The sequence below is a fragment of the Astyanax mexicanus genome, unplaced genomic scaffold (assembly GCF_023375975.1).
Source record: "Astyanax mexicanus isolate ESR-SI-001 unplaced genomic scaffold, AstMex3_surface scaffold_36, whole genome shotgun sequence".
Classification (NCBI taxonomy): domain Eukaryota; kingdom Metazoa; phylum Chordata; class Actinopteri; order Characiformes; family Acestrorhamphidae; genus Astyanax; species Astyanax mexicanus.
This window is the reverse complement of record NW_026040046.1, coordinates 934,969-1,007,057: the sequence shown is the minus strand read 5'-3', so window position 1 is coordinate 1,007,057 and position 72,089 is coordinate 934,969. Positions and strand designations below refer to the sequence as shown.

Sequence of the window (72,089 nt, the reverse complement as noted above, 5' to 3'; positions counted from 1 at the left end):
TTTACCAACTAACATCAAACACAACACAAACACCCGTCTCACATTTACCAACTAACATCAGACACAACACAACCACCCGTCTCACATTTACCAACTAACATCAAACACAACCACCCGTCTCACATTTACCAACTAACATCAGACACAACACAACCACCCGTCTCACATTTACCAACTAACATCAAACACAACCACCCGTCTCACATTTACCAACTAACATCAGACACAACACAACCACCCGTCTCACATTTACCAACTAACATCAAAAACAACACAACCACCCGTCTCACATTTACCAGCTAACATCAAACACAACCACCCGTCCCTGCTCTGCTCCCTGCTCTGCTCTCTACTACTCTGGGGTACGTTTCCCAAAAGCGTAGTTGCTAACTACGTTAGCAACTTACTTAGTCTGGACGATGCAGCTGCGACGCAGGTGTTTCCCAAAAGCGTGGTTGGAACTATGGAGGTAACCACATTAGTAACTTGCATAGTGCGAACCTTAGTTAAGCTACTCAGGTGTTTCTGAGAACCGTGGTTCCAGCGAATGTTCGCAACTACCGTGGTTCAGCTGCGTCGTTCCAACTACAGCTCTAGACCTGTCGTTAAGAGCTTAGTTCCTGGTGGTTAGTGCAGACGATGGACGGTAGGATACAGAAAGCTGATAAATCACATTAATATTGCTGCACGAGGATTTAAGATGTCAAGTGTACCTATTTTTTTGATGTTTGTGTTAATTACATTAATTACATTAATTGAGCCACTTTTACCAATGTGCGCCCAGGGAAAATAATAAAATTCAGTACTCAAATGTATTTTGAAAATGTAAGTTAATTGCCCATTTTTTAATGTATGTCTTTAACATTTAGCTTTTTTTGGCAAACATGAATTCAGTGTCGTGAAAAAAGTGCACTGAAGTGCTCTTTAGCTAAAATGTATTTTACAGTCTTGGAAAGATGTATGTTAATTATTCAAGCAGGCATCTCTTGAGTAAAGGTAACTTGTGCTGTGCACATTTATGAATTAGTTAATAAATATTTTTTAAACCCACTGTGCTATATGCACTCTCTGAATAAGGCTATTAAACTGTCACTGGGGTAATACTCTAAAATGGCTTTAACGTAAACACCTGTACCCTAAGGACCTTTGATGGTATATTTGCATTGTTTGTACCCAGTGAAACAAATGTATCCATACAGTAGGCAAGAATGTGTCTTTTAATAATATATTCATAACAAGAAAAAACTAAGTAAAAAGTGTCTTAAAATAAATAGAGGCATGCAATAAGCAGGTGTTTTGAATTACCTAATTATCCTCTGAAGGTAACAGGGCCAGACAGAGTGTGAATAAAGAAAATTTATCATTTAGCCAATACAACGTGTGTTTCTAGGCCTATACAAATGTTATCAATTAGTATTTGTTAAATAATATATTACAGGAAATAAGTAGAAATATGTAGGCTACATTAATATATATGTAAAAAATAATAACATTAATTGCCATTATGAAAAAAAAACATCAAGAGAATAAAACCACGACTAGGATTCGAAGGCTTCCATGTTCTGACGAGTTTTGCTACCCTGTCAAACCATACTACCCTAGTGCATATTTAAATTTTAAATATAAAATTGCTAGAAAAAGCCCCATATTTAAACATACTTTCGGTAGAATATTTGTAAAGCCTGAATCAAAATATCAAGAGACAGTTTAGGTTCATTAGGGTGATTATAAGCCTTATTTTTTTTTATTAGTGCTCACTTATTATTACTTTCATTATCATCAGCTGTCATTTACGCATTTGTAATACTCAGAAATAATGGCAAGGGGTTTCTGGTTGTTTAATGCACCCAAAAGAACAGAATTACCATGAAAAAAACAATAAATAAAAAAAATGTTTCCACGCATGCACCATGGTGTTAAGAAGCACATCTCGATGGGTTGCACAATTAGACAGAACACCGCGCGCTGCACCGTCGTAGGCGCCCTGCTGAACCACTGAGTAACACACATTTCTCAGGTCTCATTTTAATAAGACTCATTCAGAATGGTGATTATTTTATTTAAAAAAAATATTGCAATAGCAAATATGTGTTTTTTTTAAGTAACACTGTCTGTTACAAAAAATAATTAATATATAGCAATTATTGTGTACATTTTACTGGCAGTTCATTGTTATTTTATTAATAGTATTGTTGGACGTTATGTTCTGGTGATAATTATAATATAAATAGCCTAAATGATACATTAGAAACATATTTTTGGCATAATATTTTAAAGATTGTGGGTTTTGCACGTTTTCTGCTGGGAAAGTCTGGCCGAACACATCTGGAAACACCTTAGTTAAGACCACGGTGGTTCAAACCAACATAGTTCAGACTTCTGTGGTACCAACAAAGTACGATGGTTTCGGGAAACTGTCGTACTTCAGATGTTAGTTAGTTTAACGATGCATCGTACCACGTTAGTTTAATGCTAGGCTCCGTCGTTGTACGGGAAACGCACCCCTGGTCTGCTGCTTTGCTGCTGAAAGCTTGCTTTAATCTTCAGCTTCTACACTTTTCTCTGTTTTCTTCTCTTTTACTCTCTTCACACTTACTAATCCACTTTTAGTCTGCTTCCTCTTTGCTCTACACACCTATTAATCCACTCTCAGTCTACTTTTATAGACTTTTTCCTCAGGTTTGCTGGATTAGCTGTTTGCTGCTGCAGTTTGTTTGTGTAAGTTTCTAATTTCAGCTGAAACAAGGTGATTGCTTTTTTTCTCCATGGCTTCTGCTCAGTTTACACCTGTTTAGAGTGTGGCATGTATAGCTTAGATCCCTTATCCACTGATACTGGTAACTATAGTGGTATTTGTACTAAGTGTGAGATAGTTAGCTCCTTGGTGGATAAGGTGAATAAGTTAGAGCTGCACGTCCGGGGTTTAATAAGGGATAGACAGCAGGATTCACTGTTAGCAGCCCCGGGTGTCTCAGGGAGAGTTAGTACCCCCTCGACTCCGGCCTTAGAGCCCTCACAGCGGGGCGAATGGGTAACGTCTCGGCGGCATAGTCGAAAGGCTAAGGCTAATGCTACCGCAAAGGCCACAGCCAGCCCACCTAAACACCACGCTCCCCCAGTTCACGTGTCAAACAGGTTTGCCCCGCTCAGTGAAGCACCAACTGAGGAGCCTGTTAAAGGTACTCTGGTGATAGGAGACTCTATCGTCCGACACGTGAAATTAGCTACTCCTTTAGGGGCACCAGCGGCAACAGTTACTTGTTTACCGGGAGCCAGAGCACCGGACATTAGTGGCAACCTCAGGTTAGGGAATAGGAGATATTCGAGGGTAGTAATTCATGTAGGGGCCAATGATATTCGTCTGCGGCAGTCTGAAGTAACTAAGGCTAATATTAAAGAGGTGATTAAACAGGCCCAGACGCTGTCCGAGGAGGTAATCTGCTCTGGCCCCATCCCAATGAGGCGTGGTGATGAAGCTTACAGCAGGCTTTCTTCGCTGAACCGCTGGATGTCCAAGTGGTGTGCAGAAAATCATGTGGGCTTTATAGATAACTGGCTACACTTTGAGGGCAAGCCTGGTCTTTTAGGTAGGGATGGTGTCCACCCCACGCGGGAGGGTGCTGCCTTACTTTCATGCAGCATAGCTCATAGTCTTTTAGTTAGTCGGCAGAGTAGTATTAGAAGCTGCTGACAATCCAGAGCCGGGACCAGGCCGCAGACAGAGAGGCTTAACCGACCGTCTGCGAGCTGCAAAGAGACGTTACCTAGATACCAATGTATTCAGACTGTGTCTGTCCCCCGAGTCAAACAAAAACATCAAAAAACTAAAACAGTAAATCTAAATAACTTAACTTATATTAAACAATCGTATCCAGACTGTAGTACTAACACTTCAAGCCTAAAGATTGGTTTACTTAATATTAGATCTCTAAATTCAAAAGCAGTTCTAGTGAATGAAATGATAACTGATCAGAAATTCGATGTTCTGTGTCTGACAGAAACCTGGATTAGGCCAAATGAATATGTAGCATTAAATGAAGCCACCCCTGCAGGCTATAATTATATACACAATCCGAGATTGTCCGGTAGAGGAGGTGGGGTCTGCATATTTTTCCAAAGTACCTTAGTTAGCAATCAGAAACACTATGATAATTTTACTTCTTTTGAGCTTCTTTACACCAGTATAATTAATCCAGTTACAAAAAAGAATGCATTTTCTTTAATTAACATCTACAGACCACCAGGGCCCTATTTAGAATTTTTAAAAGAATTTAGTGATTTTGTCACAGACTTAGCAGTAAGTAATGATAAAGTGATTATAGTTGGAGACTTCAACATTCATTTCGAAAAATTGGATGATTCATTAAAAAAGGCATTCACATCGATTTTAGACTCAGTTGGTATTATTCAAAATATAACAGGACCTACTCATTACTGTAATCATACTCTGGATTTAGTTTTGACCCTGGGTGTGAGCATAGATAACCCGAATATTCGTTCTCAAACCTCCGCAATGTCAGATCATTACCTTATTTCATTTAAATTACATCTTAGTCATAATATACGTACATCCCCTAGCTACTCTGTAAAACGTTCAATTACGCCTTTTACAGCCCAACAATTTACAGATAAACTTCCAGACTTATCAACTCTAATGTACTCTCCTGTAGACCCAGTAGAACTAGACAAACTAACCGAAGGTTTAGAAAATACCTTTCGCTCTACCTTAGATGTTGTAGCACCCCTTAAACACAAAATAGAGAGACAGAAAAAGCTCGCACCGTGGTACAATGATCAAACTCGTACCTTAAAGCAGTTAGTACGAAATTTAGAGCGTAAATATCGATCAACTAAACTGGAAGTGTTTCACTCTGCGTGGAAAGACAGTCTTGTTAAATATAGAAAAGAACTTAATAAAGCCCGCTCAGCGTATCTGGCCTCACAGATCGAGATAAATAAAAATAATCCTAGAGTTCTCTTTAGTGTGATTTCCAAATTAACTAAAAACCAGGCAGGTACTGAACCTCAGATTCCAGCCATTTACACCAGCAACGATTTTATGGACTTCTTCAATAGTAAAATTGAAAACATTTGGGATAAAATTAAACAGATAAATATTACATCCTCTCTGTCATCTGGTCTGGCTGATCTAGAACAAAACCCTGTTACTGAAGTTAGGTTGGAAGTCTTTAACCCACTTCCACAGCTAGAACTAGAGAAAATTATCTCCTCTTCAAACAGCACAACCTGCACACTTGATGCTGTTCCCACAAAATTATTAAAACAGGTACTGCCAGATATAATTAAACCTCTGTTAATGATAGTAAACTCATCGCTCACCCTGGGCCATGTACCCAAAGCCTTTAAAACAGCTGTAATTAAACCTCTGATCAAGAAACCAAATCTTGATCCTAGTGTACTGTCTAACTATAGACCTATTTCAAACTTACCCTTTATTTCTAAGATTTTAGAAAAAGCTGTAGCCCAACAACTTTGCTCTTACCTGCAAAGAAACCAGATCTATGAAAAATTTCAATCTGGATTTAGGCCTTATCATAGCACTGAGACAGCTTTAGTTAGAATAACAAACGATCTACTTATAGCCGCCGACCAAGGCTGTGTTTCCCTACTCGTACTTCTGGATCTGAGCGCAGCCTTTGATACAATAGATCATACTATCCTTTTAGAAAGACTAGAGAACATGGTCGGAACTGCCTTAGCATGGTTTAAATCGTACTTAACCGATCGCTATCAGTTTGTGAGGTTAAATGATATGTCTTCCAGTTATACCAAGGTAAGATATGGAATTCCACAAGGCTCTATATTAGGACCGTTATTATTTACATTATATATGCTCCCACTGGGCAAAGTTATTAGAAAACACAATGTGAATTTTCATTGTTATGCGGATGACACGCAGCTCTTCATATCAGCCAAACCTGACGACAGAGTGAGATTAAAGAAAATCGAGGATTGTGTAAAAGATGTAAAATCATGGATGTCGCACAACTTCCTCCTATTAAATAGTGATAAAACAGAAGTTCTCCTATTAGGCCCCAAAGCTGCTAGAAATAAATTATCAGACTTAATGCTAAATCTGGCTGACTTCTCAGCCACCCCTGGTTCAGCAGCTAAAAACCTTGGAGTTATCATAGATTCAGATCTAGCATTCGATAAACACATATCTAATGTTACTAGAACAGCTTTTCTACACCTCCGTAACATCGCCAAGCTAAGAAATGCCCTATCACTGCATGACGCAGAAAAATTAGTACATGCCTTTATTACCTCAAGGCTAGATTATTGTAATGCGCTACTGTCTGGATGTTCCGGCAGTAACTTAAATAAACTTCAGCTAGTTCAAAATGCTGCAGCCAGGGTCCTTACTAAAACGAGAAAATTTGACCATATTAGTCCAGTACTATCAGCACTGCACTGGCTTCCAGTCAAATTCCACATAGACTATAAAATTCTCCTGTTAACGTATAAAGCCCTACACGGACTCGCTCCTGAGTATTTACAAGACCTCATCTCCTATTATGAACCACCGCGATTACTCAGATCTCAGGGTGCTGGTTTATTAGTAGTGCCTAAAATTCAGAGGAGCTCTGCAGGAGGAAGAGCTTTCTCTTATAAAGCGCCTCAACTCTGGAATAATCTCCCCGAATATGTTCAGGACTCAGACACAGTCTCAATCTTTAAGTCTAGACTGAAAACTTACTTGTTTAGTTTAGCTTTTGGTAATTAATGTTTTTCCCTTTAGATAAGGCTGCAGATTCAGGGGTTCATGGACAGAGGAAATTGTGGTAAACTGAGATGCTGGTGCTGCTGTTCTCCCACTGCACACGGTCACTCAGGTTTGTGGACGGTGGAGTGGGTGGATGCCAGTGTTTCAGGGAGCCTCCATGTCTATGTTACCTTCTGGCTCTCTGCCTTTAGTTAGGCTGTTTTATTCAGTTCTGCCGGAGTCATTTGCCACACTCTGATAATGTTTTAATATTCTCAGTTTTGCATAAATCCAGTCAAAACTAATTCCATCTCTCTGCTTTCCTCCGAGTTACTGACTGCCCACCTGTCTGACCCGATACCGATGTTGGACCCTCAGGCTCTCGCGTCTCCTGTCAAGCCAGACTGATGGAAGTTTCTGAAGTCAGCTCTTCTCCACCACCACCACAGATCAGCTGTTCATCATCCATCTCACTCTCCACTACAGATTACATCCAAGCCATTAGTGGCGCTATTACACTCCTGAGTACATAAAACCTGTATGGATGTATAAAAGACTTTTTAAATTTTAATTTAAAAGCCGTTTGACCAGTGGTAGGATGGTCCCCCCTTTAATGTGAGTCTTGGTCCTCCCAAGGTTTCTTCCTCCTCCTGCAGCTCTGAGGGAGTTTTTCACTGGGGGTTCTGTATTTTGTATTTTCTATGTTTAATGTTTTGCCTGATTCTTTGTCCTGTAATCATGTTTCTGTAAAGCTGCTTTGTGCCAACACCTGTTGTAAAAAGCGCTATACAAATAAATTTGATTTGATTTGATTTTTTAGGAGGCAATTCCGATGTTGCAACGTTTCGGTTTGTTTCAAACCGTCATAAGGCACAGACTTGCCAGTGAAAATAAATCAAAATAAAAAAAAAGAGTAAAAAAATAAAATATTAAAGGGTTGTGTGTGTGTGTGTGAGAGAGAGAGAGTGTGAATGATAGTTGTTTAGCAGAGGAGTAGGTTCTTGTCTTTCTCCAAGCAGTTGTGAGTGAGTGAGTGAGAGTGCTGCTCTCCCTCCTGCTGCTACACAACCACCCGTCTCACATTTACCAACTAACATCAAACACAACACAACCACCCGTCTCACATTTACCAACATCAAAAACAACACAACCACCCGTCTCACATTTACCAACAAACATCAAACACAACCACCCGTCTCACATTTACCAACTAACATCAAACACAACCACCCGTCTCACATTTACCAACAAACATCAAACACAACACAACCACCCGTCTCACATTTACCAACTAACATCAAAAACAACACAACCACCCGTCTCACATTTACCAACTAACATCAAACACAACACAACCACCCGTCTCACATTTACCAACTAAAATCAAACACAACCACCCGTCTCACATTTACCAACTAACATCAAACACAACACAACCACCCGTCTCACATTTACCAACTAACATCAAACACAACCACCCGTCTCACATTTACCAACTAACATCAAACACAACACAACCACCCGTCTCTCATTTACCAACTAACATCAAACACAACACAACCACCCGTCTCACATTTACCAACTAACATCAAACACACCACAACCACCCGTCTCACATTTACCAACTAACATCAAACACACCACAACCACCCGTCTCACATTTACCAACTAACATCAAACACAACCACCCGTCTCACATTTACCAACTAACATCAGACACAACACAACCACCCGTCTCACATTTACCAACTAACATCAAACACAACTACCCGTCTCACATTTACCAACTAACATTAAACACAACCACCCGTCTCACATTTACCAACAAACATCAAACACAACACAACCGCCTGTCTCACATTTACCAACAAACATCAAACACAACACAACACAACCACCTGTCTCACATTTACCAACAAACATCAAACACAACCGCCTGTCTCACATTTACCAACTAACATCAAACACAACCACCCGTCTCACATTTACCAACTAACATCAAACACAACACAACCACCGGTCTCACATTTACCAACTAACATCAAACACAACACAACCACCTGTCTCACATTTATCAACAAACATCAAACACAACCGCCTGTCTCACATTAACCAACTAACATCAAACACAACACAACCACCGGTCTCACATTTACCAACTAACATCAAACACAACCACCCGTCTCACATTTACCAACTAACATCAAACACAACAGAACCACCCGTCTCACATTTACCAACTAACATCAAACACAACCACCCGTCTCACATTTACCAACTAACATCAAACACAACCACCCGTCTCACATTTACCAACTAACATCAAACACAACACAACCACCCGTCTCACATTAGCCAACAAACATGAAACACAACACAACCACCCGTCTCACATTTACCAACTAACATCAAGAAGAAGAAGCAGAAAAAGCAGAAGAACAAGCAGAAGAAGAAGTAGAAGAAGCAAAAGATACAGAAGCAAAAGAAGAAGCAAAAAAAGAAGAAGAAGCAGAAGAAGGAGCAGAAGAAGAGGAAGAAGGAGCAGAAGAAGAGGAAGAAGGAGCAGAAGAAGGAGCAGAAGAAGGAGCAGAAGAAGGAGAAGCAGAAGAGGAAGAAGAAGCAGAAGAGGAAGAAGAAGCAGAAGAGGAAGAAGAAGCAGAAGAAGAAGCAGAAGAAGAAGCAGAAGAAGAAGAAGAAGAAGCAGAAGAAGAGGAAGAAGCAGAAGAAGAAGCAGAAGAAGAAGTAGAAGAAGCAAAAGATACAGAGCAAAAGAAGAAGCAGAAGAAGAAGCAGAAAAAGAAGAAGAAGCAGAAGAAGGAGCAGAAGAAGAGGAAGAAGGAGCAGAAGGAGCAGAAGAAGGAGCAGAAGAAGAAGAAGAAGAAGAAGAAGCAGAAGAAGAAGCAGAAGAAGAGGAAGAAGCAGAAGAAGAGGAAGAAGCAGAAGAAGAAGCAGAAGAAGGAGCAGAAGAAGAGGAAGAAGGAGCAGAAGAAGGAGCAGAAGAAGAAGAAGCAGAAGAAGGAGCAGAAGAAGAAGAAGCAGAAGAGGAAGAAGAAGCAGAAGAAGAAGCAGAAGAAGCAGAAGAAGAAGTAGAAGAAGCAGAAGAAGAGGAACAAGAAGAAGAAGAAGCAGAAGAAGAAGTAGAAGAACCAAAAGATACAGAAGCAAAAGAAGAAGCAAAAAGAAGCAGAAGAAGGAGCAGAAGAAGAGGAAGAAGCAGAAGAAGGAGCAGAAGAAGAGGAAGAAGGAGCAGAAGAAGGAGCAGAAGAAGGAGCAGAAGAAGAAGAAGCAGAAGAGGAAGAAGAAGCAGAAGAGGAAGAAGAAGAAGCAGAAGAGGAAGAAGAAGAAGCAGAAGAGGAAGAAGAAGAAGCAGAAGAAGAAGAAGAGGAAGAAGCAGAAGAAGAAGAAGAGGAAGAAGCAGAAGAAGAAGCAGAAGAAGAAGCAGAAGAAGGAGCAGAAGAAGAGGAAGAAGGAGAAGAAGAAGCAGAAGAAGGAGCACAAGAAGAAGAAGCAGAAGAGGAAGAAGAAGCAGAAGAAGCAGAAGAAGAAGAAGCAGAAGAAGAAGAAGCAGCAGAAAAAGCAGAAGAAGCAGCAGAAGAAGAAGAAGAAGCAGAAGAAGCAGAAGAGGAAGAAGCAGAAGAAGAGGAAGAAGCAGAAGAAGAGGAACAAGAAGAAGCAGAAGAAGAGGAACAAGAAGAAGCAGAAGAAGAGGAACAAGAAGAAGCAGAAGAAGAGGAAGAAGCAGAAGAAGAGGAACAAGAAGAAGAAGAGGAAGAAGCAGAAGAAGAGGAACAAGAAGAAGCAGAAGAAGGAGCAGAAGAAGAGGAAGAAGCAGAAGAGGAAGAAGCAGAAGAAGAAGAGGAAGAAGCAGAAGAAGAGGAAGAAGCAGAAGAAGAAGCAGAAGAAGGAGCAGAAGAAGAGGAAGAAGGAGCAGAAGAAGGAGCAGAAGAAGAAGAAGCAGAAGAAGGAGCAGAAGAAGAAGAAGCAGAAGAGGAAGAAGAAGCAGAAGAAGCAGAAGAAGAAGAAGCAGAAGAAGAAGAAGCAGCAGAAAAAGCAGAAGAAGCAGCAGAAGAAGAAGAAGAGGAAGAAGCAGAAGAAGAAGAAGAGGAAGAAGCAGAAGAAGAGGAAGAAGCAGAAGAAGAGGAACAAGAAGAAGCAGAAGAAGAGGAACAAGAAGAAGCAGAAGAAGAGGAACAAGAAGAAGCAGAAGAAGAGGAACAAGAAGAAGCAGAAGAAGAGGAAGAAGCAGAAGAAGGAGCAGAAGAGGAAGAAGGAGCAGAAGAAGGAGCAGAAGAAGAAGCAGAAGAGGAAGAAGAAGAAGCAGAAGAAGAAGAAGAAGAAGCAGAAGAAAAAGCAGAAGAAGAAGCAAAAGATACAGAAGCAAAAGAAGCAGAAGAAGAAGCAAAAAGAACCAGAAGAAGAAGAAGCAGAAGAAGAAGAGGAAGAAAAAGAAGAGGAACAAGAAGAAGAAGAGGAACAAGAAGAAGAAGAGGAAGAAGCAGAGGAACAAGAAGAAGAAGAAGAAGTAGAAGAAGCAAAAGATACAGAAGCAAAAGAAGAAGCAAAAAGAACCAGAAGAAGAAGAGGAAGAAACAAAAGAAGCAGAAGAAGAAGAAGAAGGAGCAGAAGAAGAAGAAGCAGAAGAGGAAGAAGGAGCAGAAGAAGGAGCAGAAGAGGAAGAAGAAGCAGAAGAAGAAGAAGCAGAAGAAAAAGCAGAAGAAGAAGAAGCAGAAGAAGCAGAAGCAGAAGAAAAAGCAGAAGAAGAAGCAAAAAGAACCAGAAGAAGAAGAGGAAGAAACAAAAGAAGCAGAAGAAGAGGAAGAAGCAGAAGAAGAAGAGGAAGAAAAAGAAGAGGAAGAAGCAGAAGAAGAGGAGCAAGAAGAAGAAGAGGAAGAAGCAAAAGATACAGAAGCAAAAGAAGAAGCAAAAAGAACCAGAAGAAGAAGAGGAAGAAACAAAAGAAGCAGAAGAAGAAGAAGCAAAAGAAGCAGAAGAAGAAGCAAAAGAAGCAGAAGAAGAAGCAAAAGAAGCAGAAGAAGAAGCAAAAGAAGCAGAAGTCGAAGAAGCAGCAGAAAAGGCAGAAGAAGAAGAGGAAGAAGCAGAAGAAGAGGAACAAGAAGAAGCAGAAGAAGAAGAAGAGGAAGAAGCAGAAGAAGAGGAACAAGAAGAAGCAGAAGAAGAAGCAGAAGAAGGAGCAGAAGAAGAAGTAGAAGCAAAAGATACAGAAGCAAAAGAAGAAGCAAAAAGAAGCAGAAGAAGAAGAAGCAGAAGAAGAAGAAGCAAAAGAAGCAGAAGAAGAAGAAGCAAAAGAAGCAGAAGAAGAAGCAAAAGAAGCAGAAGAAGAAGCAAAAGAAGCAGAAGAAGAAGAGGAAGAAGCAGAAGAAGAAGCAAAAGAAGCAGAAGAAGAAGAAGCAGAAAAAGCAGAAGAAGAAGAGGAAGAAGAAGCAGAAAAAGCAGAAGAAGAAGAAGAAGCAGAAAAAGCAGAAGAAGAAGAAGCAGAAAAAGCAGAAGAAGAAGAGGAAGAAGAAGAAGAGGAAGAAGCAGAAGAAGAAGCAGAAGAAGAGGAACAAGAAGAAGCAGAAGAAGAAGCAGAAGAAGGAGCAGAAGAAGAAGAAGCAGAAGAGGAAGAAGAAGCAGAAGAAGAAGAAGAAGAGAAAGAAACAAAAGAAGCAGAAGAAGAAGAGGAAGAACCAGAAGAAAAAGAGGAAAAAGCAAAAGAAGAAGAGGAATAAACAAAAGAAGCATAAGAAGAAGCAAAAGATGCAGAAGAAGAAGCAGAAGAAGGAGCAGAAGAAGGAGCAGAAGAAGAAGTAGAAGCAAAAGATACAGAAGCAAAAGAAGAAGCAAAAAGAAGCAGAAGAAGAAGAAGCAGAAGAAGAAGCAAAAGAAGCAGAAGAAGAAGCAGAAGAAGAAGAGGAAGAAGCAGAAGAAGAAGCAAAAGAAGCAGAAGAAGAAGCAAAAGAAGCAGAAGAAGAAGAGGAAGAAGAAGCAGAAAAAGCAGAAGAAGAAGAAGCAGAAAAAGCAGAAGAAGAAGAGGAAGAAGAAGCAGAAAAAGCAGAAGAAGCAGAAAAAGCAGAAGAAGAAGAAGAAGAAGAAGCAGAAAAAGCAGAAGAAGAAGAGGAAGAAGAAGAAGAGGAAGAAGAAGAAGAAGAGGAAGAAGAAGAAGAAGAGGAAGAAGCAGAAGAAGAAGAGGAAGAAGCAGAAGAAGAGGAACAAGAAGAAGCAGAAGAAGAAGCAGAAGAAGGAGCAGAAGAAGAAGAAGCAGAAGAGGAAGAAGAAGCAGAAGAGGAAGAAGAAGCAGAAGAAGAAGAAGCAGAAGAAGAGGAAGAAGAAGAAGCAGAAGAAGAAGCAGAAGAAGAAGAGAAAGAAACAAAAGAAGCAGAAGAAGAAGAGGAAGAACCAGAAGAAAAAGAGGAAAAAGCAAAAGAAGAAGAGGAATAAACAAAAGAAGCATAAGAAGAAGCAAAAGATGCAGAAGAGGAAGAAGCAAAAGAAGCAGAAGAAGCAGAAGAAGAAGAAGAAGCAGAAGAGGAAGAAGAAGCAGAAGAAGAAGAAGAAGCAGAAGAAGAAGAAGAAGCAGAAGAAGAAGAAGAAGCAGAAGAAGAAGCAGAAGAAGAAGAAGAAGCAGCAGAAGAAGAAGCAGAAGAAGAGGAAGAAGAAGCAGAAGAAGAAGAAGAAGCAGAAGAATCAAAATAAGCATAAGAAGAAGCAAAAGATGCAGAAGAAGAAGAGGAAGAAGAAGAAGAGGAAGAAGGAGCAGAAGAAGAAGAAGCAGAAGAGGAAGAAGAAGCAGAAGAAGAAGCAGAAGAAGAGGAAGAAGAAGCAGAAGAAGAAGAAGAAGAAGCAGAAGAGGAAGAAGAAGCAGAAGAAGAAGAAGAAGCAGAAGAAGCAGAAGAAGAAGAAGCAGAAGAAGAAGCAGAAGAAGCAGAAGAAGAAGCAAAAGAAGCAGAAGAAGAAGCAAAAGAAGCAGAAGAAGAAGCAAAAGAAGCAGAAGCAAAAGAAGCAGAAGAAGAAGCAAAAGAAGCAGAAGACGAAGAGGAAGAAGCAGAAGAAGAAGCAAAAGAAGCAGAAGAAGCAAAAGAAGCAGAAGACGAAGAGGAAGAAGCAGAAGAAGAAGAGGAAGAAGAAGCAGAAAAAGCAGAAGAAGAAGAGGAAGAAGAAGAAGAGGAAGAAGCAGAAGAAGAGGAACAAGAAGAAGCAGAAGAAGAGGAACAAGAAGAAGCAGAAGAAGAAGAGGAAGAAGCAGAAGAAGGAGCAGAAGAAGAAGAAGCAGAAGAGGAAGAAGAAGCAGAAGAGGAAGAAGAAGCAGAAGAAGAGGAAGAAGCAGAAGAAGAAGCAGAAGAAGAAGCAGAAGAAGAAGAAGCAGAAGAAGAAGCAGAAGAAGAAGAAGCAGAAGAAGAAGCAGAAGAAGAAGAAGAAGCAGAAGAGAAAGAAACAGAAGAAGCAGAAGAAGAAGCAGAAGAAGAAGAGGAAGAACCAGAAGAAAAAGAGGAAAAAGCAAAAGAAGAAGAGGAATAAACAAAAGAAGCATAAGAAGAAGCAAAAGATGCAGAAGAAGAAGAGGAAGAAGCAAAAGAAGCAGAAGAAGAAGAAGAAGCAGAAGAGGAAGAAGAAGCAGAAGAAGAAGAAGCAGAAGAAGAAGCAGAAGAAGAAGAAGCAGAAGAAGAAGCAGAAGAGGAAGAAGAAGAAGAAGCAGAAGAAGAAGCAGCAGAAGAAGAAGCAGAAGAGGAAGAAGAAGAAGAGGAAGAAGCAGAAGAAGAGGAACAAGAAGAAGCAGAAGAAGAGGAACAAGAAGAAGCAGAAGAAGAAGAGGAAGAAGCAGAAGAAGAGGAACAAGAAGAAGCAGAAGAAGGAGCAGAAGAAGAAGAAGCAGAAGAGGAAGAAGAAGCAGAAGAGGAAGAAGAAGCAGAAGAAGAAGCAGAAGAAGAGGAAGAAGCAGAAGAAGAAGCAGAAGAAGAAGCAGAAGAAGAAGCAGAAGAAGAAGAAGAAGCAGAAGAAGAAGCAGAAGAAGAAGAAGCAGAAGAAGAAGCAGAAGAAGAAGAAGAAGCAGAAGAAGAAGAGAAAGAAACAGAAGAAGCAGAAGAAGAAGCAGAAGAAGAAGAGGAAGAACCAGAAGAAAAAGAGGAAAAAGCAAAATAAGAAGAGGAATAAACAAAAGAAGCATAAGAAGAAGCAAAAGATGCAGAAGAAGAAGAGGAAGAAGCAAAAGAAGCAGAAGAAGAAGAAGAAGCAGAAGAGGAAGAAGAAGCAGAAGAAGAAGAAGCAGAAGAAGAAGAAGAAGCAGAAGAAGAAGCAGCAGAAGAAGAAGCAGAAGAGGAAGAAGAAGAAGAAGCAGAAGAAGCAGAAGAAGAAGAAGAAGCAGAAGAATCAAAATAAGCATAAGAAGAAGCAAAAGATGCAGAAGAAGAAGAGGAAGAAGCAAAAGAAGCAGAAGAAGAAGAAGCAGCAGAAGAGGAAGAAGAAGCAGAAGAAGAAGAAGCAGCAGAAGAGGAAGAAGAAGCAGAAGAAGAGGAAGAAGAAGAAGAAGAAGCAGAAGAAGAAGCAGCAGAAGAAGAAGCAAAAGAAGAAGAGGACGAAGCAAAAGAAGAAGAAGCAAAAGAAGAAGAGGACGAAGGAAAAGAAGAAGAAGCAAAAGAAGAAGAGGACGAAGCAAAAGAAGAAGAAGCAAAAGAAGAAGAAGCAAAAGAAGAAGAAGCAAAAGAAGAAGAGGACGAAGCAAAAGAAGAAGAAGCAAAAGAAGAAGAGGACGAAGCAAAAGAAGAAGAGGACGAAGCAAAAGAAGAAGAAGCAGAAGAAAAAGAAGAAGAAACAGAACAAGCAGAAGAAGAAGAAGTGATTAAATGAGTGAACCGGATCGATGTTCTTCTGGACAGACTGAGATATGAGTTATACTGAGTTTTTACTGGAACTGTTTCTCACCAGATCATCACCTGTAGCCATTCTGCTAAAATCTGTGGAGATAAAAATAAACATCATTTAAAATTCAGCGTTCGCTCATCATTTCCTGCTGCAGCAGTGTTTTCTCTTGGATTCACAGTGAAAATTCTGTTTGTTGTAGTTCATCATTTTATAACTTAAGTCTTCTTGTGTTTTATTGTGTTTTGGTGATAATTGTTGAACATTTTTGGGTGTTTATGCTACGAAAGCCCAACTTAATACTGTTCACTCGAGTGCTAGTCAGTTTGATTTACTCTTGACAATATTTTATCATTTCATTCTACACTAACCGGTTAATTGAATGGCCTTAAAACTAGCACTATTTATTATTATTATTTTTTTTTTTTACATTTTTAGACACGTACACTGTTAACCCGTAATTTGTTTCAGTGGAAACAGTTTAAGTTAAGGTTAATAAAAAAAAGAACATTAGCATTTTTAAGTTAAACTTAAAAATATGACTTTTTAGTTCAGACCACACCCCTGAAGATTCTCATTGGTCAGTTCTGGGCTTGTTCTGTGGAAGGTGTTGTTTGTTTTGTGCTTTATTCACAAGCTCTGTTTTGGTTGAGTCCTGAATTTTATATCTTTCTCCCGCTCAGATTGAGAACAGGTTAGACTGTGCGTGCATCTACATTCCACCACGTAGGTAATTCATTGTATAAGCACATTAGATTAAAAGGGCAGGTATCAACATATGTATTTTTGTTTTATTAGACTAGTGTAACTAGATAGGTTTTTGTTAGTTTATTCCTTTTCTTTTGGGTAGTTAGGCTAGTCTCTTAAAAGAGCTTAGTGTGATTTTGTTTTGTTCTGTTCTTTTCTTTGGTACCGTTCATCTTCTCTTTCTGAGGTGAGGTTAATCCAAATCATGTCTGTCTCTAATGTTTCCCCTGTTTGTTGCTGCATAAGTATAAAGTAAAGAAAAGCCTAAATAAATCTAAATTACTTGTTCTGCTTTAAGCTGCCTGCTCTCCAGTCAATTCACTTCTTAGATACCAGTTTCAAGTTCCACCTTAAGCGATCCATATCTTAATAATGTTAAGTAGTGGGAACGTAACACAGATATATATATAACCCCTGGCAAAAAGTATGGAATCACCAGTCTTGGATGAGCACTCCTTCAGACATTTCATTCTGTAAAACAAACTCTGATCAAAAACATGATACAATAATAAGGTCATTCCAAAGTGCAACTTGTTGGCTTTCAGGAACACTCAAAGAAATGAAGAAAAAACATTGTGGAAGTCAGTGAATGTTACTTTTATTGACCAACCACAGGGAAAAAAATATGGAATCACTCAATTCTGAGGAAAAAAGTATGGAATCACTCAAATTGAAGGTAGAAAATAAGGACACACCCAGTCAATTTCCTTTCCCTAAATGGACACCTGCCTCAGATTAGATCTGCTCGTTAGTCTGCAGTTAAAAACACCTGCAGTCATGACACCTTGGAGGGCTGCTGGACGAATTAGAGTGGCAAGAACCATGGCTCCAACAAGAGAAATGTCTCTTGAAACAAAAGAGAGGATTGTGAAACTTCTTGAAGAAGGTAACTCTTCACGCATGGTTGCTAAAGATGTGGGCTGTTCACAGTCAGCTGTATCCAAGATATGGACCAAATACAAACAGCATGGAATGGTTGTTAAAGCCAAGCGTACTGGTAGACCGAGAAAGACATCAAAGCGTCAAGACAAGCAACTTAAGGCCATTTGTCTTGAAAACCGAAAAAGTACAACTAAAGAGATGAAGCATAAATGGGAAGAAGCTGGAGCCAATGTATGTGACCGAACCGTAAGAAATCGCCTAAAGGAAATGGGATTTCAATAAAGGAAAGCTAAAAGAAAACCATCATTGACACCTAAACATAAAAGAACAAGACTGCAGTGGGCTAAGGAGAGGCAATCATGGACTGTGGATGACTGGATGAAAGTTATCTTCAGTGATGAGTCAAGAATCTGCATTGGACAAGGTGATGATGCTGGAACTTTTGTTTGGTGCCGTTCCAGTGAGATTTATGAAGAGGCCTGCCTGAAGAAAACAACCAAATTTCCACAGTCCTTGATGATATGGGGCTGCATGTCAGGCAAAGGCACTGGGGAGATGACTGTGGTTAATTCTTCTATCAATGCACAAGTTTACATTGACATTTTGGACAGTTTTCTCATCCCTTCAATTGAACAGATGTTTGGAGATAATGAAATAATTTTCCAAGATGACAATGCATCGTGCCATAGGGCAAAAACAGTGAAGGCATTCCTTGGAGAAAGACACATTCAGTCGATGTCATGGCCTGCAAATAGTCCAGATCTCAACCCAATTGAAAACCTGTGGTGGAAATTGAAAAAAAATGGTCCACAAGAAGGCTCCGACCTGCAAAGCTGATCTGGCAACTGCTATCAAAGAGAGTTGGCACCAAATTGATGCAGAATACTGTTTGTCACTCATCAAGTCCATGCCTCAGAGACTGAAAGCCGTTATAAAAGCCAAAGGTGGTGCAACTAAATACTAGTGATGTATTTTGAATCATCTTTTGTTTATCTGTTTTTCATGATTCCATACTTTTTTCCTCAGAATTGAGTGATTCCATATTTTTTTCCCTGTGGTTGGTCAATAAAAGTAACATTCACTGACTTCCACAATGTTTTTTCTTCATTTCTTTGAGTGTTCCTGAAAGCCAACAAGTTGCACTTTGGAATGACCTTGTTATTGTATCATGTTTTTGATCAGAGTTTTACAGAATGAAATGTCTGAAGGAGTGCTCATCCAAGACTGGTGATTCCATACTTTTTTTCCATATATATATATATATATATATATATATATATATATATATATATATTCACACACACAAACCCTTTATATGTACAATCCAGTGCCAATTATACTGTATATTATTTTATATATTTTATATAACTTAATAGCATTTAAACTGCATCACACAGAACACTAAAAGCAACTGTGAATGATACAGTAGGTGGCAGCAAACACACATTTTTCACTATTAACACTAAAAGTAAAGGTGTGCGTCTCTATCTGTGGTCGTTCTGACCTGATTATTAAAGTATCTGCTGGATACCATCGCCAAAAAGTCGAATATTAGGATTAAACCCAGTTAAACACAGTTTGAACACAGTTAATTGGTCTCTTGAGTTTCTGTGCTGATTACTGAAGGACCTCCTGCTTTCTCCACAGTTCATTAAAAACTCATTATTGCTGAAATAAACCTTTATAATCAGAATTAATACACTGACCGAGCTGCAGCAGAGGTTCCTGATCCGGTTCAGGTCGCTTTCAAAAGAACTTCTCCAGGTCTGATATTTGATACTCTGGCCGCTGATGCTACTGACTCCGCCCACCTCAGCTTCTAATTTAGACCAACGGACCAATAGCAGAGCAGCAGCTAAACTCAGTAATTATACTCATAATTATCAAATCCGAATTAACCCACAAACATGTAGAGCAGTGTGAAAACAGCGCCAGAGTTTCTGTAGTGATTCATATTAATACTGATCTGTTACTATGATAAATCCATCATATATTCACTCTATATTAATTATATATTAAATCTGTATTAACACACCGAAAATGCAAACTCATCCCCAGCTTATTTCATTCTGCTAGTTTTTCTTTTAAACTAAAAAATGTAAAAAACATTTTTAAATATCTGTTAGTCTAAAAAATAAATAATTCATTGATTAAATTCGTTTTTGATCACCACTGACCATTATTTGTTGTTTTCATTTAAAAATTTATGTAGAAAATTTGCTTTTATATCACTGCATAGAATTTACAAACATGGGTTAAAAATGCTAATTCTAATTCATGTAGAGCTGAGTGTTTTCTTTTTCTACACAAATCTTCATTTTTATTTATTAATCAAAGTCTGTTTTATTAAAGATTTCTGGAACATACAGGATACAAACATTCCATTTCCCTTTTAACCCTGTAACACCCCTCCCTCCCCGCAGCACCCCTCCCTTTAGACCTGCATAACAAACAAATAACATTTCCCTTTACACAAATATCAAATATAAGCATGTAAGAAAAGTATGTATAAAAAAAACAGATTTATACACAATGAAATAGTAAAGAATAAATAAGTAAATACCTGCTGTATATCACATGTCTAAATTTAACAGGTCATGTTTCCAGCTTCCATGTTTTCCACCAACATTAAGAATGGTTGCCAGATTGTATAAGAGAAACTGGAGAAAATAAGGTAAACATGCTGCTGCATAACCTGTCAAATCCAGTGGGCATAAGTCTTTCTGCTTAAACAGTATAAGAAGAGAAACAATATAACGCAATATAAGGCGAATAGTCTCACTTTTCACCAGTGAAGACGGTGCACCACCCTAAACTGCACCTTAAACAGAGTGTCAGTGACAGATAGAGGACCAGTGCACTCTGAATGATTTCTTCTGGAATTTGGTATCCAGAGCAGTCAGATTATTTATAGAGAAAAGTTCATACAGCCCACCAATAGTTTGCTTGGAATCTGTCCTAAATTTGAGAGAAACTTGAGTTTAGCAGAGACGCAGAGGGACGGTCAAATTGTGAGAAATAAATTGAATTGTGAGAATTGTGATAAATAATCATCTAATGCTGAAGACTTAAACATAAGGTTTTCAGCTACTGGAGTGAATACAGGAGGGTTACAGAGTTTAAATGAACATCTAAACTGGTTCCAGATTTTTAATGATTGTACAACAACTGGATTACCACTATAGAAGGAATGGACCATGTCGTCATTTTGTAGTCGGCTCCATGTTGTTTATGCCCATATTTGGAGCTTCGTATCTAAGAGGTTCAGGTCAATAAAAAAATTGAATGAGTTTTTTAAAAACTGCCCTCTATCACAGCAGCTGGAGAAAGGAAACCTGATCTTCTATGAGGAAGATCTAAGAGAGAATGGCATCGATATTAGACATGTGTCAGTGTACTCAGGAGTGTGTACCCAGATCTTTAGACAGGAACATGAGCTGCACCTGGGGAAGGTCTTCAGCTTTGTACATCTGAGCGTTCAGGACTATCTGAACTCTTCAGCAAGTCAATGTCTGACTCAGCAGTGCTGTGGATAAAGCCTTACAGAGTGAGAGTCTGGAGTCTAATCAGAATCTGTTACGAGTCGTACTGACACTGACAGAGAGAATCACTCACAGCAATGAGGAAACCATCAAATACATCAAGGAGAAGATTGAGGAGAACTCATCTCCAGAGAAATCCATCAATTTGTTCCACTGTCTGAATGAACTAAATGATCATTCTCTGGTACAGGAAGTGCAGAAATACCTGAGTGGAGGTGGTGAGCATTGTCTTCAACAGGCCAGCCTCTCTCCTGCTCAGTGGTCAGCTCTGGTGTTTGTGTTGGTGAACTCAAAGAAGAGCTGGAGGTGTTTAACCTCAGTAAATATGATCCATCTGAGGCGGCTGCCAGTAGTTAAAATATCCAGAAGAGCTGTGTGACTATTTTTATTCAGGCCTTCACACAGTTTTTATTAAACTGCTGATGTGTAGAATCAGTTTCCATTCAATCACTGGTGGATTCACATTTTTCACATTGTCACATATAATCATGTATTATCCTTTGTGCATAATAATAATTAAACTTAATGTAAACAGCATGAACTGATTATATACAGTCTTAAAAAGTTGTATGTTTTAGTTAAAATAAATGCACATCTCTTGACAATTTCATATAGAACATACATTTTAAGTGCCTGTATTTATTTCCCCACATATATATGTGGAGAAGGTGTAATGTTTTCAATAAACTTTTTTTTTTGTCTATTTTAACTCATTATAATCTGTCCCAGAGCTTTTGGTGAACTGTATGCCCATGCTGATCAAAAGTAAAGTGGAGCTTTCTGCATGTTAACTATTTTAGTATAAAGAAACACCAGTTCTTTAGATAGACAATACATTTTACAGTTTAATTCTGTTTTCTATTTTTTGTCAATCCATTCAAATATATTTATTTGGGTTTATTGTAAAATCATTTGTTTATTCATAAATTTTCAGACTAGTTTCTTGTAATCTTGGAGTAAAGACGTGTGAAAGTCTTGAATCAGTTTTAAAGCTGGAAAACTACTCCCTGAAAGAGCTGGACCTTGGTAACAACGATCTGCAGGATTCAGTAGTGGAGCTGCTCTCTGCTGGACTGAGGAGTTCACACTGTAAACTGCAGATTCTCAGGTCAAGTGATCCTGTGATTTTTCATTTGAAATCATTAGGGTCGTCAGTGTTAAATCATTAACATACGCTTTTAACTTGGAATCAGTAATGCATTACTATTTTTTTTTCCGCCTCCGCCCAACATGCAGATTTCTTTTCTGATTGAACGGCTGAAACACTTTAATGTGGTATCCAGCTGTAACAATCCGGTTTAGACTTCCAGCTCAGACCTGGATAGAGAGCTTTGTTGCTCTCTCCTCATCTCTCTGTTTGTTTTTGTCTCTCTCCATTTGTTTCTCTCTCTCTGTATCTCTCATATGGAGGACCAAAAATGACATAAGTATAAATAAATAAATGCACATATAAATGTAGAAATAAATAAATATATAAATAAATGTTGAAATAAATATATAAATAAATACAAAGATAAATAATTGTATAGTTAAAAAAATACATAAAAAATTCATTTCTTATTTATTGTATCTAATTCATTTACATGTGCATTTATTTATTTCCCCATTTATTTATTCATTCATTTATTTATTTTAACATTTCTTCATGTATTTATTTCCACATTACTTAATTTATTTATTTCTGTATTTCTGCATTTGTATGGAAATTAGGTAGGCGGTCCTATGCTCGCTCTAAAGCAGGATTGGTTGCTTGTTCATGAATTCAGTCCCCCTGTTCCCCCTTCACTGCACATGTTGATATCTTTTTGCAGCGCAGTGCAGCTCAGATAGGCTTTTTACTTCTGTTGTAAAATGGTCTCCACGTAATTTCATACTTTAAAGTAAAAAATAGTCAGAATAGGTTTAAATACTCATTAAAACATACAATGACTAGATTTCACTCCGTTTTCCGCTCCGTGCAATAGACTGAGTTCAGCTGATCTAGTGGATTTAGCCGTACCGTTTATTTAAAGCTACATTATTCTGTTCAGACTCCAGTAACTTAATTGTTTATTGGGATTGTCTAGTCTCACCACACTCACTAAATTGGGTAAATACATGTATAATGTTTTAAATATTTATTGCTGATATAAATAAACTGTAATGTCTCATTACAATTTTCTTCCTCTTACAGCTTATCCAGCAAATATAAACCCTGTCCTAATCATCTGCTTTCTCTTTCTCTCCCCATGTCCTGAGCTGCTGCTACCAGTGCCCATCCCACTCCAGCAGAGTTTTATAAAACCATTCTAACCCCTTTCTCTTCCCTCCCCTCTCTGTTCTCTCTCTCTATCTTTCTCACATGTGCTGAGACGCCTGGCCGGCCGGTCTTCCTGGATGTGTCCGTCTGTGGTTCCAGCTTTCAGGAATCAGCCCTGTCCTTCTACTCAGAATTATTACACAGCCCTTCTAACTCCTGCTTTTTTTTTCTCTTCCTTTCCTTTCTGTTTTCTCTATCTATCTCTTTTACATGTATGGAGATGCTGTTCCTGATGTTCCCAGCCTGGCTCTCCACTGCCCGCTGTGTTGTTCTCCGGCTCTGCAACCCTGCACTGATTACCATTAACACACTCAGTATCTGTTTCTGTATTAGCCATAGCTCTATAGTTTGTGCCCATCACATTCTTATATTCATAAATTAGTACCTGTTATATGAGCCATAGTTCACATTAATTCTCTGTACTGTTTTTGTTCTGTTATTTGTTTGTTGTTTGTTTGTACTGAGCGGGTCGACCCGAGTAGGATGGGTTCCTCGGACTGAGTCTTGGTTCCTTCCAAGGTTTCTTCCTCTTAAAGGGAGTTTTTCCTTGCCACTGTGTCACCATAAAATCAGCATCTCTGTGGTGCTGCTCATAAGAGGCGTGGACCTGTTTTTCCTGTAAAGCGGCTTTGTGACAACCTTTGTTGTAAAAAGCACTATATAAATAAAATTGAATTGAATTGAATAAATAAACTACATTACATGGCACAACAGTTGGTCTGTGTTATTATTTTATATGAACTTTGCTACTAACATTACACCTTGTTGTTCCCCTCTTTATTAAGGTTCTAGTGCATGTACTTCTTAATTTTGCAGTACTAATGTGCTTTATATTATAGTTTTTATAAATACAGTTGTTTACAGCATAATACTCAGAGAACAGAGTTAAACTGGAGTGGATTAAATGTACAGGAATAATGATGATAAACTATATATCTGTTACTATTTCACTGAGTAACTTTAACACTATCTGTACCACTTTTACACTGAAAACACAGGGGAACATATTTAACCAGAGTCTGGAAAAAGTGGTTCCCCCTTTGTTTAATAAAGCAGGAGTGGAATTAAAGTACAGTAATGATGCTGATAAACTATATATCTGATACTTAGTAACTTTAACACAATCTGCACCACTTTTAAGTGTTAAAGTTACTCAGTGAAACAGATATATAGTTTATTAGCATCATTACTGTACTTTAATTCCACTCCAGTTTAACTCTGTTCTCTGAGTATTCTGCTGTAAACAACTGTATTTATAAAAACTATAATATAAAACATTAGTACTGCAAAATTAAGAAGTACATGCACTAGAACCTTAACAAAAGGGGGGAACAACAAGGTGTAATTTTAGGACCGCCTACCTAATTTCCATACAAATTTACATAGCAATATGCCAAAATCAGACCGCACCTGGCTCTTAAAGGGAATGGCAAGTGACATGGTGATTGGTTTATTTCATGATACATGCTTTTTGCACATTTTGAGCCTTTTTTGTGCAACTTTTCCTATCGTAAAGACAGTGCCACACCCTAAAACAAGCTGCATGGTGCATGGCTGACAGCTCACCTACAGATTACTAAAATAGAGCTCTTAATTTCTAAAGAGATCACATCACTGTGATTGAGTTGGTTTGTTGCCTTTGTTTCTTTAAAAATATTTAAACTTTTTTATATTAACATTTTTAAAGTTTCCTAAGGACCAGTGGCATAAAATTATTTTCAAACTATGATCAAATCATTTTTGCACAATAATTCCTGGAAAAATGTCTGGTTCATTAAAAACAGTTGTTGTGACAGGAGTACCATGGCATCACGTTAGTGTCAAAAGTTGGGGGCGGAAAAATACCAGGTGAAAAAATTAACCAGCGTGGTTTAACATTTTGTGTTTGTAAATTAACTTCTTGTGAGCGCAAATGTGTGTGCGCTGAACAGAATATCGCTCTCAAGCTTCATTTTTCTCCTGCCAGGTGTTTATTTTCCTCTCAATTTTACAGCTCTCCTCGTGCCCCATGAGAATTACCTGCAGTTTTTGTTTTTACTCTAGCGAGGCTTTTGCGCTTGAGTTTTGAAAAAGGTGTTTTTGACAGTTTGGGGGCGGAGTCAGGGTCGCCTCCCTCAATGAATTCTATTGGCTGATATTTCCCGGGTTTGTGATGGACCGTCTACCTCCACGAGCCGGAGGAGGGGGGAGAAAAAAAGCATGGCAGGAGAGTTAGCTAACTAGCTATGTTAACATCCAAACAGCCCGGGTTTAGTGCCCAGAGCGACCGGCTCCGTCGTTTAGCATCTCCGAGCTCTAAACACGGGCAGACTGCGCTGGAGGGCCGTTCACTCCAGGCGCTGAACGAGAGTCGGTCACTCCGGACACTAAATCCGGGCGAACAGCACCGGAGAGTGGGTAGTTTGGATTGTAGCATAGCCAGCTAACTAAGTCTCCTCCTGTCCTTTTAAATAATTCCGGCTGTTGTTAGTAGGCGGTCCATCACAAACTCTGGAGATATCAGCCAATAGCGTTCGCTGAGGGAGGCGACCCTGACCCCACCCCCAAACTGTCAAAACCACCCCTTTCAAAACTCGAGCGCAAAAAACTCAGTCGAGCACAAACTGCTGCTGCAGGTAATTCACACAGCGCTCGAGGAGAGCTGTGAAATCGAGTGAGATCCTGCAGTTCTTTAAATGTTGTTCTGGGTTCTTTTGGGATCTCCTGGATGAGTTGTTCGTGCCCTTTTGGAGTAATTTCTATAGCTCAGTCACTCCTGGGAACTGCAACCACTGTTCCATTGTTTTTCCATTTGTGAATAAAAGCTCTCATAAAAATAATACTACATATCGTACATAAAAAGCAGAATAAGATACACCAAGTATTAAAACTTTATACATACAGACAAAAATATATTTAGACGAGTAAGAGTTAATCTCCCTTAATCTTCCGTTCTTAATCTGATTTTATGCAGTATGAATTGCAGTTCCATACTTTACCACACGATGTCACTAATTTAGTGTAGGGAAGTGTTTGTGTGTAGTGTGTGTGTGTATTTTGTGTATGTAAAAGAGTGTGTGTATGTAGTGTGTGTAAATGCGTGTCTCTGTGTGTTTGTGTAGTGAAATGCTTGTGTGTAGTGTTTGTGTGTAGTGTGTGTTTGTATACAGAAAGTGTGTGTAGTGTTTGCATGTAGTGTGTGTGTATTTTGTGAAAGAGTGTGTGTATGTAGTGTGTGTGTGTGTAAATGCGTGTCTGTGTGTGTGTGTGTGTGTGTATGTAATGTCTGTGTGTGTGTGTTTAGAGTGGAACATCAGAATCAAACCTGGATTTAAAAAATGTAAACTCTCTCTCTCTCTCTCTCACACACACACACACACACACACACACACACACACTCACCACCTTCACTCAGCCCCTCTATGCAGGGATTGGGGTTTATGGTTATGGCTCCTCAGTGCGTCTGTGTAAGATATTTGAGATTTGATGTGTGTGTGTGTGTGTAAGAGGGAGAATGTGTGTATAAACAGAGTATAAAGTATGTAAATATTTTATATAAATGATTGTATTTTTTTTTAAATCACTGTTATCTTTATTGACTACTGTTATCACTTATTCTGTACTTATTGTAAATTATTGTTTTATTTGATCATAAAATAGATTTATATTAATAAAGCTAAATAAATGAAGAAAGGTGAAGAGAAGTCTGGTGATTATTTGTGTGGTCAGATTATAGGGGAAAGTTTTTGGTGTAATTAACATTAACATTTCTGTTTTTTGGGTCTTTTGCTTGTTGTAGTGTCTCGTCTCGTCTTGTCTCATCTTGTCCAGGACACCGTCTGTCCTGTAGATTCTGTTTACATTTTACTCCTAAACATCACTGGATCCTCTGAATCACGAGATTGTTTAAGAGTCATAATGAGAAAAATGCTAAGTTAGCTTTAGGCTAATGCTACAGCGCAGCTGCAGACATTGGCAGGGGACTCTTTTCGGCGCAACACCAGTGAATTCTGGTTGTTTTAGTACATTAAGCCACGTTACGATTTGTCCTTATAACAGGTTTCAGTGAAAATAACACACATTAAGCCTTTTTACATTAAGTGTTTTAGACTCTATGATTCTTTAGTTAGCTGGATTAGCTCTGTGCTTCTGGATTAACTTTCCTGCTGCATCACTGAGCTCGTCTCAGTGAGAGCAGATAGTTAGCTGAGTAGTTAGTTGATTAGTTAGGTAATTAGTTAGTTGATTAGTTAGGTGATTCGTTATTTAATTAGTTGATTAGTTGGTTAGTTAGGTAATTAGTTAGTTGATTAGTTAGTCGATTAGTTAGTTGGTTAGTTAGGTAATTAGTTAGTTGATTAGTTAGTCGATTAGTTAGTTGGTTAGTTAGGTAATTAGTTAGTTGATTAGTTAGTCGATTAGTTAGTCGATTAGTTAGTTGGTTAGTTAGGTAATTAGTTAGTTGATTAGTTAGTCGATTAGTTAGTTGATTAGTAAGTTGGTAAGTTAGTTGATTAGTTAGTCGATTAGTTAGTTGATTAGTCAGGTGATTAGTTAGTTGATTAGTTAGTCGATTAGTTAATTAGTTGATTAGTTAGTTGATTAGTTGAATAGTTAGGTGATTAGTTAGTTGGTTAGTTAGTTGGTTAGTTAGTCGATTAGTTGAATAGTTAGTTGGTTAGTTAGTTGGTTAGTTAATTAGTTGGTTAGTTAATTAGTTGATTAGTTAGGTGATTAGTTAGTTGGTTAGTTACTTAATTCGTTTATTAGTTAGGTGATTAGTTGGTTTGTTGATTAGTTAGTTGGTTAGTTAGTCGATTAGTTAGTTAACTAGTTAGGTGATTAGTTAGTTAATTTGTTGATTATATATAAAATATATAAAAAAATTACCCATAAATGACCTTCAATCAATTCAGAATTAACTTTTAAGATCATCTCCTCAATAAAGCGGTTGGAGCATTTCAGAGGTCAAGGCTAAAGATGCGTGAGTGGATCTATATCTATATATAATAATAAATAGAGAAATAAAGAAATACACTGGTTATTAAAGTCTCACTAATTAGATTTATTATATGTTTAGCATTGCTCAGCTATAAACTGATTAGCTCAGTTATAAAACAGATTAGCTCAGTCATAAACAGATTTCCTTAGTTATAAAACAGATTAGCTCAGTTATAAAACAGATTAGCTCAGCTATAAACAGATGTAAACCTTTGTGAACAGTACTGGATAAATCTCTCCTTTTCTATACATTTTTTAGATTCTGCTGCTGCTTCTTTTTTTATTCTGCTGCTTCTTCTTTTTCCTATTAAACAGGATTAAACAGGATTATTATGATAATAGTAAAGAGCAGGAGGATCAGAAGGAGGAGGAGAAGGAGGAGGATAAAGAAGTAGACTCACGCTGGAGGCTGAACAGCAGAATCTCCTCGGTTAGGAACAGCACTGAGCTCAACCACTGCAGGAGCTTTTCTTTTCCTGTTACCTGATTCAAAAACATCAACTTTATAAACTCTCACAACCAAATGTGTAGGAGGGGCGGTTATATTGGGGGGAAAACATTTACTAAAAAAATAAATTAAATCCACCTTTTAGTAACTTACAACAACATTTACAGAATTACAGTTAAAAATAAATAAAAAATATTTTTATCTTTACTACTGTTTATTATTAGTTAAATCCAACCAAAACTCTCTTTACAACCTAAACATAATATTCCACATTACATTTACAGTTTAAAAACAAAACAAACACGTCAAATGTCTGAATTATGTACCAGGGTTTTTGCACCATTTTAAAAGTCACATTTAATGCTTTTTAAGACCTTTTAAGACCTCAATAAATATCATTTAAGACCCAAAAATGTAACATTAGATAACTTTCTGCTGACGTTAGTATGTTCGCTAACTCACCGCTAACGTTAGCTAGCTTGGTGCTACCCTTAGTTCTATCCCTGCTAAAGTTAGTATGTTAGCTAACTCTTACTTTCCAGTAAACTTTAAGAGACAATTTAAGGCCTTAAATACCCAGATTTTAACTTTAAATATTTTAAGACTTTTTCAGGACCTGTGGGAACCCTGTATACATATATGACAAAAACTGATCACCTAATATTTAAATATTATAATATAAAATCAGATTTGCTTATTATATTTTTTTTATATATATATTTACACTTCTTACGATGGTGTCCCCAAAACCCAAACCCTCCCAGTCTGCAGCACAAGACATTATCAAGACGTTGTTTTTATTGCAGGTTATTATTATTGTTGTGATTCATTGCTCTAATCTCTGACCGCACGTGTAAAGCCGGTGTTGTGCTGAATTCTGCACCCCCGCCAGGAAAAGCACCCTCTCTCGGGAGCGCACACTCACCTCTTCTTCTCCAGTTGTTTAGCTAACTTTAATAAGAAACATGCTCCCGAGACGAGGTGCGTTTCATAGCGGGGGTGCAGATTTTGGTGTGCTTTCAAAATAAAAGTTTATTTTAAAACAATTTCTGCTGCCCCCCCTCCGGTTCCTTCACCAATGCTCACAATCGTCACTCACTGATCCTACTGCTGAAATGAAACCTCAACAATTTTATCTACAACTTCTTACAATCTACAACTCAGCCTAGTGTCCCATATCCTGCTGGAAAATGAAATCTGCATCTCCATAAAAGTTATCAGCAGAGGTTCAGCATGAAGTGCAGTAAGATTTTGTGGGAAAACAAAACTGCACTGACTTTAGACTTGATAATAAAACACAGTGGATCAACACCAGCAGATGACATGTCTCTCCAAACCATCACTGATCATCAGTAAATTTTACATTTCATTTAAAGTAAATGAAGGGAGCAGAGTCTGGAGGAAGAGTGGAGAGACACACAGTCCAAACTGCTCGAGGTCTAGTGTGAAGTTTCCACTAATCAGTGATGGTTTGGAGAGTCATGTCTGTCATCTGCTGGTGTTGATCCACTGTGTTTTATTATCAAGTCTAAAGTCAGTGCAGTTTTGTTTTCCCACAAAATCTTACAGCACTTCATGCTGAACCTCTGCTACTGACAACTTTTATAGAGATGCAGATTTCATTTTCCAGCAGGACTTGGCACACTGCCCACACTGACAAAATTACCAATTGATCTTATATAATATTCTAATTTTCTGAGACACTGATTTTTGAGTTTTCATTGTCTGTAAGCTTCATAATCATCAACTATGAAATAAACAAACACTTGAAATAGACCAATCTGTTTAATACATCTATATAATGAGTTTCACATGCTGAACTGAATCACTGAAATAAAGTAACTTTTTAAAGATATTGTAATGTTTTAGATGGCCCTGTATAGATTTATTAAATGTGTCGGTGCGTGGATTACCTTTCCTCTTTCTAGACCTTTTCTTTGCTTTCTCGGTAAGAGGAGCAGCCGGTCCCGTGTCCACAGCTTCTCCTGCTTCCTCTTCCTCAACTTCCATCATCATCATCATCATCATCTCCACACCTCCCTCACTCTCAGCCTAGAGAGAGATTCATCATCATCATCACCTTCATCATCATCATCACCTTCATCATCACCTTCATCATCATCATCTCCACACCTCCCTCACTCTCAGCCTAGAGAGAGATTCATCATCATCATCATCATCATCATCACCTTCATCATTATCATAATCACCTTCATCATCATCACCATCATCATCATCACCTTAATCATCATCATCATCACCTTCATCATCTCCACACCTCCCTCACTCTCAGCCTAAAGAGAGATTCATCATCATCATCATCATCATCATCATCACCTTCATCATCATCACCATCATCACCTTCGTCATCATCATCATCATCATCATCACCTTCATCATCATCTCCACACCTCCCTCACTCTCAGCCTAGAGAGAGATTCATCATCATCATCACCTTCATCATCATCATCACCTTCATCATCACCTTCATCATCATCATCTCCACACCTCCCTCACTCTCAGCCTAGAGAGAGATTCATCATCATCATCATCATCATCATCATCACCTTCATCATTATCATCACCTTCATCATCTCCACACTTCCCTCACTCTCAGCCTAGAGAGAGATTCATCATCATCATCATCATCACCTTCATCATCATCATCATCACCTTCATCATCATCACCTTCATCATCTCCACACCTCCCTCACTCAGCCTAAAGCGAGATTCATCATCATCATCATCATCATCATCATCATCACCTTCATCATCATCATCATCACCTTCATCATCACCTTCATCATCATCATCATCACCTTCATCATCATCTCCACACCTCCCTCACTCTCAGCCTAGAGACAGATTCATCATCATCATCATCATCACCTTCATCATCATCATCACCTTCATCATCATCATCATCACCTTAATCGTCATCATCATCATCTCCTTCATCATCATCACCATCATCACCTTCGTCATCATCATCATCATCATCACCTTCATCATCATCATCACCTTCATCATCATCATCATCACCTTAATCATCATCATCATCATCACCTTCATCATCTCCACACCTCCCTCACTCTCAGCCTAAAGAGAGATTCATCATCATCATCATCATCACCTTCATCATCATCATCATCACCTTAATCGTCATCATCATCACCATCATCACCTTCGTCATCATCATCATCATCATCACCTTCATCATCATCATCACCTTCATCATCATCATCATCACCTTAATCATCATCATCATCATCACCTTCATCATCTCCACACCTCCCTCACTCTCAGCCTAAAGAGAGATTCATCATCATCATCACCTTCATCATCATCTTCATCATCATCATCATCATCACCTTCATCATCTCCACACCTCCCTCACTCTCAGCCTAGAGAGAGATTCATCATCATCATCATCATCATCACCATCATCACCTTCGTCATCATCATCATCATCATCATCATCATCACCTTCATCATCATCATCATCATCACCTTCATCATCATCATCATCTCCACACCTCCCTCACTCTCAGCCTAAAGCGAGATTCATCATCATCATCATCACCTTCATCATCATCATCATCACCTTCATCATCATCATCACCTTCATCATCATCATCACCTTCATCATCTCCACACCTCCCTCACTCTCAGCCTAAAGAGAGATTCATCATCATCATCATCATCACCTTCATCATCATCATCACCTTCATCATCATCATCACCTTCATCATCATCATCACCTTCATCATCATCTCCACACCTCCCTCACTCTCAGCCTAAAGAGAGATTCATCATCATCACCTTCATCATCATCATCATCACCTTCATCATCATCATCATCTCCACACCTCCCTCACTCTCAGCCTAGAGAGAGATTCATCGTCATCATCATCACCTTCATCATCATCACCATCATCACCTTCGTCATCATCATCATCATCATCATCATCACCTTCATCATCATCTCCACACCTCCCTCACTCTCAGCCTAGAGAGAGATTCATCATCATCATCACGTTCATCATCATCATCACCTTCATCATCATCTTCATCATCATCATCACCTTCATCATCATCATCATCACCTTCATCATCATCTCCACACCTCCCTCACTCTCAGCCTAGAGAGAGATTCATCATCATCATCACCTTCATCATCACCTTCATCGTCATCATCTTCATCATCACCTTCATCATCATCTTCATCATCACCTTCATCATCATCATCATCACCTTCATCATCATCATCATCTCCACACCTCCCTCACTCTCAGCCTAGAGAGAGATGAAAGTTCAGCAGGGATATAAAACTGTAGTTTGATCCACTGTAATTCACAATTACAGGAATAAAACAGAATAAATTAGCACTGTATGTGGAAACACTCCAGACAAAAATTAAAATCATCTTAATAAAATCATTCAGCTCCACAAAAGCAGCAGCTGAAGACGTTTCTCTTCTTTTTGCTAAAGCTGTAGATCCAGTTTGAAGTGCTGAAGCTCCAGGCTGAGAGATAAGTGAAGGAGACCAAACTCAATTCCAGCAGCTGCACCAAAAATGAACCCTTCTATCAACTTAACCCTATTCAATATTTAACCTAATAATGTGTTTATAGATGAGATAAATCATTAAACTCTTATAAATCTGTATTAAATGCACCCTGACTGCGTCTCTCTCTCCGTCGCTCTTCTCGGAGGAACGGTTCTTCAGGTCCTGAGGTGCAGGCCAGGTCCACAGAGTCAGAGGCGGCCGGAGCCGCGGGCACAGGGTCAGAGGCGGCCGGAGCCGCGGGCACAGGGTCAGAGGCGGCCGGAGCCGCGGGCAGCGCTGAAACAGAGGCGGCCGGAGCCGCGGGCAGCGCTGAAACAGAGGCGGTGGGTCCTGCTGGCGTGAGCGCGGCAGGCACCGCGGGCACAGAGTCAGAGGCGGCCGGAGCCGCGGGCACAGGGTCAGAGGCGTCCGGAGCCGCAGGCAGCGCTGAAACAGAGATGGCCGGAGCCGCGGGCAGCACTGAAACAGAGGCGGCCGGAGCCGCGGGCAGCACTGAAACAGAGGCGGTGGGTCCTGCTGGCGTGAGCGCGGCAGGCACCGCTGACGTGGAGGTGGCTGCCACCGCGGGCTTGGAAGCGGCAGGCACAGCTGGCGAAGAAGCCGCTTCAGCAGGAGCTGAGAATGCGGCTGCCGCCAAGATCCGGACTGGAACCGCAGATTCAGCAGTGGGCGAGGCTGTGGAAATCGGACCGGAGCTTGCTTCTGGAGCAGGAGTCGGAAACCTGGAATCCGGCAGGGCTTGAGAGCTGGGAGTCGGCCGGGCTTGAGAGCTGGTAGCCGGCCGGGCTGTAGAGCAGGAAACCTTCTGGGCTTGAGAGCTGGAAGCCGGCCGGGCTTGAGATCTGGAAGTCGGCTGGGCTGGAGAGCTGGAAGCCGGCCGGGCTGGAGAGCGCGGTGGTGCTAGCAGGCTAGCTAGCTTAGCTGGAGCTGGGCTGACGAGCTCCAAACCGAGGAGAGGCGCCGGGAGCAGTTCATCTCCCCAAATTTGCTCGGCAAGGAACCGGAGATACTCTAGGTCTGCTCTCCTTGTAGCCGCCACTTTGCTACGTCCATAATTTGGTCGAGTCTTATGTTACGCGGGAGACGGAGGGATGGACGTAAGTGCAAATATAATATATATTTTATTAAACAAACAAGATAAAATAAAACAGTAAACAAAACTCGGGTAACGCACAAAACTACAAAGAAAACAAGGCAAGGATAAACTAGAACTAGGAACACAAAACCAGAGTGCACGGAAGACGAGGATTCATACGATCGGCAAGGATACAAAAGATACAAAGGATACAAAATATACAAAATACAAAAGACTCAACACTGAACATTCAAACAGACGGGCTTAAATACATGAGGAGAGTGAGAAACACCTGGGCTAGGATGACGAGGGGGCGGGGTTACAGACAAGACACAGGTGAGAACACTAATAGCTAGGGCAGGGCTGGGGCGGAGCTAGGGTGGAGACAGGTACAAAAACAACAACACAAGCACATGGCTGGGAAACATGACAGGTAAACAGAGGGGCAGGAGCACAAGAGACAAAATAAGGCAGAAACAGAAGACAGACATGGGCTAAGGTGTAACAGTTGGTAGAGATGTTGTAGATGTTACAGTAGTAGATGTGAGTGTTTGGAGAGGTTGGTAGAGATGGTGTAGATGTTACAGTAGTAGATGTGAGTGGAGAGGTTGGTAGAGATGTTGTAGATGTTACAGTAGTAGATGTGAGTGTTTGGAGAGGTTGGTAGAGATGGTGTAGATGTTACAGTAGTAGATGTGAGTGTTTGGAGAGGTTGGTAGAGATGTTGTAGATGTTACAGTAGTAGATGTGAGTGTTTGGAGAGGTTGGTAGAGATGGTGTAGATGTTACAGTAGTAGATGTGAGTGGAGAGGTTGGTAGAGATGGTGTAGATGTTACAGTAGTAGATGTGAGTGTTTGGAGAGGTTGGTAGAGATGTTGTAGATGTTACAGAGTCAGAGGCGGCCGGAGCCGCGGGCACAGGGTCAGAGGCGGCCGGAGCCGCGGGCACAGGGTCAGAGGCGGCCGGAGCCGCGGGCACAGGGTCAGAGGCGGCCGGGGCCGCGGGCAGCTCTGAAACAGAGATGGCCGGAGCCGTGGGCAGCACTGAAACAGAGGCGGCCGGAGCCGCGGGCAGCGCTGAAACAGAGATGGCCGGAGCCGTGGGCAGCACTGAAACAGAGGCGGCCGGAGCCGCGGGCAGCGCTGAAACAGAGGCGGTGGGTCCTGCTGGCGTGAGCGCGGCAGGCACCGCTGACGTGGAGGTGGCTGCCACCGCGGGCTTGGAAGCGGCAGGCACAGCTGGCGAAGAAGCCGCTTCAGCAGGAGCTGAGAGTGCGGCTGCCGCCAAGATCCGGACTGGAACCGCAGATTCAGCAGTGGGCGAGGCTGTGGAAATCGGACCGGAGCTTGCTTCTGGAGCAGGAGTCGGAAACCTGGAATCCGGCAGGGCTTGAGAGCTGGGAGTCGGCCGGGCTTGAGAGCTGGTAGCCGGCCGGACTGTAGAGCAGGAAACCTTCTGGGCTTGAGAGCTGGAAGCCGGCCGGGCTTGAGATCTGGAAGTCGGCTGGGCTGGAGAGCTGGAAGCCGGCCGGGCTGGAGAGCGCAGTGGTGCTAGCAGGCTAGCTAGCTTAGCTGGAGCTGGGCTGACGAGCTCCAAACCAAGGAGAGGCGCCGGGAGCGGTTCATCTCCCCAAATTTGCTCGGCAAGGAACCGGAGATACTCTAGGTCTGCTCTCCTTGTAGCCTGCCACTTTGCTACGTCCATAATTTGGTCGAGTCTTATGTTACGCGGGAGACGGAGGGATGGACATAAGTGCAAATATAATATATATTTTATTAAACAAACAAGATAAAATAAAACAGTAAACAAAACTCGGGTAACGCACAAAACTACAAAGAAAACAAGGCAAGGATAAACTAGAACTAGGAACACAAAACCAGAGTGCACGGAAGACGAGGATTCATACGATCGGCAAGGATACAAAAGATACAAAGGATACAAAATATACAAAAGACTCAACACTGAACATTCAAACAGACGGGCTTAAATACATGAGGAGAGTGAGAAACACCTGGGCTAGGATGACGAGGGGGCGGGGTTACAGACAAGACACAGGTGAAAACACTAATAGCTAGGGCAGGGCTGGGGCGGAGCTAGGGTGGAGACAGGTACAAAAACAACAACACAAGCACATGGCTGGGAACCATGACAGGTAAACAGAGGAGCAGGAGCACAAGAGACAAAATAAGGCAGAAACAGAAGACAGACATGGGCTAAGGTGTAACAGTTGGTAGAGATGTTGTAGATGTTACAGTAGTAGATGTGAGTGTTTGGAGAGGTTGGTAGAGATGGTGTAGATGTTACAGTAGTAGATGTGAGTGTTTGGAGAGGTTGGTAGAGATGGTGTAGATGTTACAGTAGTAGATGTGAGTGTTTGGAGAGGATGGTAGAGATGGTGTAGATGTTACAGTAGTAGATGTGAGTGTTTGGAGAGGTTGGTAGAGATGGTGTAGATGTTACAGTAGTAGATGTGAGTGGAGAGGTTGGTAGAGATGTTGTAGATGTTACAGTAGACGTGTGGTTCTGTTTGTACCATTTGTTTGCAGTTGAGGCGCAGACCTGCAGCAGCAGCAGCTTGGAGCGTCTCCTCGGTCATTTTCACCACAAAGCGCACCGTGTTGTCGGTGTGCTGCTCCTCGTAGTCGGTGATCAGGGCCGGTTCTTCCTCAGAGTCGTTCAGCATCTCCTGCAGCACAGTCTCTTTGTAGGTCTGAGGAAGAGAACGGTTCACAGCTGTTCTCAGAACAGCAGCTTCTCCTCCAGACGCTCCTCCACATGCTTATAGTTCTACTGCTGTTCTACTGACCTGAGTCCAGCTTTTTACAGGCAGCTCCGAGATAACGATAGTGGTGGAGTCCATGATCTCCACCTCTCCACTGATCATGTACTGGTTCTGCCCCAGCTCCTCAACGGTTCCCCTGAATCCCTTATAACTGGGAAGCTGAACGAGAGGGAGAGAGAGAGAGAGAGAGAGAGAGAGAGAAAGAGAGAGGGAGAGAAAGAGAGAGAGAGGGAGAAAGAAAGGGAGAAAGAGAGAGAGAAAGAGAGAGAGGGAGAAAGAGAGAGAGAGGAAGAATAAGTGAATGCTGTAAAACATATAAAACTTACTTTCAGAACTACCATTATGCTCAGTGGTTCCTCAACAGTGTAGCGTCATTTCCCGCCTATAAGATGCTACTTTTCCAACACTGCAGCTTATTTATTTAACCATGCGGCTAATTTATGTTTTTTTTCAAGCGAGCTTCATCCCGCCAAAACATTTCGCCTCGTCACATCTCGAGAGTTCAATCAAAAAATTACTGTAAATAAACAAAAGTGCTTTTCTTACTCAAACCGTTTTCAGGAGAGAAATCTGTGTAGATTAACATCCAGCATAAAAATTACATTTAGGTGAACTTTGGTGACCCCAATAGAACAATCTGCCAGAATTAAACCATCCTACTAAACTTCTGCTTAAAATATATATATATATATATATATTAACCGTTATAAACACATACCCAAGCTTTTATTTTAATAATAACAGCACTTAACGTGAGATTGATGATGTGTGTAATAAAGCGTGATGGGAAGGTAACACTCAGGCTCCACCCTCATGCCGTCATGGTAGTTGTAGTTGAGCAGGACGTCGTCCACAGAAGGGAAGAGCAGTCGGGTGAGAGAGCTGCAGAGATAGAGAGGTGGAGCGCAGGATTGTTATGAGGGACGGAAATACATGCATTTATTTTCATTTTAAACCCAGAAAAGAAGAAGAAGAAAGACAGCAGAAAGACAAAGAATGAGAGACAGACACGGACATGCAGTGAGACGTGGAGGAACACCCTTCCTCTGAGCATCATCAGAGAGTGCAGTTCTAATGGGAGCATGCTGGGTTCAGGTCTCGGTTCTTAGCGCTGTTGACGAGTACCTGAGCTCGGTGAACAGGAATCTGACACAGGCCGAGTCTCGGCCTCCGAGCAGCCGAGTGCCGAACTGACCCAAAGGCTGAAGCAGGTTCAGGTTGTTGCTACCGACAAAGTTCTGCGCCAAACCCACGATGACCTTCTCCAGAGGAACCTGATCATCAGGAGATAATGAATGAAATCACTGAGAAACTCAATCCATTCAGGCATTTTCCTCAGTAAACAGTCCTGAAGTCAATAAAAAGAAGGATCAAACCGCTCCAATGTAGTAAGCAGTCATCTCTGCAGCAGAAGAGGCGAGCTGAGCCACGCTCACCTCCCTCTTATCCTTCCGCTTGAAGCAGCAGAACAACACCTTCCTCTGGACTGATGTCAGACCTTCAGACAGAAACCCCTCCCACTTTAAACCAGTCCTGAAGCTCCAGACATTCATATAGACGTTTCTTACTGACGCTAGAAAGTCTTACCGTCCGCCAGGCAGGGGATGTCGTGCAACCAGCAGGAGTGGGGGATCAGGGGGATCTGTTACTGAAGGACATTCCCTTATAAATCAGCAGATATCTGGAGGAACAGAAAGCTTCCAGACCTGCGGCAGGTTCCTCTCTCGATGCCAGCGCCGGTTAATTATGAACCTGTTGAGCCACTTCTTTCTTTCATTCACTTTCTTCTTACTAAACACCTGGAGAGAGATCATCAAGGTGCATCATGAGGCTCGTTACTATCTTTCACCCTGTCATCAGTCTATTTTCACTCCTCTCCTGTTAAAATAGTGAATATATCTACGCTGATGGGCGTGGTGGTCTGAAAGTGTGATCAGGTACATTTCTGGTGTATTGCTATCTTGGCAGCGGGAAAGCCAGGTGCTCCACTGGCTGGCCGCTAAGGCGTTGCTATGGTATCCGTGGTGGTTGCTAGGGTGTTGCTAATCGGTTGCTAGGTGGTTGTTAGGGTGTTGCTATGTTGTCTGTGGTGGTTGCTAAGGCATTGCTATGGTATCCGTGGTGGTTGCTATGGTGTTGCTAGCTGGTTTCTAGGTAGTTACTAAGGCACTGCTAAGGCATTGCTATGGTATCCGTGGTGGTTGCTATGATGTTGCTAAGCAGTTGCTAAGTGGTTGCTAAGGCATTGCTATGGTATACGTGGTGGTTGTTATGATGTTGCTAAGCAGTTGCGAAGGTGGTTGCTGAGGCATTGCTAAGGCGTTGCTATGGTATCCGTGGTGGTTGCTAAGATGTTGCTAAGCAGTTGCTAAGGTGTTGCTAGGTGTTTGCTTTGCAATGCGCAACCATAATAACACTGATGTTCTATTAAATGAGCGTGAAAGCGCAGCTCAGTATCCTCTGAGACAAACGCGCCAAATTCATGACTACGTCGTTACCATGTCGATAGCCTCATCATCCGCAGGACCCGAGAACTTAAAGGGAATTCGATGCCTCGCCAGGTTCCTGAAATACTCTCTGAACTCCGTGGCTGTGCAGGAACCCAAACCTGGAGAGAGGAACATGATCATAGTTAAAATCAGAACAGACTGATGCAGATTTACATTCATCATTCAGTTTATAGTGAACTAGGGGAGTAACGGTACAGAAAATTCACGCTTCGGTTCACACCTCGGTATTAACCCCACGGTTCGGTAAATTTTCTTTACGTTTTCGTTACGTTTTCTGTATGTTTTCGGTACGGTTGGTGTAAAGATAAAGAGGCTGGGCATTCTGTGAAGCCGTAACCCTTTATTAACGAGAGAGAGACAGATAATGCAAGCGAAAGGGAGAGCAAGAAGGCATGAGCGAAAGAGGGAGCGAGAGCAAGACAGACGGTGCAAGCGAAAGAGAGAGCGAGACAGACGGCACGAGGGAAAGAGAGAGCAAGACAGATGGTGCGAGCAAGGAGAGTGAGAGAGAGACAGATGGCGTAAGTGAAAGAGAGCGAGTGAGAGAGAGACAGACAGACAGCGTAAGTAAAAGAGAGAGAGTGAGAGAGACAGATGGCAGGAGAGAGAGTGAGAGTGAGAGAGACAGATGGCGTAAGTGAAAGAGAGAGAGACAGGCGGCGTACGTGAAAGAGAGAGAGTGAGAGAGACAGATGGCAGGAGAGAGAGTGAGAGTGAGAGAGACAGATGGCGTAAGTGAAAGAGAGAGAGACAGGCGGCGTACGTGAAAGAGAGAGAGTGAGAGAGACAGATGGCAGGAGAGAGAGTGAGAGTGAGAGAGACAGATGGCGTGAGTGAAAGAGAGAGAGAGAGAGAGAGAGAGAGAGAGAGACAGTCGGCGTGAGTGAAAGAGAGACCTCACACACTGGACACACACTACACAACAACAATCCAAACTGCAATGCTACACAGCCCTCAATCGTGATTACACACTGGCCCCATACCTCACAGTTCTCAGAGAGAGGTCACTGAGGAAGATCCTCACCAGGTACAGACTCAGTGAGCACAGTCTGGCTGTAGAAACTGGGCGTCACAGACAGAGCTGGGCTCCCAGAGAGGCCAGGCTGTGCTCTCACTGTGATCTCGCAGTGGTGGAGACAGAGCTGCATTTCCTCAGAGTGTTCTAGATATGAGTCTGTGAGAACCCGGTTCTACCAGAGAGCGAGCAGAGTCTGCCCTGAGTTCCAGCTCTGCTCAGACTCTGAGAAGCTCCAGTATATACTGGGAGAGAAGAGAGAGCTGATCACTCAGGCAGCTCGATATGTTACAGACTGTCACAACCTGAGGGACAAAACCACACAATATAAATTATTATAACTCATTTCTAATATTAATGATTTATTGCTTATTATTACACATTTAAAAAGTCTCCACACTCTTATTTCCTTCTATTTGAATGATCATTAATAATAATTATAAGTGTTAATCTTGTAAATAATAATTTCTGTTGGTGTAATTGTATATATGTAATCTTTCTTTTAATTATTTATTATTATTATTATTATTTTTGTTTGTTTTCTGTTTTATGCTTTGGCAATAGTGTTGACTTTTACATTCATGCCAATAAAGCACTGTTGAATTGAATTGAATTGAGAGAGAGAGAGATTTGATTTTAAAACAGAAACTTTAATTCAACTTAGCAGACAAACAGAGCAAGTTCAATTAGGGAAAAAAACCCTTCTAATGCAAAAACACTGTACATATTCAACTCCAAGGGCTGGCGAGAATCAGCTCCCCCTCCTCCACCCTGCAGAGAATGCCCTCAAGGCACCACTCTAATTCAAACACTTCAACATTGTTCATGGCTCTGTAAAACCCAAACTCAAAGACGATTCTAGACTTCACCAAAGCCATAAACAAAGGTAAAACCTCTTGACCTGACCTGTGTTTAATTTTATTCCTTCTGGAAGTATAGATTGCCAGTTTTGCTTCACCAACTATACAATTCAACAGTTGCCATTTTAAACGTTGCTTTTGACTGTAACCAGCACCAAAGATAAACACACAGGAAGTGAAACACACCCCAAATTTCAGGAATAGAAATCTCAGTGTGGTGAAGAGGGAGCTGAGCCTCGAGCATTCTACAACCCCTGGCAAAAAGTATGGAATCACCAGTCTTGGATGAGCACTCCTTCAGACATTTCATTCTGTAAAACAAACTCTGATCAAAAACATGATACAATAATAAGGTCATTCCAAAGTGCAACTTGTTGGCTTTCAGGAACACTCAAAGAAATGAAGAAAAAACATTGTGGAAGTCAGTGAATGTTACTTTTATTGACCAACCACAGGGAAAAAAATATGGAATCACTCAATTCTGAGGAAAAAAGTATGGAATCACTCAAATTGAAGGTAGAAAATAAGGACACACCCAGTCAATTTCCTTTCCCTAAATGGACACCTGCCTCAGATTAGATCTGCTCGTTAGTCTGCAGTTAAAAACACCTGCAGTCATGACACCTTGGAGGGCTGCTGGACGAATTAGAGTGGCAAGAACCATGGCTCCAACAAGAGAAATGTCTCTTGAAACAAAAGAGAGGATTGTGAAACTTCTTGAAGAAGGTAACTCTTCACGCATGGTTGCTAAAGATGTGGGCTGTTCACAGTCAGCTGTATCCAAGATATGGACCAAATACAAACAGCATGGAATGGTTGTTAAAGCCAAGCGTACTGGTAGACCGAGAAAGACATCAAAGCGTCAAGACAAGCAACTTAAGGCTAACTTTAGACTAATCACAGAACTCGTTACCTGGAAAAAAAATTTGCTCAGCTGAGCTTTCCAAAAGGCCCATTTAGGCCATTTAACTGTGACACTGTTGTTTCATTGAATTAGAATAAATGCTCGAATTTTTGTTTTCTGTGAAGAGTGTTCACTGTGCAGTATAAAGTCAGGGTTGAGTAGAATTTCTAAGTTGTAAAATCAATCATGGGTAAGCAGCGCGACCTCTCAACCGGAATAGTGGCTCAAATTCAAGCCCTTCGCCAACAAGGCTTGACCCAAACTAAAATTGCTGAGCAGCTCGGCATCAGCCAGTCTTCCGTCTGCAAAGCTCTCAAGAAAAACTGCAGCAAGCGCACCAACTGTTCCGGCGTCCGAAAAACTTCTGCTCGCGACAACAAGCAGCTGAGAAAGATCGCAGTCAGCAACCGGTTCAAGTCCACAAGCAGACCGGCGCTGACGTCTCCAGATCAACCACTTACCGTCGTCTGCGCGAACTCGGCTTCAAATCTCGCGTTCCAGCAGTAAAACCGATGCTGAACAAGAAACAAATGGAGAAACGGCGGAAGTGGGCCAAAGAACACGGCGAGTGGACTGCTGAAGACTGGCAGAAAGTGGTCTTCAGTGACGAATCACGCTTCTGCATCTCCTTCGGTGACCAAGGTCCTCGTGTCTGGCGTCGTGGTGGCGAAACCTACAACCACGAGTGCGTGAAAAGATCCGTCAAGTTTTCCCAGAGCGTTATGGTCTGGGGATGCATGTCCGCTCGAGGTGTAGGGAAACTCTGCTTCCTCAAGAAGACTGTCAATGCTGCCGTATATCAAGATGTTCTGGAAACGTTCCTGATTCCGACTGTTGAGGAACAGTTCGGCGAAGAAGAGTTCATATTTCAACAGGATTTTGCACCGGCTCATGCGGCAAAGTCGACCAAAGATTGGTTCACTAAAAAACAGCTTGAAGTTTTGGCATGTCCGGCCAACTTGCCTGACCTCATTGTCATTGAAAACCTTTGGGCCATCGTCAAGCGGAAAATTCGCGACAGAAAGCCTACTACGCTGGACCAACTGAAGCAGAACATCGCCACTGCCTGGGAAGCTGTGAGTGCGGAAACTTGCGACAAGCTGGTCAAATCGATGCCGCGGAGACTTCAGGCAGTCATACAAGCCAAGGGGGCAGCCACAAAATACTGAGAAAGTGATGATTGTAATTATAATAAAAATTATTCTAATTCAATGAAACGGTTTCTCCATTATTCTAATTCAATAAGACAACAGTGTCACAGTTAAATGGCCTAAATGGGCCTTTTGGAAAGCTCAGCTGAGCAAATTTTTTTTCAGGTAACGAGTTCTGTGATTAGTCTAACGAGTAGGACAGGTGCGGTGAACACCTGATTTGCTTTCTGCACAAAAAATGCATTCAAAGAATTTCAGGATTGCACTATTTCAAATTATTCTAATTCGTTGACCAGCACCTGTACTATACATATTCTACTATTGCTTTCTCTCTCTCACAGCATGAATAATCACACACCCACAGAATCTACTATTCAGATTGTACTATAGCTCTTTCTCTCAGTCAGTGTGATTAATCACACACTAAGCACTAGGATGAAGTGATGGACCTGATTGAAGAAGTTGTGGCTGAGGCTGAAGGCAGATGTGAAGCTCTGCTGATGGAGAGTCATGCTCTCTTTGGTCTGAGAGTCGAAGGTTGGATTCTGGATCAGGCAGTTCACAAACAGCCACATCAGCTCCTTCACCTGAGGAGCAGAGAACAGACAGAGGCAGCGGGGAGTTTATTGATGAAGTGATTGATTATTATAAATAAGTGAAGCTCTATCAGCTGTTGAGATGCAGTTCTGAATCATCATGTCTGCAGAATCTTGAAGAACCTGCACTACCTGGACTGGCTGGAGATCCTCAGCAGCTTTGTTCTTTTCCTTCAGCACTTCAATCAGCTGTGAGACGATCTGATCTGTAACGTAGTCGATGTGAGTTCCTCCCTGAGAGAAACGTGAGCAGAGAGTGAGATAAAGATGAGAAGAAAGGCTCTACAGGAGCGCGGCTTCAGTCCTAAACACCTGGAGAAGATCTACCTTTGTGGTGGCGATGCTGTTCACCAAACTGACTTGCTGAAAGCCCTTTTCACTGATGGTGAGACACACTTCCCAGTGTGGGTTCACCACTTCGTGCACTACAGTGAGAGGAGAGCCCGTCTCGTCCACTTCATCCTTCAGGTACAAATCCACGTAACTCCGGAATCCATCCACCTAAAAAACACACACCAGTATAAACATCCCATAATCAAACCCCGCATTCAGCAGCGCTAAGCAATAGTGGTGTAACGATCCGGAAAATGCACCGTTCGGTTTATTCCTTTAAGATACGTTTTATTAAATGCTTGAATCCAGGCTTCTCTCCTACCGTCATCATAAGAGGATCCATCTTTTAGATCTTGTTGGAACAAATAATCTGTGAGCCTGATTGTAGAGCTTTTTTAAAAACAACAGCATTACTTTAACTGATTAAACTACAAATATTTATTCCTAAGCAGATTACTGGATGCATTTCAGTGTTCCAGTTCTTTTTATGAGGTATCAGCATTAGAATGTTAAAATTGAATTATTTTAGTGGCATCAGTCAGAATCAGGATTCATTTTTAATGTTGGTATTTCCCCTCCTCAGGAAACAAACAGAAAACTTCACAGCAGTTAAATCCACTAAAAAGCCACGACTGTAAAACCTCAAGGAAAGGATTTAGAACATTATCCAACAAAAATTATTCAAACGCTTTAAAATAATACAAAACTCCTGAAAACCAAAAAACTATTAAGAACAAAACTTGATCAAATCGAACAAGCAATCAAGCTATAAAAAATAGACTCAAATAAAGAAAGACTAACAATTCAAAACACCTCAATATGGAAGTTAAATTTTACAACCCCAAAGCAAAGAAAGCTTCATGTTAATCTTTTTAACTAGATTTTAAAATCAGGGTGTTTTCCTGAGATCTGGAGCGAAGGACTGATTTATTCCGTATATAAAAATAAAGACAAATATGACCCCAATAATTACAGAGGTATTTGTGTCTGTAGTAAAATGGGGAAAGTTTTTAGAGAAGAGAACTCAACTCGTCCTGAAACATTAATCTACAAGATAAACCAGAACAAAACTAACCAAACAAATCTATTTGTCTTAAAAAATATATAATTTGAGGTGAAATAAAGAACATTTGCCTTTTAATATAAACTTAAACAAAGAAATATTAAAGTCTGAACGATGGTGGAGATTAAAAACTCCAGGCTGCATCATTTCTATTAAAAGTTCAGATTTATTTAACCCATTCAAACCCTAATTCCCCAGTTCAGCCCTGCTGGTTCTAGATAAGTGTTCTAGATAAGTGTTACTCACAGGCAGCCTGGTGCCGTTGAGGTAGACCCGCACACCCGGGGAGGACCCGGCGACGTCATACGCTCTCCTGGTCATGAGGGCCACGGTGTCTCGGTCCAGCGACTGCATCTGGAATAGAGTTGCACGGTGTACCGAAGGTTCGATTCTTTTTCGATACTACGTCATCACAAACGATTCGGTTCTTTAGCGTTCGATGCTTTCGATACTATATAGCCCAGTCACTAGCTTCAAATGAGTCAAATTAGTAGGCGCGATTTGATTCAGTTCATAAGAAAACTGATTCACACCGCAGCAGTCGGTGTGGCAGGATTCAGATAAACTTAGTGTTCTGAACAAATGAATCGATTCACGTGTGAATCGATTCATTTGACTCGCTTGAGCGACACACGCACGCGCAAGCCAGCAGAGCAGCAGCGAGTGTAGAATGGCGACGTCTAAAATAACAGATGTCTCTCGTCCGCGACTTGTGGACAAAACGGGCGCGAGGAGTGAAGTGTGGGCAAATTTTGCTTACATCGCTGATGAAGAAGGGAATCCGACCAACACCACAAACCCAGTTTATAAACGGTGTTATAAGTCTATCCAGTGCAGAGGAGGGAACACCAGCAACCTGGCTACGCATTTAGCAGACAAGCACCCTGATCTCTACAAAGAGCTGAGAAGTCGACAGGTTAGTGGAGTTAGTCAAGATACACTCTGTCTGTAGCTTTACTAAGATTTACTAGCCCTGGCCCGCCGGCGGGCCAGAAATTTATAATATTAAATATCTGGCTGTGTTTATGAATAGTTATAGGTTCAATATAGACACCCAATATGCCATTTTAAAGCTTAGAATCTCGGCTTTTCAGTTATCTAGCCTATTTAGCTGGATCTCCTTTCAGAAAATAAACATTTAGGGCGAAATATGCCTTGCTTCTGAAAATATGAAATCATAATTTTCATATTTCCGTTTCTCGTACGTCCATATTTGATCGAATGCGGACATGTTATACACCATTCGAACCGTCTGTCTCTCCGGATTCGCTCCGTTTTACTGTAGGATGTACGGTTCCTGAATTAGAGCTGAAAGAGCGCGTCACAGCGCGTGTTCAGAGTTAAAAGCTGCTTGTTTTTCGCTGCAGGGTTACCTCAGGTCACTCCCTCCACCCCCTCAACCCCCACCAGCGGCTCCCCCACGCTCTTACCTTCAAAACCAGACTTAAGAGAATCCATCAATCCAGTCTCCTGCAATCCCCAATTATATACAAACAGCGCATGAAATAAACTGAGGCAGAAAAAAAAATAATATCCACTTTATCTCCTTATTAAAAGCGTAATTTTCGAGGCTGCATGTGATAACGCACGTGTGGTTAATCTGCAGTCCAAGGAGAACAAGGTTGACAGAAGACCATGTGGACACACTTGTTTTCCTGGCTAAGAACCTTAAACAGGCAAAGAAACTTCCCACAGTGTAGTTTCAGAAAAGAAGAGGTTTTAGTTTTTAGGAAGTGTTTAGATAATTATGTTATAGTTAAGGTTATAATAACGAAACTTGTTTTTTGTTCAAATGTTTCATTTTAGAATAAAAACGTTTGCACCGATTGTTCAGTGTTCAATACAGTCCATCAAAAATAAACATTTTATGTTCAGATATTTTTATTGTTTTTTTTTTCTTCCAAGTATCGTTTTGGTATCGAGAATCGTGATACTACAGTTGGTATCGGTATCGAAGTCAAAATTTTGGTATCGTGACAACCCTAATCTGGAACCTGCTCAGGTCTGGGTGGAAGGTGACGAAGGTGTGGTCCTTACCGCTGAACGGGTTGATCTCCGCCTCACCGGCACGACTCATGTTCTCAAACCAAGTCTGCAATCCCACAAGAACCATCGTCTAGAACCATCGTTCCTCTCAGCAGCTTCTGAGAACCTACAGAAATGTATGAAGCTAGATCTGATCCTCTAACAGGACCTGAACCTGATCTCCACGTCTCACCTGCTTGAAGGAAGCCCCTGACTCACTACAGGTGCTGGTCAACGAATTAGAATAATTTGAAATAGTGCAATCATGAAATTCTTTGAATGCATTTTTTGTGCAGAAAGCAAATCAGGTGTTCACCGCACCTGTCCTACTCGTTAGACTAATCACAGAACTCGTTACCTGGAAAAAAATGTGCTCAGCTGAGCTTTCCAAAAGGCCCATTTAGGCCATTTAACTGTGACACTGCTGTTTTATTGAATTAGAATAATGGAGAAACCATTTCATTGAATTAGAATAATTTTTATTATAATTACAATCATCACTTTCTCAGTATTTTGTGGCTGCCCCCTTGGCTTGTATGACTGCCTGAAGTCTCCGCGGCATTGATTTGACCAGCTTGTCGCAAGTTTCCAGACTCACAGCTTCCCAGGCAGTGGCGATGTTCTGCTTCAGTTGGTCCAGCGTAGTAGACGAATTTTCCGCTTGACGATGGCCCAAAGGTTTTCAATGACATTGAGGTCAGGCGAGTTGGCCGGCCATGCCAAAACTTCAAGCTGTTTTTTAGTGAACCAATCTTTGGTCGACTTTGCCGCATGAGCCGGTGCAAGATCCTGTTGAAATATGAAGTCTTCTTCGCCGAACTGTTCCTCAACAGTCGGAATCAGGAACGTTTCCAGAACATCTTGATATACGGCAGCATTGACAGTCTTCTTGAGGAAGCAGAGTTTCCCTACACCTCGAGCGGACATGCATCCCCAGACCATAACGCTCTGGGGAAACTTGACGGATCTTTTCACACACTCGTGGTTGTAGGTTTCGCCACCACGACGCCAGACACGAGGACCTTGGTCACCGAAGGAGATGCAGAAGCGTGATTCGTCACTGAAGACCACTTTCTGCCAGTCTTCAGCAGTCCACTCGCCGTGTTCTTTGGGCCACTTCAGCCGTTTCTTGATTTGTTTCTTGTTCAGCATCGGTTTTACTGCTGGAACGCGAGATTTGAAGCCGAGTTCGCGCAGACGACGGTAAGTGGTTGATCTGGAGACGTCAGCGCCGGTCTGCTTGTTCCACAAGTCGGTGAGCTCGGAAGTGGATTGAACCGGTTGCTGACTGCGATCTTTCTCAGCTGCTTGTTGTCGCGAGCAGAAGTTTTTCGGACGCCGGAACAGTTGGTGCGCTTGCTGCAGTTTTTCTTGAGAGCTTTGCAGATGGAAGACTGGCTGATGCCGAGCTGCTCAGCAATTTTAGTTTGGGTCAAGCCTTGTTGGCGAAGGGCTTGAATTTGAGCCACTATTCCGGTTGAGAGGTTGCGCTGCTTACCCATGATTGATTTTACAACTTAGAAATTCTACTCAACCCTGACTTTACACTGCACAGTGAACACTCTTCACAGAAAACAAATATTTGAGCATTTATTCTAATTCAATGAAATGGTTTCTCCATTATTCTAATTCAATAAAACAACAGTGTCACAGTTAAATGGCCTAAATGGGCCTTTTGGAAAGCTCAGCTGAGCAAATTTTTTTCCAGGTAACGAGTTCTGTGATTAGTCTAAAGAGTAGGACAGGTGCGGTGAACACCTGATTTGCTTTCTGCACAAAAAATGCATTCAAAGAATTTCATGATTGCACTATTTCAAATTATTCTAATTCGTTGACCAGCACCTGTACAGGCGGTTTTCACTGTGAACTTGGTGCTGAAGATATTACACAGCTTTGCACCATAACCATTTCCCCCACCTGTTAAAATAAACAGAAATAAACCAAAGCAAAAAACGAGCAACAGCCTGGTAGATTTCAACAACTGCATCCAGCTCCAAACCCTGAAGACGGAACGTCTCACCTGTGATCTTCTGCTGATCATCTTCATCTTCTACATTATCCCAGCTGCTGGAGGAGATCAGCTGACCGAAGATCAGCGCAGGAATAAAGACCTTCTCCACCTGGTGCTCCACCACAGGAACCCCCTTTCCGTTGTTCCAGATCCAGATGGAGTTTCTCTCACTGCAGAAGCAGGAGAGACAGATCAGCCTCCATCAGGAAATCCAGCCTGAGGAGAAACGCTTTCATGCAGAAAAAGATCAGGAAGATCTCAGATACTCACGGGTCAATCTTGATCTTGATGCAGTCGGTGCTGCCGTCTCTCCGCTTGTTCTCCACAGCGTTTACTGTAAAAGACACACAGCTCTCCAAACTCAGCACAGCGTACTGAACACAGGTAGGAGGACACTTTAATAGAAACACCTCCACTCAAACTCCTGCAGCTTCATTCCTACAAGGAGTCTGAGGATTTTATAATCCCATTTATCTGCTGCTTTCTAAGAATACGCAGAGGTCGAGGAGTTCAGAATGATACACTTTTATTCCTGTTATCTAAAAACATACTGTTTCTAACATTACAATAAATAAAAGTCCCACACTTCCCTTCTGAGATTTACTGCCTCATAGTGCCTGATCCCCCATTACCTCACTTCCTGTTATTAAGAAATAAATACTGAGCTTCTAAAGTGTATCAGACAGTCTTTAGAAACAGCAGGTTCACTACATTCATTACAGACGTGTAGCGGGTCCAAACGGTCAGGAGCCCCGCCACCGTTTGTCTGCGTTGTGTTGTGTGTTAGGAAGAAATACCCGAGACCTCTGTTGTTGGTACCAATCCGGGAATCTTTTATTATCTGGATGTACAAGATAGAAAGCTGTGAGAAATAGCATCCAGCCTCGTGTCTGCCTGCACAAATCACTCTCTCCAGCAGAGCTCTCAGCCAACTGACATAGTATATATTATTTCAGAGAGTCAAGAGTATTTAACAGTATTTGTATAATAGTAATTTGCAGTATAGTTACATATACAATTCACTTACTAATAAAATAAGAAAATGTACAAAAATGACAGACATAGCCAATAGAAAAATATATATAAAAAAATTAATCCACAGTAAATATATTTTAGTATGAAAATGACTACTTTTTAACTTAACCTTATATATAATATTTTTAATAAATTCCCTTTTTAATACCAACTTTTTAATGTATTTTAATGTAAAACATTTTTAAAACCTGAAAACCGATCAAAAGAGCTGACAACTTTAAACTTATGAAGCAATAAAAAGCATACCTGGATGTACAAGATAGAAAGCTGTGAGAAATAGCATCCAGCCTCGTGTCTGCCTGCACAAATCACTGCATGATCCCCAAAACCACACAAAATGGAGGGAGAGTTAGGACTGAACTAAACACAGGAAGCTGTAGCTAACTAACACTTCTCAAACATACACTCGAAGATTTAGTTAAAAATACAGATCATCCATCCTTAAAACATCCAGAATATTACATTTAAAGGCCTTACGCTTCATATTAAACTATTTTTTAACACTTTTTAACACATATTGAACTCTTTTTAGACACTTTTAACCAGAGACTGAATTCTACCAACCTCTCTCCAGCAGAGCTCTCAGCCAACTGAGGAGAGACTACCTAAACACTAAAAGACGCTGCGCCCCCCAGAGGAATGGAGAAAAATAACACACAATAAAATAAAATAATAAAAGTCCTGGAAAATAAATATATTTTTAACCAATCTTTTGTAAATAAAATATAGAAAAATGCTAGCATGTAAAATATGAAGATTTTGTGTGAAAAATAAATAAACAAAATAAAACCCGTTACAGACGCAAAGCTGCTTATATTATTTACAATCTATAATTATTAATATTATTATTTATAATTTTAATTATTATTTATAAAACATAACTTTTACCATTTATTATTTATTAATTGTTCCATTATGATGCAGAGCAGGGCCAACATAACATATTAAAGTTAGAGCTCTTTTGTACGTTAGTATGTGAGATAGCTCACCTCTATCCTTAGTTCTCTCACCATAATATTAGCTAACTTGTTGCTAACTCACCGCTAAAGTTAGTATGTTAGATAGCTCACTGCTAAAGTTAGTATGTTAGCTAACTCACCGCTAAAGTTAGTATGTTAGATAGCTCACCGCTAAAGTTAGTATGTTAGCTAGCTCACTGCTAAAGTTAGAATGTTAGATAGCTCACCGCTAAAGTTAGTATGTTAGCTAGCTCACTGCTAAAGTTAGAATGTTACATAGCTCACCGCTAAAGTTAGTATGTTAGCTAGCTCACCGCTAAAGTTAGTATGTTAGCTAGCTCACCGCTAAAGTTAGAATGTTAGATAGCTCACCGCTAAAGTTAGTATGTTAGATAGCTCACAGCTAAAGTTAGTATGTTAGATAGCTCACCGCTAAAGTTAGTATGTTAGCTAGTTCACCACTAAAGTTAGTATGTTAGCTAGCTCACCTCTAAAGTTAGAATGTTAGATAGCTCACCGCTAAAGTTAGTATGTTAGATAGCTCACCGCTAAAGTTAGTATGTTAGCTCACCGCTAAAGTTAGTATGTTAGATAGCTCACCGCTAAAGTTAGTATGTTAGATAGCTCACCGCTAAAGTTAGTATGTTAGATAGCTCACCGCTAAAGTTAGTATGTTAGATAGCTCACCGCTAAAGTTAGTATGTTAAATAGCTCACCGCTAAAGTTAGTATGTTAGATAGCTCACCGCTAAAGTTAGAATGTTAGATAGCTCACCGCTAAAGTTAGAATGTTAGATAGCTCACCGCTAAAGTTAGTATGTTAGATAGCTCACCGCTAAAGTTAGTATGTTAGATAGCTCACCGCTAAAGTTAGTATGTTAGATAGCTCACCGCTAAAGTTAGTATGTTAGATAGCTCACCGCTTAAGTTAGTATGTTAGATATCTCGCCGCTAAAGTTAGTATGTTAGCTATGTTACCGCTAATGTTAGTATGAAAGCTAGCTTACCGCTTAAGTTATTATGTTAGCTAACTCTCCGCTAATGTTAGCTTGCTCTCTGTTAACCTTAGTTCTCTTCTAGGTAATGTGAGCTAACTTTCTGCTAATGTTGGTATGTAAGCTAGCTTGCTGCTAACATTAGCTGGTGCTCTGCTAACCATAGTTCTCTGCCTGGATTAGATGTTTACGGTGGGTCACTGTATTTCTCACTGGCATTAAACAAACCGTCTGAAAGCAAATTTACAGTCAATTTAAGACAATTAAAGACCTTAATTACCCGTATTTTAATTTAAGACATTCTTCGATTTTTTAAGAAGCTGCAGGAGTGCTGCAAATACATGTTTGTGTGAGCTGCTGAATGCTAACAGCAGTGCTTTACTTTACTACTGGTGTACACTGATAAAAATAGCAGATATGGTAAAAACATGAATTACTGTGTAACTTAGACAAAGTGTCCCATAATTCACTTTTAATAATAACGCACAGTCCTGTTGCCTCACACTTCAGCCAGATGGCAGTGACGGTGACTCCGCACAGTCAGCATCAAACTTTTAAGTTACAGAATAAGAGTCGCTTCCTCATAGTGCTGGGCGATAAAACGATAGCGATCGTGATAACTATGGTAAGCTGGGGAGATAGGATTCGATCAATTTTAATTTTCTATTTCCTGTTTAAGTGGCGCTGTGAACAGGAGCAGCACGAGATCAGGCAGTGCTCTGAACTGCTTGTTCAGCCCAGTACCACTCGCCCCCTCCCCCCAAGCCCCACGGATCCTCACACAGCTGATCCACACAGCGGCTCCTTCTCTCACATTTATCACATAAACATCATTTAGGTGATCCACAGTGGAAAACTCAACTCCTGCATATGAGGCATGGAGTCTCCTCACCAGGATATTTAGAGAGGTTGTTCAGATTTCTGAAGGAAGGTAACGCTGCTCCGTTTGCTAGGTTAGGTTAGGTTAGGTTAGGTTAGGTTAGGTTAGGTAAGCTTGTCTGAGTTCAGAGTTAGCGATGTTTAGGTGTAAAAGGGATCTGTGTAATCTTGTCATCATTAGCTAAGGTTCCTTCACTGTTTTTTACATTCTGATAAACTAAAGGGTAACACACGTTAGCCGTGTTAATCCACTTTCAGTGTAAATTAGCGTTAACTTCAGCGCGAGTGAGGGGTTAGTATATAAACACACAGAGAAGCAGCTCTTTCCGTTTTTTTACTAACCTTCACTGTTTCTGTTAGAAAACCCTGAGAGCAGAATTCTCCTCTGTCTCTGTGTTTTTAGTTTTTAACAGATAGAGAGTCTGTTGTTCTGGATATTTTACTAAATCTGTGTAGCTGCATTTAAACAGAGATAAACATTGCTGTTTCTGAACTGGATGGGTTTTAAATACGTAATACATACTTTTAATATGACCACATTTATTAGATTAAAATGTGACTAAAACTAATAATATCCGATAGAATAAAATGTAACTGAACACTGTGATATACTCTTGTATTTTGCTTTATGTAGTTTATGTATGTGGTGTCTGTCCACAAGACTCTGAGTCTGCTAATGATTTTGGCCGTAACTCCATTATTCTGTCACTTATGAGTAAAAAGAAACCTTTAAGTGTAACAGAAAGGGATTTGATATATATCGTGATCTATATCGATATCGGCTGATATTAAAAACTATATTGTGATAAGATTTTTTTCCATATAACCCAGCCCTACTCCCTGAATAAAAGCAGTGCAGAAACATATCAGAGCTGCTGTACCGAGTTCATCCCAGTGTTAATTTCGTTTATTTCTCACAGTTTTTGTCAACAAAGCTTTTTTTCAAGACGAAAACGAGACGATAACTAAATGAAAACTAGACCAAATTAACTGACATTTTCGTCAACAAATAAAAGCGAGGCGAAAATTTTTGGCAGGGATGACATCCAATCAGAACTGATTTAGTTTAGTGAAAGATAGGGAGCAGTTAGGAAGAGATCCAATCGCTAGGGGTGTGACGAGACATTAATGTCACGAGACGAGACACGATACTGGGTTCACGAGACGAGACGAGATTTAAAAATAAAATTTTAAAGAAACCCTCAAAAATAAATTGAAAACTAAAGATTTACTTGACAAAATCATATAACGCAAACTTAACAGACTGGTTTCTCTCACACATTGATTCTATAAGAAATAGAAATAAAAATAAGAATAAAAATAAAACTTTTCTAGGTCTTATATAGTGCAAACAATAAGTGCAACCACAACCAGTCATATTAAGACTATTGTTTGTGTTTTTTTCTCCTAAATCTCTTGTGATTTAACTATGCAGAACCATAACCAGTCATATTAAGGCTATGCTTGAAGTGAAACAGAGACAGAACATGTTTTTAAAAGGGATTAGTGCAAATGCCTATGAAACAGTCACGTGTAGGATTTACTTACAGTATTTACTAGGGCTGTCAATCTTTAGGACAGTAAGAGCACTGTCGCGCCGAGCTTTTTAACTGTACCGCGGAGCTCATCTACTGTCGCGCCGAGCTTTTTAACTGTACCGCGGAGCTCACCTACTGTCGCACCGAGCTTTTTAACTGTACCGCGGAGCTCACCTACTGTCGCGCCGACCTTTTTAACTGTACCGCGGAGCTCACCTACTGTCGCGCGGACCTTTTTAAACTGTACCGCGGAGCTCACCTACTGTCGCGCCGAGCTTTTTAACTGTACCGCGGAGCTCACCTACTGTCGCGCGGACCTTTTTAAACTGTACCGCGGAGCTCACCTACTGTCGCGCGGAGCTTTTAAACTGTACCGCGGAGCTCACCTACTGTCGCGTGGAGCTTTTAAACGGTACCGCGGAGCTCACCTACTGTCGCGCGGAGCTTTTAAACGGTACCGCGGAGCTCACCTACTGTCGCGTGGAGCTTTTAAACGGTACCGCGGAGCTCACCTACTGTCGCGTGGAGCTTTTAAACGGTACCGCGGAGCTCACCTACTGTCGCGTGGAGCTTTTAAACTGTAACGCAATAGTTACTTTTACTGGTAACTAGTTACTTTTATAGTGGAGTAACTCAGTTACTAACTTAGTTACTTTTTTGGAGAAGTAACTAGTAACTATAACTAATTACTTTTTCAAAGTAACGTGCCCAACACTGCTCATTAAGATCATCTGTTTAATCCCACAGTGGGAAACATACAGCTAGTGTTACAGCAGGAACAGGTCAGAAAATAAAATATGTAGAGAAAAAAATAACAATAAAATAAATTAATCTATATTAAACCCAAAAGTCTGTGTAAAGTTCCTTACAGCATTTTCTCATCAGTTTCTCACTTTAAAGGTCACCTTCGGTCGTTTTTTCTTTCATTTTAAAATGTCTAGTTGTGGTCTCTAGTATGAATGAATGACATGTGAGCCGTTTTTGTAAAAAAAAGTGCTCAGGTGTCTCTGTATAGCTCTTTTTTAATGGACTGTTTTAGGGGTGTGTCCAAAATGACCGGATTCCAGCTTTGCTCATGAATATTCATACATGCAAACAGCATGCAAATATCTCTCCTCTGATTGGCTAGGAGCACTGCGACGCCCCTCCACCGCTCTGCCGCTCACTGCCTCCCACCTCCTAACTGATGAGCGGTGATGTTGCGTCGCTTCAGCTCCGCCTCTGGGAGTTTCTCGAGCCAAGGTGGGCTGGTCTGTGAGTTTCTGCCTACGTAGGCAGAAAGATAATTCAAAATTCACCCGTTTTTCGGAGGGGGGGAGGGGGGATTTCTTTGCTTAGCTCCTGCAGACAATTGGGGCTGCAAAACAGTTTAATGTGCAGGTGTACACATTCAACTCGGAGAGACCTACTGTATTCCACAAAAAACAAGAAAAATCGGATTTTCGCGGAAGGTGAGCTTTAACTCATGAAGTCTCTCAGTTCATCTGAGAGCATCTCTACAGGACAGTGTGTGAGTGTGTGTTTTTGAGCTCATTTATAGAATGTAGCTCAGTAGGTGAGCTGAGTTACTGCTGGAGATAAAACTAGATCCTTTATAAACTGTGCTTTTACGTTTACAGCTCTGTTCAAACTATAATTTAACCATTCAAATGTTTTATTACCTGATTTCTAAAACAACATTTAAAATGTAAAATATGTATACTCTCATACCTACAATAATAATATAAATTAAATCATATATAAACATAAATATATTTTACATTCAAACATTAACAATATTACACAACTGGTTAATAAATGTTAATTTTTTCATAAGTGTATAGTTAATAATTCAGGGGAACTGATGAAAAATCCATTTACACCCTTTATATTTTAGTCGACTAAATTAACTGTAATTTTAGTTGACTATATTCTTATGACATTTAGTCGACTTAAACTAGACTAAAACTAAAAACAATTCTAAAACTAAATGCTATTTTCGTCACAAGACTATGACTAAAACTCAATCAAAATATGTTGTCAAAACTAACACTGGTTCATCCACATACCCAGGACTTCATCATAAATCTTGAGGAGGCCTGGAACGTATGTCACCTCCCGACAGTTCAGTCCCACGTCTGCGTCAAACACCCACATTTTCAAGAACGAGGAACATCACAGGACCTGCAACATCTCAAAGCTCCATCTGATACCAGTTCTTTTCTCTCCAGTACTGGATACTAATAGATCAGCACCGTTACAAACGACCTGTTCTGATCAGATCTGGTGAAAAGGACAGAAATTCTACTGCAAAAAATTAGAAAATCTTTGAAACGTTACTGTATTTCAGTAATTCAGTTTCAAAATGTGAAACTCATTATATAGATGTATTAAACACAGAGTGATCTATTAAAAGTGTTTATTTATTTTATTATTGATTATGATTTACTGACAATGAAAACCCAAAAATCAGTGTCTCAGAAAGTTAGAATATTATATAAGACCAATTGGTAATTTCTGCAGTGTGGGCAGTGTGCCAAGTCCTGCTGGAAAATGAAATCCACATCTCTATTTAAGTTGTCAGTAGTAGAGAGAAGCATAAAGTGCTGTAAGGTTTTGTGGGAAAACAAAACTGCACTGACTTTAGACTTGATAATAAAACACAGTGGATCAACACCAGCAGATATCAGACATGACTCTCCAAACCATCACTGATTGGTGGAAACTTCACACTAGACCTCGAGCAGTTTGGACTGTGTGTCTCCAGACTCTAAACCAGGGGTGTCAAACTCATTTTTGCCGAGGGCCACATTGGCATATTGGCTGTCCTCCGAGGGCCAGATGTAACTTATAAATGTAATAAAATGTAACCAAATGTAATATATGTAAATGAATGTAATTACTCCTTAATGTTAAATAACTCTCAATATATTATTTATTCAATCAAATATTACAGTTGCATGGAAAAATGTTTGCTTGTTGCTCTATTAACATAAATCCTTTTAATTTGTCATGTCATGAAATCCAAAAACTCCATCAATCAAGAACCAAACTATTCAAGTGAATAGAAATGACATCAAGTTATATTAACTTTGAAATTATTAACTGAAATAAGGCTTAATAAATATAAAATCAAAAATTGTGAACATAGCATTTCCTCAGATTTAGCAGTTCCTCATCCAACCACTAGTGGGAGCTGCAGCAGCAGCACCACAAGTCCGCAGTCTTTACTGAGTCAGAGCTACAGCCCAGCCACGGGCTACAGGGCTCAGCTCAGCCAGTCTGGAGCGTTTTTAAAATTTTTAAGTTCTTCTGTGTATGAAATAAAGATTTTTGTAACCGAATAATACAGCTCTCTACAATTCATCTTTCAGCCCAATCAGCTAACAGCAGCCGTTTAGAGCATGAGTCACTGCTGGGATTACATTATAAACAGGTCAGTTATCGCGCTGCTAACCTCAGGATGTTTATAACTACGGAGTTTAGAACACACCACGGCTGCAAGGTTAGACTGTTGAAGGCTACTGAAGACTATTAAAGGCTATTGGAGGTTATTGAAAGGGTTATTGAGGGCAGAAATTAGTAAAGGCTGGTTAGATAAGTGATTCACGTCCTCGTACTTTGCTGCGGTGAAACTGCGACTAGCGCTGTCCCAGTGATGTTTATTAACGTCATTAAAACAGATTTTGTCAGCTATTGTCTTATAAATATTTACACAGAACTTATATCTCTCCTAAAAAGCGTTTATTTTGGTCAGTAACACTCTTCGTAACACAAAAGGCATACCGGTCTTTCGCCTTGAAGCACAGCCGTCCGTCTGCATCAACTTCTCTTTTTCTGGACATTATGGGATAAACATTTATATGTCTCAATTCCACCCGCGAAGTTACACCTTCCCTCCGGCACGGTTTCCACATCAATGACTACACTGCCGTGTAGTGGCAGTAAGCCGTAACTTTGCGGGTAATACAATCGACAAGCATTGTGGGAAATGTATTTTTTGGTCAAAGAACGCTTCTGACTTATTTATTATAGACACTAAGATCTTACAAGCTCTCGCGTGTTTGTGTTTGACACATGTGCTCTAAACCCTTGATTTACAAATAAAATGTAAAATTTACTGATGATCAGTGATGGTTTGGAGAGTCATGTCTGTCATCTGCTGGTGTTGATCCACTGTGTTTTATTATCAAGTCTAAACTCAGTGCAGTTTTGTTTTCCCACAAAATCTTACAGCACTTCATTCTTCCCTCTGCTACTGACAACTTTTATAGAGATGCAGATTTCATTTTCCAGCAGGACTTGGCACACTGCCCACACTGCAGAAATTACCAATTGGTCTTATATAATAATCTAATTTTCTGATACACTGATTTTTGGGTTTTCATTGTCTGTAAATCATAATCAACAATAAAATAAATAAACTCTTAAAATAGATCACTCTGTGCTTAATACATCTATATAATATATAGTTTCACATTTTGAACTGAATTACTGAAATACAGTAACTTTTCATTTTTCTGAGATGGTCCTGTATAATAAAAATAAAAGACTGCAGTTGACCCGTGTCCTCGGTCCGGTGCAGGAGCGTCGCTCTGGGGACCTACCTGTGTGAGCGGCTCCACAGAGCCGACGTAGTTGTGGGGTCTGAGCAGAATGTCCTCCAGCTGAGCCTTCTGATCATGTTCCTGAAGGGAGCTCAGGCCTGTGTTCTCACCGTGGGACTAAGAAATAAAGAGGAAAAGAGGAAAGTGCAGAACATCACATACTACACAGGTAGAGAGCAGATTTCTGCTGCTGATTTAAAAACGAGGCTGGAGTTGGTTTGATCTTCGCAGCTCCCGCTTCACTGAAGCACCGTGAACTAAAGGGAGCGTTCACAAACACCCGCTGTTTATATTAAACACCCCACAGATCAACACTGAAGGAGAAGAAAAGCAGTACAGCTGTTTATTGAAAATATACACATATACAATATGTTATTAAATGTAATTTTATATACACGACCTTCCATCACTTATTTTCTCCAGTTTTACTTACAACATGAATTTGCTGTTCTAGTGTAATTCATTTATTTCCTGAGTAAAAAATATCTTAAATAGAGAATTAGCCTCTTACTTTAAAGAAAACCTGGCATTATCCTGCCCAGAGCTAATTGTATACTGTTAAATATTTATTTTAATTACTGAATTTATCATTAATAATTTGATATTTATAAAAAATATCTTAAATAAAATTATATTTTAAAAACCATTGCACTCAAAAAATATGAGGCAGATGATCCAGTGTGATTTTAAAGGATTGTTTTTAACGAGCCACTTTGCACAAAAATAATAAATGTAAAGCTGATGTTCCAATGTGATTCTGACTTTTTCATCTTGGGCCAAAACAAATAAACACGTGATGAAGATTTCTAGTCTTTTACTTTAAGGAAATTTTGGAATTAGCCTGGCCCAAGCTGATTTTAGACTGTACAATTAATTGGCAACGTGGCATACCGAGATATAATGCACAAAAAATTGAATATATAAAGCTGATTTTCCAGAATGATTTTGAAGGACTTTTTCATCTTGGACCAGACCAAATACACATGAGATGAAGAGTTCTAGTGTTCTCAAAATCACACTGGAATCACTGGCTTTATATTCATTATTTTGTGCAAAATGGCTTGCTATGCCATGTTGTCAATTCATTTTAAAGTCTAAAATCAGCTTGGGATAATTCTAGGTTTTCCTTAAATTCGGAGACTAAAACTCATCATCTCATTTGTATTTGTTCTGTCCCAGGACTAAAAAGTCCTTAAAAAAATCACACTGGAATATTGGCTTTTTGTGACTCGTGTACCATGTTGCCAGTTCATTTTACAGTCTAAAATCAGCTCGGGCCAGGCTAATTCCAGGTTTTTCTTTAAGTAGAAGGCTAGAACTCCTTAAATCATGTGTAACATTGGCTTTATATTCATTACATTTGTGCAAAATGGCTCGGTATATGCTCGGTTGCTAATTCATTTTACAGTATAAAATCAGCTCGGGCCAGGATAATTCCAAGATTTTCTTAAATCAGAAGAATAGTACTGTTCATATCATGTGTATTTGCTCTGGCCCAAGATGGAAAAAATCCTTTAAAATCACACTGGATCATCTGCCACATATTTTTTGAGCGCAATGGCTTTTAAAATATATTTTTTTTATTATATATTATTAATTATAAATTCAGTAATTAAAATAAATGTTTAACAGTATACAATTAGCTCCGGGCAGGATAATGCCAGGTTTTCTTTAAAGTAGGAGGCTAATTCTCTATTTAAGATATTTTTTACTCAGGAAATAAATAAATTACATTGGTTCATGGTGGTTGAGTGAAGCGGGAGCTGCGAATATAAAACCAACTTCAGCCTCGTGATTTAAACTGTCTCTAAAACACTAACTAGAGGCTTTCTGCCTATAGTTGCTAAGCTATTTCTGTCTTAAGTGTGTGAACAGTGATTGTGTGACTACACTCTAAAAAACAGAGGTACGATATGAGTACTTTTTTGTACTTAAAGGTACACTCTTCATAATTGTACCCTCAAAGGTACAATATTGGTCTTTACAGGATCAGATTTGTTCCCTCTGAAGTACAAAGTAATTTCTAACAGCAATAAGTACAGATTTGTACCATTTAACCAGCCAAAGGGTACATTCAGTATTCTGTAACACTATACTAATAAACAATATATATTTTAATTGCACATTTTTTTATTTGAAAGCCAGACAATTTTGGATAATCAAGTTTTTGAGCCATATTTAGGTGATGATGATGAATGTTTATAATCTTTACTGGCACAAAAACCATGGGTACAAAAAAGGACTTTCACTGAAAGGTACTTTTTTGTACCTCAGTATAAGGTACAGCCCCAGCGACAAGCTTTGTACCCTTTTAAGTACAAATCTGTACTCACTTTTCTTAGAGTGTAGGCAGTATTGCTAGGCAGTTGCTATCATATTCCACATGGTTGCTAAGTGGTTGCTAGGCAGTTGTGATCATTTCTAAAGTGGTTGCTAAGCGGTTGCTAGGCAGTTGCTAACGTTTTCCAGGTGGTTGCTAAGGTGTTGCTAGGCAGTTGCTAATGTTTTCCACATGGTTGCTAAGTGGTTGCTAGGCGGTTGCTAGGCAGTTGTTAACGTTTTCCAGGTCGTTGCTAAGGTGTAGCTAACTGGTTGCTAGGCAGTTGCTATCATTTCTAAAGTGTTTGCTAAGGGGTTGCTAAGCAGTTGCTAACGTATTCCACATGGTTGCTAACTGGTTGCTAGGCAGTTGCTAACGTATTCCACATGGTTGCTAAGTAGTTGCTAACCGGATGCTAGGCAGTTGCTAACGTTTTCCAGGTGGTTGCTAAGGTGTTGCTAACCGGTTACTAGGCAGTTGCTATTATTTCTGAAGTGGTTGTTAAGTGGTTGCTAGGCAGTTGCTATCATATTCCACATAGTTGCTAAGTGGTTGCTAGGCAGTTGCTAACATTTTCCAGGTGGTTGCTAAGGTGTTGCTAACTGGTTGCTATGCAGTTGCTAACGTATTCCACATGGTTTCCAAGTTGTTGCTAGGCAGTTGCTAATGTATTCCACATGGTTGCTAAGTGGTTGCTACGCAGTTTCTAACATTTTCCAGGTGATTGCTAAGTGGTTGCTAGGTAGTTGCTAATGTTTTCCAAGTGGTTGCTAAGCTGCTGCTATCTGGTTGCTAGGCAGTTGCTATCATTTCTAAAGTGGTTGCTAAGTGGTTGCAAGGCAGTTGCTAACGTTTTCCAGGTGGTTGCTAAGGTGTTGCTAACTTACAGCACAAACACATCAATCTGTTATTAATAAACAGGGATTATTTCATATATATATACATAATTTTATTTATATGTAAATAAAGTTTTGATAAAAGCATGGTCAAATATGTACATTCTCTTCTATATTTGCATGTTATTTTAAGTGTTTCACTCAGGACTGCAATATGTTATTATCATAGAACAACATATTAATGTAAAAATGTTTTTTTTAGAGTGTAGTTAATCTAAATTAGTAGCCTAGAATCTCCTGGAAATAACCTCTGCACGTGTGTCTCCTATAAACTCTGTTTAATTTCAGGCTAATAAATGTACATTAAACTATATAAAATTAGTCTTGGGTTGTAAGAAACATGCAGTATTTACAGCATCTGTTAGTTACTTAATCTGTTAGTTAACAGGTAATACACGGGGGTGATCCAGGTCCTAAAAAGTTCAAATCCATCCATCCCTGGATTCAATTTTGAGCTAATTTACCTGGGCGGCTGAGCCCAGAACTAAATCCCGGAGCGGATTTTAACTTTCAGAACCTGGATTACCTCCCGCTGTTAATCAGTTCATTAACTACACAGTAACTACAGGAGCTGTTGTGACTGAATAAAACGAGATTAATAAAGATGAAATTTCTATTAAAAATTGGAGTTAAAGTGAAGAGTTAAAGCTAGTTGTTTAAAAAAGCAGAAAAACTTAAAACTAAAGCAGAGAAATAAAGATGATCCATTACCTTCAGCCCTGCGCCGGTTTCAGCCATGTTTCCCAATTCAGCCTCTGTTTCCTTTATTACAACACAAACAAATCCACCTTTATTACCGAAAATTAAGATAAACTTCCGACTGCAGCGCGAGACTCTCAAAACACCGCCTTTACCTACAGAAAATGGACCGACTGACCGACCAACCGAACAGCCAACTCCAGCAATTATCCAGCACTGAGGCCACCTGGACCAGAGTTTAGGAGAACCAATCCCATTTCACATCTGACTTTTTTCTTTTTAAAGAGAAACTTTATTGATAACCTATATCCATCACATACATAGAATAAAAGGTAATATTCCAATACATTATAATAAATTAAACATTTACATAAATCATACAATCATTTAAAAAACGTTTGCTTACTTTCTAAAATTGTAAAAAGTCCCATGCATTACCTTTATTATTTTGATAGTCCAATGTCCTTCTCCTTTTTAATTCTGTAATAATCTGTCTAAAAACACAATCACTGGATAGAAATTGTTGGTCAATTGTGAATTTTTCGATACAGATGACCAACCATGTGATGTGTTTTTCCGATGTTGAGAGTTTGTTATGAAAGACAACAGGCTACAGATTTAAAATTAATAGAGATGGATAACACTCCAAAAGGAAGTGTTCTCGTGCTTCATCATCTTCACATTGAGGCATTGGGCATTTTACTGTTTTAACAAAAGAACTCCACCATACAAACCGACATTACTGACAGCCTTCTCACTGAGATTAGCCAACTTATGTCTCTTAATTTTTTCTGAGACTTTTTACTAAAAATATTCTTAATAACTATATCACTATTATCAATATTTAAATCTCTTTATTCAATTTTATTACTATACTCTAATCATTTTATATATGTATATATATATATATATATATATATATATGTACTTGTGTCCGATAACCAGTTAATATTTAATGATTTATGTTTATTAATGACATCAGAATACAGTATTTTAAAATATGGGAAAGCTGATCTTGGTTTTCCTTTTTTTACTTTCCAAGTAGAGAGCTTACATGTGTTTGCCACTTTCGATTATTTTACATGCAGCAATGTTAGTTTTAAAACCCATATCTATCGCGCCTAGGCCACCAAGATCCCTTTTAGTACATCTCTTATCGTGCTCCAGACAAAGTTACAGCAACTTTTTTTTTTTTTAACCCAAAATTCATTTGGAGGTAAAATACAGGACAAAAAATAAATTTTAGATAAGATTTTAATCAGAAATATTTTTGTTTTTATAGATTCAATTATTATTAGCTAACGTACTTCTTCTTTTATGATCTCTTCTTTCTACTTCCAGTTAAAATCAGAACAGCCATTATTATTAAAATAGATGCCCAAAATTGTAATATGTTCTTTTTCTGGAATATCAATTGGAAATTTGTTTATATCCCCAACCCACACATTCAGATTTTTCCATATTTAATTTAGCACCAAAGGCTTGTTCATAGTTATTAAAATGTTCAAATATAATTTTTTTGTTCTTCTTTTGATTTAATTAAAACAGATATATCGTCCGCATGTGCAGATTATCACATTCCCCTGAAATATTTAAAGCTTTTAATCTTGGGTTTAAATTTTTTTATTTTCTCTTAAAGCTAATATAGACTTATAGCTAAAACATACAACGCTACACTAAACGGGCATCCCTGTTTAACTCCTCTCAAAATTGAAAAAAGTGTCACTTCGTTGGCCATTACCATTAACTCTCACATTAGATTTCATATACATACATTTAATCATTTCAATAAAATTAGCATGGAAACTAAATTTTTTTAATAAAAAGCTTTTCTTTTGATCTAATGCAATAGTATAAAAAATACTTTCTTTCTTACTATATACAGCTTCACGTCATAAACAAATTATCCCACATAAACCTTCCTTTGACTGTGCACACCTGTCCTTTAATTATAATATCATTTAAAACCCCCTCGAGTCTGTTCATAATTATATTAGTGAAGATTTTATAATTTACTTTCATTAATGTCAAGTGTCTGTATTTATTAATGAGTTATTATTAGTTCTGCCCAACCCACCCCACTGTCACCCCATTGACACCCATACAAACTCTGCACCCTGCACTTACACTGCATCTATCAGACTTTCCCATATTATACAGCATTCTGCACCCTGTACTCCCCACTCAACTCATTCCTTACAATATTTGTCTGTAGTGTAAGTTATGTGTATTGTTATCGTGATAATAGAGAGGATAAGTCGTGAACAATAGTGAAATAAAAATCTGAGGGAATTCCATCAGGACCAGGAGATTTTATTAAGTTCAGCTGTTTAACTGCTTTACAGACTTTAGACTCTTTTACCTCTGCATCAATAGAACCAAGATTATAGGAAGATTGACACTTAAAAATTTATTTTATCATATCATCTTCAATAATTAGATCTTTATACATTTCTTCACATACTGTTTTACCTGTATTTTTAACTTCTTCATGATTTGTTATTATCACCAGATTTAATATTGTCTATACAAGATTGTTATTTCTTTTTTGAAAATAATAATAATGTTTTTTGAGGGCCTACATTTTTTTCATCATGTTCTAATCCTGCTAATATTTGAATATTAATCATATTTTATTTATTCATATTTTCAATTATATTTTGAGTTTCAAACAGGGATTTATTCTCATCTTCATTTTTATTTTAATAGTTTTTAAATGAATGATTTTTTTTATTTAAACAGTTATATTATTCATTTTGGGTTTGTTCTCCCTTCAAACTGAGATTTTTACACTTTAAACCGAGGGGGGTGAGAGAATCACTGGTAAGATGGAAAAATAAGCAGCCAAAGAAAGCCACAAATTTCAGTATTTCCCTTGTTAAAAGTGATGATTGGCTCTATATTACAATATTTTAATGTGTAGTTTCAATGCTTTATGGCCGAATTCTTCATTACAAGCATAAAAAAAGATCGCTAGTAGTCTGAGTAGCTAGGTAGCTAACTTTCCCGTTCCACCTTAAATGGTGCAACAGAAGGCAGGGGACAGCAGCATTTAAGGTGGAACGGAAAAATAAAATAAAATAACAACTAATCAAAGCTAATTTCAGCTCAACATCACAGTAGAATTAAGAAATGGACAATAATATTTTAATTTCTGCACCATCTCCCCGCTTCCTGAATTCTTTCCTAATTCTTCTTCCCTTTCTCATTCCTGTTCTAAATGGGATTGGGCATAAGTTCAGGATGGTTCAAGGCTTTATAACGGACATTATCATTTGTTTAGGGTGTGTCTGTAACCCACCCTAAAAATAGTTCTTTTTATTTCATTTTTATTTTATTTAAATGTGAAACGTTCAGGACTTTTATTGTATTTTTCAGACCCTTTTCCTCTAACTGTTTTGTGATTGGAGTAAGTGAGCTGATGCGCCCTCTATAGGTCAGTGTGCGGTATTTCAGTCTAGAGGGAGGACAGTAGTTCTGCTGCGGGTAAACTTACAGCTCTTGTGAAAATCATATTCACTGTCGAAATTCAAAAAAAAAGCCCACTCTGTGTGTCTGAATTATATTATTTTTCATATTAGGTAAGAGAATTGAAGTTATCCTGTACACATGGGCGTGGTAGTGGGGGGGAAATCCTGATTTATTCATTTATTTTTAGTGGTATTTTTATTATTGAATTGGGCCCTCTAATTAACTATTTATTAATTAATCTATCAAAAATTATTGATAACATCTACTGAGAGAATTAACTTTAGTTACAGTCCTCTCAACATATGGGACATTCTGGGAGCCCCCTCCTGGAGGCGCAAGATGGTTTGGTCCGCCCGACAGCGACCCGGCTACAGGTGTACAGTCAGTGAGCCCAGATTAAATGACCTGGGGGGGTTAGAGACTTCATGCTGCCCCTAAAACAGAAATCAGGTTATCAGAAGAAGAAAGAAAGAAGGCAGAGTGAGGGGAGGCAGCTGTTGACGGCTTTCTTTCCCAAAGGTGAACAGAGTTTGCTTGTTATGCTAAGTGTAATTAAAGTTAATGTAGTCCTCTCCACACAGCTGCTGCTGATGTCTGTAGGCTCACGTGAAGCCGTTAGCTTAGCAAGTTACCAACCAGGCTGCTGCTGCTGTAAGAATAAAGGTAATTATGAGCCGCGTAACGTTAGATTTCGACATTAACCGGTCTTAGAAACTCCCCCTTACGTTGGTATGTTGGTTCAAGAGAGAGAGAGAGAGAGAGTTATTTTAAGTTATAAGTAAGTTATTATTTTGGTTCAGTGCGTGTGCTATAGCCTATTGTCTACTAACACAGCAGAGCTGAAAGAGAAACAGTGCTGAGACTTAATAAATGATCCACCTAGCAATATTTCTGCTGCATATATCAACATGTAAATAGCCTACCAATATCTCTGTAGGTGCGAGTACACACTAGTAATATATTAAGCAATAAAGCAATTGATTATTTTTGTCTGGTAAAAAGCCTTAGCATTGCAGTGCAGTGCTTAAAAGCTATTATCAACGCTCAATAAATTCATGATGTTACCAAAGCCAATTAATAATCATGTTAAATAACTGTGATCTCAATATTAATCAAAAATAATTGTGATCATGATTTTTGCAATATATTTTTGCCATATATTTTTGCCAGAGATTGTAGCTTAAAACTTTATTAATGCTTTTTATTTTAGATAAATACCGCTTTTTTGCTCACGTTCTTCATGAACTTGATAGGAGCCCACTGACATTGCGAGTGTACAGGGCCCAGAATTTGCTGCTATGCCCCTGCCTGTACATTTTACACCTTATTTTCTTGGAAATGCTTAAATTGAATACAATATACGTGACATTTTACAGACACACAAAGTCACACATTTCTGAATAATAAGATTGTTTTCAAAAGTAAATGAAACTGTTGTGGTGTGTGCTTATTGTGCAAATTAATATATATATATATATATATATATATATATATATATATATATATATATATATATATATATATATATATATATATATATCAGTATCCGTTCAGGGAACCTGTCAGGAGCTGGAAAGCTGGTTGAGAGCGGTGGACCGGTCTGGGCTTCCTGGTAAGTTCAAGGCTTGGAGGTGCCAATCTCAATCGTGGAGGGCTTAGAGAGGAAAGTCAGCAGCTTCCTCAGGAGGTGGCTGGGTCTGCCTAGGAGCCTTAGCAGCATTGCTCTCTACGGACGCAACACCAAGCTCCAATTGCCCCTGAGATCACTGGAAGAGGAGTTTAAGGTGACAAGGGCCAGAGAAGTAATGATGTACAGGGACTCCAGCGACCCTAAGGTGGCCCAGGCAGGGGTCAGAGTGAAAACCGGGAGGAAATGGGTAGCCGATGAAGCCGTATTACAGGCAGAGTCGCGGATACGGCACAGAGCTTTGGTTGGAGCTGTAACCCGCGGTAGAGCTGGCCTGGGGACCTTTTCAACACCTCAGTATGAGAAAGTCAAGGGGAAGGAGAGATGCAGACTGGTGCAGGAGGAAGTGAGGGCAGAGGTGGAGGAGAGGAGGATTAGCAGAGCTGTCGGTTTGAGGCAGCAGGGTGCCTGGACAAGGTGGGAGCAGGCCATGGACAGGAAAGTCACATGGTCTGAGCTGTGGCGGGCAGAGCCGCAGCGCATAAAGTTCCTTGTCCAGGCAGTGTACGACATCCTGCCCAGCCCATCGAACCTCTCCATCTGGGGCAAGACGGAGTCTCCCAACTGTCCGCAGTGCCCAGGCAGAGGAACATTGGAGCACATCCTGAGCTGCTGCCCAGTAGCTCTTGGGCAGGGGCGATACACCTGGCGCCACAACCAAGTCCTGAGACCCATTGCGGAAGCCATAAGCATGGGAATCAGCAGTAGCAAACGGTCCCACTCCACCACCCAGATGATCGCCTTTGTGAAGGCTGGCGAGCGCCTGGGGAAAACCACCGGAGCCAGAAACCCAGCAGGACTGCTGGCGATGGCGAAAGACTGGCAGCTGTCGGTTGACCTGGAGAAACAACTGAAGTTTCCCCAGCACATAGTCGCCACCACCCTGAGGCCAGACATCCTCCTGGTCTCAGAGGAGACAAAGAACATCCTCCTGATTGAGCTAACAGTTCCATGGGAGGACCGATTGGATGAGGCCCACGAGAGGAAAAGGACCAAGTACGAGGAGCTGGTCATAGACTGCCGCAAGCAGGGCTGGAAGGCAAAGTGCATGCCCATCGAGGTAGGCTGTAGGGGGTTTGCAGGCCAATCACTCTACAAGACCCTGAGCGCTCTGGGCATAACTGGGATGGAGAGAAGAAGGGCCATCAAGAAAATCATGGAGGAAGCAGAGAAAGCCTCCAGATGGCTCTGGATCAGGAGAAGTGACCCATGGAGTAGTAGCAAATGCCACCTGAACACAAGCCGGGTCTGATCAACCTAGGCTGGGTCGCCAAGGAGAGGGTGTATGATGTTGAAAGACCCGAAACACCCGAGGACCCTTGGTTACATCACTGACGATGTGTTCAGGAGCATCCTAGAGATGTATTTCATCAAGTGGAGCATCCTAGAGATGTATTTCATCAAGTATAAATATATTTGTTTTACTTACTTGGGACACTATCCAATTGAGTGGGGGTGATTCCTAGACTCTGATGATATTTTTTTCTTCCAGTGACCAAAGTCTTATTTAGAACTGGGTTACATGTCCCTGAGACTGTGTTTATTAATGTGTTAATGTTTGGATCTGTTTAGTGGTGTATGGAATATACATTAGCTCAGTGTTTAGTTTCAATAAACAGTTAAATGTTTGTTAAATGTTGATTTCAATACGCAGTGTTATATTGCTGTGCTGATACACAGTCTAGTGGTGGTAAAATTGCCTTGTCTGTATTTTATTGTCAATAATTGTACTAATCAAGTCAAGTCAAGAGGCTTTTGTTGTCATTATATCTGAGTACAGGTACAAAGTAACTAAATAAGGTGCAGAGATGTGTAACATACTGTAACATTTAGAACATACATGATCACAGCAGTTACTGAGGTAGAGAGTTTATAGTTATTTTGGGAGTAGCAGCAAATATTGCTGATAGCACACAGAGACTGAAATGTCTCTATTACTAAGAGTGTGTGTGTGTGTGTAGTACAGTCTTTATCCTTTGTGAAGTACAGTCTTTCTGTGTTTAAAGGGTGGTGGGGGATTCAGTTTAGTTTTGTGTGAGTGTGTTGGTTGGGGTGGGGTTCAGCTCTGTCTCTGTGTGTTGAGGAATCTGACTGCCTGGTGGAAGAAGCTGTTGCAGTCTGGTAGAGGAGACTCTGCATGTTGAGTCTGACTGCCTGGTTGAAAAAGCTGTTGCAGAGTCTGGTAATAGAGGCTCTGTGTGTTGAGGTGTCTAGGTGCTTGGTGGAAGAAGCTGTTGTAGAGTCTGGTAGTGGAGGGTCCGTTGCAGGTGGAGGTCTGTGGGGCGGTAGACGCTCCGCCCGCCACCTGATAACGCGGAAGAGCTGTCTATGCAACAGGTTCTCCGTTCTGGAAGAGCTGGATGACGCCACTCCAACAAAACCCATCAGAGTGAGCTCTCCAGCCAACGTCACCCCCCCTCCATCCAGAAACCCCACCGGGCAGCGGGCCGAAGTGTGGCTTAGCTCCGAGGGACTCGAGGGACCCACCTCCAGAAGACCACCTGGCCAAGCTCCCTCCCGGACCCACGCCCTGAACGATCAGCCTGCACATCGCTCTCCCCCGCGAGAAACGGCCGATCAAGCACCGCTGATGCGAAGGTCTCGGACATTACGATGCTGCTTCCCAGTCTTCTGAAGAAACACCACTCGGTGGAGAGGATAATTATTCACGTTGGATGTAATGACATCAGAAACCAGAGCACAGAACTGTTAAAAAAGGAATTTGCATGCCTGTTATCCTCCATTCAAGACTGTGGTAAATCTGTTTTTATTTCTGGACCAATTCTTTCGCTAGGAAGAGGCTCAGGTCATTTTAGCAGACTTTTAAATCTTCATACCTGGCTTCAGAATATCTGCGTCTCCCAAGGCTTGGCTTTTATAGACAATTTTATCATCTTCTGGAATCGCCCCTCTTTCTATAGATTTGATGGGGTTCATCCTAATTGGCTGGGTGCGCAGATTTTAGTACACAATATGTTTTTAATTTTAAATGACTACCCAAGGCCTGCAATGCAAGTTCAATTATACCAGTAGTCATTAGTAGTAGAAGACCTAGGACCAGCTTTTTTTTTTTTTTTTTTTTTACCAAAAATGCCCTTAATCTACAAAAGTTTAATGTTTTAAGTAATTGTAATAATCTCATTGTAACAAACGGGGAGCAGACGGGAGGCGGACTTTAATAAATAACAGAAAAACAAACAAACTGGGGAATAACGAATATATGTATATATATATATATATATATATACATAAACAAACAAACAGGGAGTAATGTTAAACAGATAATAACAAAACAGGGCTAGGGAATATATACAGGGATAAATACGAGAATAAATACAAAACAAGGAAATAACGTGACTAGGAAATAAAGAGACAAACAATAAACAAGAGCGAGTAAATACAAGAAACGTAGAGTAAGCTATAACGTGACAGACAACGGGGGAAGGTGCAAAGACCGACCGCAAACATAGACTAAGGGAACCTATATATAGTAACATGAAACACTGAACACCTGGGGAAGGGGTGGAGCTACAAATTAGACACACGTGATGGAAAATCACTGGGGAAACACACTAGGAAACGGGAAAAACACAGGGCAACATAGCGAGGACGTGACACTTGTACACATTAAGCCATCTCATATTACTGTAA

At 40.2% G+C, this 72,089-nt stretch overlaps 1 protein-coding gene and 1 long non-coding RNA gene across 2 annotated transcripts; one reads left to right on the top strand and one right to left on the bottom strand.

Moving 5' to 3' along the window:
* Positions 1 to 28,070: 28,070 nt before the first annotated feature.
* LOC103022198 (DNA topoisomerase 2-alpha-like) lies at positions 28,071 to 51,054 on the bottom strand. Its single transcript, XM_049473266.1, has 28 exons — positions 50,656 to 51,054; positions 49,645 to 49,708; positions 49,384 to 49,544; positions 49,206 to 49,280; positions 48,924 to 48,926; positions 47,722 to 47,741; positions 47,320 to 47,430; positions 45,585 to 45,686; positions 44,270 to 44,443; positions 44,075 to 44,176; positions 43,778 to 43,933; positions 40,728 to 40,736; positions 40,441 to 40,606; positions 39,405 to 39,514; positions 38,494 to 38,548; positions 38,283 to 38,404; positions 38,032 to 38,180; positions 37,646 to 37,788; positions 37,453 to 37,476; positions 36,931 to 37,262; positions 36,658 to 36,834; positions 32,452 to 32,487; positions 32,062 to 32,118; positions 31,814 to 31,825; positions 31,555 to 31,577; positions 30,392 to 30,504; positions 28,432 to 28,513; positions 28,071 to 28,334 (listed from the first exon to the last, which is right to left on the bottom strand). The coding sequence occupies exons 1-28, from the start codon at positions 50,690 to 50,692 to the stop codon at positions 28,286 to 28,288; spliced, it is 2,664 nt and encodes an 887-aa protein (XP_049329223.1). The 5' UTR covers positions 50,693 to 51,054; the 3' UTR covers positions 28,071 to 28,285.
* Positions 34,616 to 36,552, top strand: LOC125790796 (uncharacterized). The gene is made up of 4 exons (XR_007430517.1): positions 34,616 to 34,682; positions 34,731 to 34,834; positions 34,935 to 34,986; positions 36,403 to 36,552. It is a non-coding gene; the product is annotated as an uncharacterized LOC125790796 (long non-coding RNA).
* Positions 51,055 to 72,089: the final 21,035 nt, after the last annotated feature.

What these genes read in the sequence shown, in the direction of transcription:
- LOC103022198 (XM_049473266.1), bottom strand. Translation starts at nt 50,692, where the DNA reads ATGCTATTTCTCACAGCTTTCTATCTTGTACATCCAG. An exon ending in ATCAAGATCAAGATTGACCC is followed by an intron (nt 49,545 to 49,644) that starts GTGAGTATCTGA and finishes CTGCTTCTGCAG; the next exon opens with TGAGAGAAACTCCATCTGGA. An exon ending in CTCTCCTGAAAACGGTTTGA is followed by an intron (nt 37,263 to 37,452) that starts GTAAGAAAAGCA and finishes TACACTGTTGAG; the next exon opens with GAACCACTGAGCATAATGGT.